Source organism: Accipiter gentilis, chromosome 9 (genome assembly GCF_929443795.1).
Source record: "Accipiter gentilis chromosome 9, bAccGen1.1, whole genome shotgun sequence".
Lineage (NCBI taxonomy): Eukaryota > Metazoa > Chordata > Aves > Accipitriformes > Accipitridae > Astur > Astur gentilis.
The window spans coordinates 2,197,390-2,269,478 of record NC_064888.1 but is presented as its reverse complement, the minus strand read 5'-3'; positions in this window follow the sequence as shown (position 1 = coordinate 2,269,478).

Below are 72,089 nucleotides of genomic sequence, written 5' to 3'. Positions count from 1 at the left end.
GGGAGGGGGCGGAATGGATGGATGACAAATTTTGGCTAACCAGAAGCTATTTGCAAGTTTTTATTTTAATTTATTCAGTGCTACAGACAAGGATAAATATTAAGGAATGCAGTTTATCTCTTTCAATCCCCCTGCCGCAGAACTTGGAAAAAACAGATAAACATCTCTCAGTTTAGTACTACCATAAGGAAACCACACGTTAATTTTTGTCTACACAAACATTTCACATCTAGAGTAACAAAACAGAAGGAATGTAAGTCTCTTACCTCAGCCAGAGGTACCAGAAGTTCTAGCAGTGGCCTGCAACTCCTGTGAACATTCCTGTACCACCTGTAAAAAATACAAAAATATTTACTAAGGTAGGAAAAGATTGATTTCACATCATTTAGTAAGGGCATTCACATAAAAAAAAAAGTCACATTCACGCCTATCACCAATCCCAATCCCATTTAAAACTAAGTACTCCATTTCAAGTGCAACAGCACTAGTACCCTTTAGTATTAGGACATTTGATTCAGTGACAGAAGATTCTAAAAAAAAAAAAAAAAAAAAAAAAAAGAACCAAAAAAACCACCCCACACCCCAAATCTGAATCACTTTGAAAACAGACTGAAACCAATTGATTTCAGAAACCTCAAGCTTTTAAATATTTTTCCAGTCTATGAAATCATTTACACAAATAAACTACAATCTAGTTATATCTTCATAAACAAAGAATTAAAGGATAGTAATATAATTAATGCCAACCAGGATATGTTTATGGAAAATGCATCTCAACTAACTTGATGAGATTAAAAGTTTGTATTAAAATGAAAATTGCTTGATGTAGTTAGAATTTAATGTGGATAAATTAGACCGGGTGCTTCCTGAAATGTTGACTGAGAACCTCGAATGAAACAAAGTCAATACGTCATGTGCTAATCAAATTAAAAGCTGATTAACTGACAAATCTCAGTTGAAAGTCTAAGCAGAAAATCCTCATCAGAGGAGCAGAGTTTTTAATGGGTTCCTGCAGGCTCTACAGGCTTTTAATAATTTATTTTTACAATTAGCCACCTGATGGGAAAAAAAAACCCTAGTAAAATCTTAAGATGAGATGGAGAAAATAAGCAAGAAGCAGGGTGTGTCATGGATGAACAAGGACAAATACCAGTGGAATCCAGTATAACAGGCATTTTAACAACACAGCGTAAATACTGGCAAACATTTTGGCACACAGAATGGAGGGAGAAGGATTCTTTCTGAATTACTATGTCACAGGACAGCACTGGGAGCTCTGACGTGTTTAGGTCTTGCTTTTTTGCTGTATTTTGCGTTCTTACAGAAGATCAATTTCAGTTCAGTTATTTAACTCATTTAATTTTAAATGTTTACTATATATATATGCATGTGCGCATATTCATCTAAATGCACATACATGTATATAGAAAAGGATGCTCTTCCTCAGGGTAAGAAAATATGCAATGGGAAAGCATGCTGTTTACACTAAAAGATTAACATGTTGCCATGGAGATTTGATTCATTTTTTTATGGATCCAAGTTCCTCACCTTAATGAGGAATGAAATGAAACACCCCTGTGTCATGACACTCCAATCAATGTGCTAGAATCGGTGACAACCAGCAATTCCTTCTCTTCAACAAGTATGTTACTGAGGGCTGGGAAATTTTATTTAAAAAAAGATACAACAACAACAACAAAAAATCAGTTGAAGATAACTAAAATCCCCCATAAATCAAAATTCTGTTACAGTAATATCTTGAGAATTAAGTAATTCCAATATTATGCTTCTCTCTTGCTATTATACTTTTCTTCAATATATCTAGTTTGAAGAGAGCCACAGTCAGCATTTTAAACATCTCCAAAACATCCATTTAAAAAAATGACTAACAAGTGCCAAGCAAAAACACAGCCTACATGCAACTCAGACCAATTGCCAGCAGAAAGATTAGACCGAATAAGAAGCCACATGAATGCACACCAATTTCCCTCATCCAGTTCAGAAACAATGCAGGCAAGCTGTTCTTCACATACTTTGTCTTCAGCATCATATCCTTTTTTAAAAAAAAAATTCCAGTCATATCCTGATAGAAAGAAAACCCTCACTAACAAAGTACTAAATTTGTAGAACTAAAAATTATTTTTTGCTTCTGATAGTCAATAGTCTGGCATAAAAACTTTTCTGAAAGGTAGTGATTTTCCTTTCTTCAAACAGGACAGTTTCATAAATAGTAAATCATATTATCATTTTAGTCTTAGAGCACAACCTACTATTTGCTTCACAGGCACAGATCCCAGGAATTAGTTTAATCAGCTATATAGGTTAAATAAATAGGTATAGGGGTGGAGGAGAGTATCTCAGAAGTTAATTAGGAGTATAAGTTAATTTTCAGAAATTAAACGAGGTACAATTTCGTGTTGGATATAACCCAGTGCCCTTACTAACTGCTATCAAAAAGTGGACTCTCATTCTCATCCTCATCCTCTGTCCTCAACCACCTCTCTACAGCCCTCCCCCCTGCCTTGGACCTAGCGCGCATGCCGATATGACACAAAAAGCAAACCCAGATATCAAAACAACCCCCATCATCTTTCTTTTTAAGAGCACATTTAACTCATCCTTCCCAAGTTATTTAGGGACCCAAAGACACATATATGTGTAACTACCTTTCCAAATCCAGCCCTTGCTTGTCAAAAGTCTACAACGTTAAAATGAATGATGGGATTCAAACTTGACGCTAAATGGCACATATGCTTCAGATATGACTATAGCTATTAGCGTTCGTATCTAACATTCCAGCATCTCCTGCGGTAAATTATTCCCTATAACTGAGAAGTAATTATCATAAAGTTATTGGGTTATCAGACTTCTAATGATGTTATAATCACTTTCATTATACAATTGATTTGTCACAAATGCTCATATTACAAATATTATTGACCTCCTGCCACTCCTATAATGTAATTAAAGTTGCTAAAGTTGCAGTTCAGCCTGACGCGTTGCCCTCCTGTGCTGCTGAAGGCACATCACAGAAGCCAAGAAGTATCTGCAGAGTCGCTTTCAGGCTCAGCAGCAGTACGAGACCTAGGGCAGATGTTGTTTTGCCACCTATTCTCTGAAATCTTACTTTCTCAATACTTTATCTCGGTGTTTCAATACCCTACCCTGCTTCCTTATTTGTCCACGCTTCGTTCACCCCAACTACATCATATTTCTCTACAAGTACAAAACACATTTCATAGTCTGCAGTTTTGCTTTGTATGCTTGCTACACTTGCACCAAAACCAAATTAGTTTCTGCTTTTCCTTGCCTGGTATTTTTCTTCTTAATGAAGTAACGGCCCAATTAATTCACTTTCTAATTTTCTTCTGACTGTTCAACTTCTGATTTTTAGCACAATTATTTTTCCCATTCAAATTTCTCTGGAGATTTTGCTGAGTATATCTGAAAATTCAGAGGAGCAGACTGAAGGAAGTGCAAGTATACCATCAGTTTTATTTTAGCACCCCTCCCATTCAAACCTACTAAACTAGCTAGATTTCATACTGCATTCTTATCTTCAACAAGCTGTCATTTTGAAATTTCTTGAAAGCTTTGTGAGTAACCTTTTGAAAATGAGAGCCCTAAAATCTAGAATTGTTAATACATTTATTCAAAGTTGCTACTTCCATACAAATCCTACCCAAGACCCACCTTTTCTTCGCTTGTTCTTATCTCACAATTGCTTTGAAGTGTAACTGATTGAGGCTGAAGTGCCTGCTAGCAACAGGGGGTTAATATAGTTTGTATATTGACTTCTGAAAGTTTATGAGGCCATTAAACTATCCATCTGCCTACACATCACCTGCATCTCGGAGAGGATCACATTTTAGAAGCCATAGAGAATTAAAACATCACCTCCCCCATGTTTAACATTATTCTATCCTCTAGGACTAATTCAACATGATTAAGCATTAGGGAACTAAGGAAGAATAGTACTATTTTTTAAAAAAAGAAAAAGAGAGAGTGAGAGATGTCCAAAATAGTAGCAATTCTGCAGTGCGATGGTTAAAGTATATCTTAAAGTTAGTAAAAAGGGAAGATAATACCTAGAACAGATAATGCGGAGGAAAAAAAAAAAAAAAATCTTAAATACACAAACCGTTAAAAAACTCTAGAGGAAAATCTTGGTCAAAAGGAGTAAAAAGTAATAAAAAAATTAGGGTTTTGGCATTCCTGGCATTTAAATTACTGCATTACCAAATGAGAAGAAAAAAACCCAAAAGTTATGTAACAAACATATATTGAAGAAAGGATGAATGAATCATCATTGTCAGAAGTAAGAAGCAAATACCCAGTAAGCCTTCTAAACTGTCTTCATATTTAGATGTAATTCTTGCCTATGCAGGAATCTGAAATGCCATGTCACAAGCAGGCTACATCCAATATGCAGAAAAGATTCCAGGAGCAGAATAAGAGCACCTGGCTTGCACTGCGGTTACACCAGTGTAGATCGGGAGCAACTTCAGTGAAGTCAAGGGAATGAGAACAAATCTGCCCCATCATTCAGTAGCCACATATATTTATATTCATAACCCACTTTCTGATAGGCAACAAGAACATTAAGCAGTAAACATGCAGATGAATTTCAAAATGCAAATTTCAGAGTCCATATTGTAGTTCTCTAATGCCCTACACCTTATGTCACCATTTAAATCTTTCCACAGATCTCCATAAATTATGCATATTACACTCTAAGAACATGTTGCCAGCTGTGTGACGGTTTAAATCAGTAGCTGAGATCTGTAAACAGGTAAGAATCGGCTGTCTCACCCTGCGGACCACTCATTTAGTTCACAAAAAAAGACAGAAATCGGAGAAACACTCTTGTGAAGCAAGAGTTACAACAATTTCTACCTTAAAACTCAATTTTGTTAGTAAGGGCAATTTTATCCCCCAAAATAGTGTTAGTCTGCTTATGAGAACCACCCATTCCAGAACATATATAGTAGCCCTATCAACTTGGAGAGAACAGAAAGTATTTTATATAGAAAGCGGCATTTGTAAAATACCTTCAAAACTGACCTAAGTGCCATGCAACTTCAACTACAAAATTCGGAACAAATAACACTGAAGATCTGGGGGTAGGAGAGGCTGGCTAGAAAATACATAACTTTCACGTAAATAATAAAACTTATGCCACATAAATCTTTCTAAGTGCTACTGTGCTACCAGTTGCTTAGCAATATCCCCTGACAAAAGATTACCTTTTGTTCATGACAAGTTCACTTACCAAAGATAGTGATACTTGTATTCAGACTTCAGAGACACTTAGCAGGACAGCTAAGGTAATCTTAAGAGCTCCCTGCACTCTAGAGCATCTGTCTTCCTGCTTGTCGCTCTCCAACTTGCTCCATGCCTGGCTATGCAGTCCTGTGTCCTTCCGTACCCCCCATAGCCCCTTCCTCGACTGCACCATAGACAGTTTCGACTCAGTGAGACAGCAAAAACTACTCACACTTCTCCTGTGTTAGTTTCCTGCAGGCTTAGTGAGCTGAAGCAATTCCTTGAGGGGTCGGATGAACAGAACTGGAGCCACACACAGGCGTAAGCGTGGAAGCAGTAAGATTGCATCTTTTAGTTGCCACAAGCTGTTAGATCAGTTTAAACCATCTCATCTGACTTCAACCATAAGGAGCAGTGACTGGAGATTCAATTTGACTTTCTATTTAAAGAAAAAAATAAAAGTTCTGTTACGATAATGTAGGACAAAGACATTGGTAGCCTGGCAGTATTGTCTAAGAACTCTTCACAGGAAATTCACTCTTCGGAACAAGCGATCAGCCTCTAGCAGGATGATGATGCTGCGTGCAGGGAGGTGGAAGAGTTCAGACAGAGCCAAAGAAACCCATCAGGCTTTTTTTTTCCCCCCAGTTTGAAGGCAGAATTTAACAAAAGAACATTCTTTTCATATGTTCTTTGGCACATCAGTGTTCTGCTTGTGGCTGCATAAATACATTTAAATCCCATTTCTGAGGTATTAAATATCTCTCCAGTGTGCTCCATTTGGAAGCAGTTTAGGGAACACTGGGCTAAAATAAGATGCAAAAACAAAGTCACAAGAACAGGACTGAAAATAAAGACCTAGTTTAAAAATATCCAGAGAAAGTTTCTTTCAGAAGATTCATCATTCATATAGCAAGGCACAACCTGATGGGGAAAATGTCCACTTGCATTTTTTTAAGAAAATGCAAAGCACAATACTTATTAAAACTATATTGTTAATTTCTTTCTCCTTCCTAGAATCCTGAAACAATATTTCTACCTTTGAAACTCAGCTGGACAAATATAAAGATACATCCATCTTGAACTCTGTTATGGTCACAGGAATTCCCCCCCACACCTCCCCGAGAACCCCACTTAAGTAACTGAAACAATTGCATTCAGTACAAGAGTAATTCTGAATTATAGATACCAAGATTTGAAACTAATGGGTTATCATCAGAGGTATCTTATTCTATTTGCATCAGTTGTCCATTAGTCAAAAAAATCAATTACATGTTAAATTAACCATACTATTTTTTTAAAAAAGAGCAAAAATATAGATGATTATGCTACTGCTGTTACTGTCTTGCTATTCTGAGTTTAAAGTTAATGAATGTCTTTTGGGAATATAGTTCTTTATTCTGTGGAGAATGATACAATTAACTTTCACCAGCATGATTAAGTAATTCTTAGTTACACGATCACATCGCTTCTGTATGGTTTTCACACCATATTCACGTACATGGATCCCATTCCATTTCCACACATAATATAATGACCACTGTAAAATACTGTAGATCCGTCATTTCAAAGAGGATTTATAGAGAAACTGACAGGATTATTGATTCTTATCAGATGTAATTAATCACTCTGCCAAATACATTTCCTTATTCCTGTGCTAAAATCAGGCTCAACTGGCAATAACCACTCTTAACCAGACTCTGGTCAAACTCTCTGGTATGTGCCACTGGGCCATCCACCACTCACAAATATAATGTAAAGATCTGCAAGAAATTTTGTGTTGGAATACATGCCTCATACAAAGCAGTTCCCTAAAATATCCTAAGGACAATGCAGCAAATTACAGTAATGACAGTGGAAACAACAGAGTTTCCTGGTGATTTCCCATGACATTTTAAGACAGGTTCTGTGAAGTTCAACAAGCAATTAGGCTCATTATTAGTAGCCTAATGCTATATTGGAAGGTGTTAATGGCCGCCACCGAGGGAGCCCAGGATCCAAAGGCAATCCAAAGGCTTCGATAAAGCCTGCAGTTGAGCCAATTACGCTTCTTTTGCCTCATCAAGAAGAGTGCCAAAGCCCCTCAGTGCAGCAGAGGACAACACAGACAGCTAGGGCAGAAGTGAACCTCTACAGATGCAATGCAAGGAGTGTTTCTTGGAAGAAGCATGCTGTCAGCGTTAAGAAAACAATCTTGACAGAAAATTAATATTAGATTTTTACAGCACACAGCTGAGACGCCTAGAAGTTTCTGAGCAAAAAAAACCTGTTGGTGATCATTTCAGGAAAATATCTTCCCTTCTATTTTCCCTGCTTTGTGTGTACATGGATTATGCTAAGGTACAAACCGCATCCTGGGGTGCATCAAACCCAGCATAACCAGCCAGTCTAAAGAGCTGACGATCCTGCTGTACGCAGCGTTGGTGCGGCCTCACCTCGAGTGCTGTGTGCAGTTCTGGGCCCTGCAATTTCAGAAGGCTGTGAAAGTACTTGAACGTGTCCAGAGGAGGGCAACAAAGCTGGTGAAAGGACCGAAAGGAATGTCCTATGAGGAGCGGCCAAGGACTTTGGGCTGGTCTAGTTTGGAGGAAAGGAGGCCGAGGGGCAACCTCAGTGCTCTCTGCAGCTTCCTGAGGAGGCAAAATGGAGAGGGAGGTGCTGAGCTCTTCTCCCTGGGATCCAGTGATAGGGCGTGCGGGAACGGTTCAAAGCTGCGCCCGGGGAGGTTTAGAGTGGACTATAATCTTGAAATGTTTTGACTATATCAAACATGGGGAGGAAAAAAGAAAAAAAAATATTCTGCAGACAGATATACTTCAGAAGAAAAAGATCTTTTCACAGAACAATTTACCTTTGAAATTATGTTGCAAAACTAATCTTTTCTCCCAGACTGTTATTTACAAACTGATAGACACAGTGATGAAGTGATAGTTCATGAGAGACAAAAATATTTGTGGTGATGAATCACACCAAAGGCATATTGACCAAATAAGGTTTCCCAGATGCTTCCAGAGGTGAAGGCATGAGGAAAGTTATCACCACACTGTAGAAGAATTTAATTTCCACTGTTTTTATTTTCCTGCTTTTCTTTGTACATGTGTTTACATAAGCCCTGGTGGGAAGGTGCCCCACAACTACTTTTACAGAGCACTATTACAAACTCAAAGGAGTTTTCACTCAATCCAGGATTACGAAGCTGCTCAGATCACTGTGAAGAAACAACTGCATTTCTACTGCATAACACTGGCTTTACCCAGACTAGTGCATCACTTTTAGATCACTAAATGCTAACACTAGCATCTCGAAATAATTAGTTTGCACTAAACAAAAAAAACCCTTAACTTTTTCCCATAAAATAATTCAGTTTTGGCAACCTTGGAAAACCTGAAGTGTCAAACCTAGATGAAACACGAGAGCCCGGGGCAGAGCTGTGCGGGCCAGTTCCTTGAAGCCTGTGGAAGTCAGCTGTTGATGGAGACTCACAGGAACCACAAATCTCATGGTTCTCAAAACACAGAATTTATCACTACATTAGAGCTTTTTCAGAACTGCAGTAGCATGAAGGAGAAACAGTAAGCTGGAAGAAAAAAAAAAAGCTACAACTATCTCTGGAAAGAAAATAAAGCAAACCAAAGGAAATACATGCCTTCACATTTTGACATAACTACTTCCAAAGTAACCAACTCTTTATACTTCTTGTACTTTGTCTTTGAAGACGAATTTCCAAAAGCACAAATAGGAATTACACTAGCTCCAAGTGCTCTTCAAAAACTGTTGGGGTTTTTTTCTCCTCAGATTTCATATTTCTAATGTATTTTACAACTTCAAATGCAGTATACAGCTGTGCTATCTTACACAAAAAGGGATGACTGACTATATCTGTCCCTAAACAACTTCTGCATTTGTGTAAGTCTTTTTGTTCTCCCTTTGATTTAGTAACTACCACCATTTCAGGAGGAGTCGGTCATTTTTTCTTCCTTCATGTTTTGAAATTAAATCCTACACAGTTTAAGACTATTTTTACGTCTTTTCTTATTAATTAGCAGATTTATAACAACACTGACAGCCACAACACAGACATAGGACCTGTGCTTTGCAGCTCTCTGCAACTGTTCTAGCAGAAAGAAAAAAAAAAAAAAAAAAAAAGAAATCACCTCCCAAAGGTATTTTTGCTCTTATAGCTTACTCTTCAAGATACAAAATATATAGATTTGGGGGGGGTTTGATAGTATAGCATCACACAACGAAGAGCCTTTTGCTGAACTTCCCACTCCAACTAACAAATGTGCATGTTATTTGCAGCTCATAGTATACATACTGGAGTTTCTGTGTAGCTTTACAATTTTTATTTATTTATATATATAGGAACACTCTCAAGTGAATGCTCTATAAAAATCCTTTAAAATCATAAGTAGGAACAATTAACTGGAGGATATAAATCTTCCAACACTGAAAAAATGAGTACTGCATCTTCTAACTAATGGACTGCAAATGCTATAAAAACCTCAGGGTTATAAGAGTGTTCTCCTCCCCACCCCCCAGTGCTTTCCAGATAAATATCTAATGATTTGAAACTATAATTTCAATACATGAATAATCTCAGCAGATTGCTCTAAGTAGATATTGATGTATTCCTACAAAAATGTCTTTAATGGCTGTAGAACCCATTTACACTTTTTATGCTTTTTGTGTATTTTAAGAAGTGCATTTTTAAAGTCTGCTATCAAAGATCAACACATGTTCTAATATATAATTTTAAATTGCCAGAGTTTAAATCAAATAGAAATTACTCTGGAATTGACAGGAGGTCAGTAGAAGTTATGGGCACCTGTTTTAGATACAACAAAACCCTCATAAATCTCATCTGAAAGCTTAATAAAATACTTCCAGACAGAGCAGTATTTTAACTATTCTATTAAATAAGAGAGAGTACTTGTAAGAACACTTTATACTTGGTAATACCATTCAAAAAATATCAATCAATTAAAGAACATGTGAAGGATTAGTTATTAACTTCCATACTGGCCATCCTCCTAACTTCTGTTTATCACACACCCCTGAATAAGTAGGACACTTTGCTGACCCCACTGAGGTTTTTCAGTTTTGGAAAGACAGAAAAAAGCTAAGCCTAAGAAACAAGTTGCATTCCAAGTCTGTTGACATATTGAACCTGTTGCCCCCAAAAGGTTACAGTAACCTTTTTGGTTAAAAATGAAAAATCAATATAGGCTTTTTTGTAAAGTAGACCACTTGGACTGTCAGAGTGTGTTTTGGTTAACAAAGACCTAACCAATGAAAGTTTTAGTAGAATGTATTTAGGCAAATATCTAACAGCAAAAGCATTCCAAGCAACAGGGGGTTTTTATTGCTACATGAAACTTTAAAATATTTATGTATTTATAGATAATCAGTATATAACATAAGGTGCCTCAAAAATGCCTGGAGGAAAAAGATATTCCCTAGTTTGTCTCGAGTTTGTGCCAGGATTCCATCATAACCAGAAAGTGATAAGCTTCTGCTGAAGTTAACCTGTGGTTTTCTCTAACCATTTTATGCTGACACATCAGAAGAAAACTCAGCCAAAGGCAAAGAAAATTGGGTGCTCTGGTCTCAGCCTAATCTGACCGATGCTCAAAAATTATCCATTTTTATATACAGTACCTTGCAAACTTCAAAAATCAGCATTTGGTTGACTGCATCCTTTGATGCTAGAATTGTACACCATCTCTCCAGACCATAATTGTTAAGACCTTTCACAGGATCCAGTATGACACACCTCTGAACTCATTAAATTAACGAAGGATGCTGCTCGGCTAAATACAATGAAGAGGGACAAAATGAAATATTCATGGCAGAAGGCGGTTCTAAGAGGAGAACTTAACATTTAAAACTAGCACCAACATCCCAAAGTTGGAGGTACAAACTGGTGGCAATATAAAGTGTAATTGCTGGGCAAAAGCAGATTTAAGTGCTGGTCAGTATGTAATTGAACACAATACATGGCAATACAAGAAATACTTAGTAATAAAGATGGGCTGGCTGTTCAGTCCCTGGAAGAGTTTGCAAGAGGTTTATTATCCTGAACACATGACTAGAACTCGGTATGTCTTCCCTTTCCATATACAATTATTTTGTTTTTGAAGTGAAAAGCAGCACTTAAGTTTATGGTGTTAAAAAAACAATAAAAATATTGTTGGCACAAGCACAGAAGACCATATCTGTATTTACAGATGCAGTTTGGTAAGAAGCATTTTGCTGAAGGAAGTGCTTGATTAATGAGATCATTAATGAGAAATAATAGTACACTGATTCATACTTTGACTTCTTTTAAGAGACTGGCCAGCTATTGAAGCACACTTGAAATAGAGAGAAAGAAGGAACAATAATTTTGTAAGGTTAACATTACATTGACCTGCCTTTCAAAAGCATTCAGTACAGTTTTTCATCTCAGGAAACTTAAATACGTTTATAAATAAATGTTTTGCATACACAGTGAAGTGAGCTTCCAATCCTAGCTTAGTTTGCTTTTGCAAGGAAACGTGATCAGCATAGTAAGAAAACAGGGGTATTTTACCAGTTACAACTTACATGAAGTCTGACTGCTTGACTCAGTGCTATAGCTCCTACACTCTTTCCAAACTAATTAGAGATGTGTTATGACACTCATGAGAAATGCAATTGGTGGTTTCCTGAGTTTTATGAAATTAACCATGTCATTTTATTCAGTACTTCCTTTCCCTCTCATGTGCTTTCTGTATTGCATCAATTATTGTGTTTAAGAAGACTACATCTATTAAGTGTCAAAACAAAGCAAAAAAAAATTACTTATTGTATTTGTCATTATAAGATATCTTATAATAAAAATATTTGTACTGCATGCCAACCTGTAAGATCAACTATTAACTATCTGAAATTCACTGAAGTGTAGGTATGTGAACAGAATACTTTTAAAAATTAATATTCAAATTTGACTGTCATGCAACTCTTGCAATAGTCAAAGCTCTTAACTGGCCAATAAAGTTATGAGAGGGAATGCTTGCTTTTCTTGACCAATACTAGAAACATTGGTGGTTATGACCTAAAGCTGACTGAAGTAAATGAGAAGCTTTCTACTGATTTCTTTCATTCTCATTCAACCTAATCATATTATTTGTTTTCTTCATAGATAACTCAGTTTTAAAAAAAAAAGAAAAGAAAAATAGGAACACAAGAAACCTGATGCAGAAGACAACAGGAATGGGATTAACTGACAGCTTCAAGAGCACATGAAAAAGCTCCTTCAAAAAAAGATTTCACCTCTATCCACATAGAAGTAGAATATCTTGGCACCAAATGCTGGAAGACGGGGGCTATTCCATTTCAACCCTGGGTCAAAAGAAGGAGCTGATGAACACGCTCATGGAAGGACTCTAAGCCCTCTGCCTTACACTTTACATCACTCCTTCCACGGAGCCTAATGCTCAGTCACATATCATGAGGGATCGTATTTACTACCCTAACTCGAACTTCATGTCAATAAAGACAGAGTATTCACATTATATACAATCATATTCTGATTCTGACCCACATTTAGTTTAGGGGTTTGGGTCCGGGTTGGGTTTTGGTTTTGTCTGGGGTTATTTTTTTGTTTGTTTTGGGGGTGGAGAACATGCCTTATTAATGTTGCAGATCCAAGAAAATGAGAGAACGAGTTTGGAGTTTCTCCAAAAGGGTGGCAGAATGCTGAGAAGATTCTGCAGATTTGGGGTTGGCGAGATAGGCTGGATTGTATACCACACAGTAGCTTACCATTGCTCACTATTTTGCAAGAAAAGAGAAAAAAAATTGACTTTGTGCAGGCAAAATTAATCGGGGGGGGCGGGGGGGGGGGGTACCCCAACCAACTAAAAAAAACCTCTTTGCACTGACCACTAAAAATTCATTATTTCAGGTATAACAAACTGATTTTCAACCATAATTCTTGCTCCAAAGCCAGTTTTATAGACCCTGGTTGCAAAATTGTAAAACTGAAATAAATAACCTCTAAGCTCATGCTCTGTAAATAATGATAGAGATGAGGGCAGGGGAATCAGTTGAAATTATTTTCTCCAATGTAATTAAAGCAATACCATTATTTTAGGTAAGCTGTACTAAGTTTTTAAGGTACACTACTCTTAACAACACTAAGTCATGAGGCACGTCCTCCAATTTAAAGAAAGCTCGGAAGGTAATGTGGGAAGTCATCTGTATACCTATCACAATAAACATGAAGTTTTCTCTGGTGCCAGATCGGCGAAAGACCACAAAAGAAGTCAGTTTGCCCAGTAAATTGAAGCCTTGCCAGACAAACAAGTCTCAATAGTTTGCCAGGCAGAAATGAAGTGAAAGTGAGCGGTAAGCCAGTTTCTCCAGATCCCCCCTTCTCTTAACAGCCACATCTCTCGGGCAGTTTTAGCCTTCCCTAGTGCACCTGCCACCACCAGAGAGAAAGAAGTATGCTGCACAGAGGCAGGCAACCAGCTCCTTGAAAATTGAGAACACGTCCAACACCTCCCTACTACCTGACCCAGCTCTAACACGGGATGTGGCAAAATCCCAGGCACAGAACAAGATAGTGTAAAGCGTCAAACAGAGGTAGGACTCTGCTTCTTCAGAGGGAAATGTGTACATATTCTTGTGTGCTCCAGAGAAGCTGCAGAAAGGCCCCTGGTTTTTCTAGTGAATCGGTTCCTTCTTCTCCCAGGTTAAGGGAAAGGATTCAGGGTTTAAGGAACACTGGTAACAGCAGCGGGAGAGTGCTTTTGAAAGACAGGGCCCAAGCTCCAGTGCCTGCCACCAGCTAGAATAGGCTAACAACAGGCCTCAGAAACCTACTATTCCCTTTGGCTATGCAGACGTGCACCAACTCAAAGGTTGGCATGTCCTTTACGGTTTTGCAGCAAGATCCCTTCTGCAGTGAGAACTATGAAAGGGCTGCTCACCGTATTGCTGCACAAGAGAAACTGCGGTGTTGGGAGGAAATGTTGCTTCGTGCTTCTGCTGCTGAAATATCAGTGCTGGAAAAGCACATTTGTGAGGATGAATGACTGAAGAAGTGTAACGGCAGGGACTTGTTCCAGTGCCAGTGCTGGATTACAGCCAGTGGTGTCCCTGAAGCCTGCAAGTGGTTCCAGGAATAATGACAAAAGCCAGCTGATGCTGCTCAGCCACACAGAAAACCAAACTTGAAGTATTTGCTGACAGCAGTCCACAGCCGTAGATGACTGCTTTAGCAAGAAGAAGGTCACTTACATGACAAGACCCCCTGGTGACCCCAGATACTACAAAATCTTAACCAGTCATAGGAAAGTTTAGGTACAGCACAGTTGCAAGATGACAAAAAGGACAGCGGTCTCCTTACCTGACTCAAAAGATTTGCGCTGGAAGTTTCCGGGGCTGCCAGAGACAAGACTGAATGGTCAAAACTGGACACATCACATCCTTGAAGGGACAGTTCTGGAGCCTGAGCTTTACACAAACATTACCTGAGACCTGAATGCCTTGAACATATAATTTCTCTCATGGCCAGGGCATTACAGACTGTGGGAAAGAAGATGACTGAGTGCAATCACTGCAAGCAGCACACAATCAAGAGGATGCCTTGGGTCACGGTAGGTAGATAGTGAACAGCACATAACATTTGCTGCTCTACTGGAAAAAAGAGTTTCAGGAGCAGAGTGCTCCATTTCAGATGGGCAGAAGAAAGAAACTGAAATCGCATCTTCCACATCTTATATATGCACCAGGCAGAAAGAAGGAACACAACAAGGTTGGGGGCAAAAGGGGGGGGTGGGGGAGAGGAAAAACTTTCTAGTCTTAAGTAACTCGGCACAAATACACTCATCATTAGAATGAACACGTAGACACAAAGAAAAATCATACTCCTTAAAATAGCATGCAGACACTATAAAATGGATTCAACCACTCCAAAAGAATAGTGCTACAGCCCCCTGGTTAACAAATGTGAACTACTGCTGAGATGTATTATTTAGCTATCTTTTTGAGCTGTGCTACCTCGGGTGGTTAATTGGATAGCACCATGGCATAATTGCACATAGCTGTTAAGTGTAAGATCCTCAGCTACTAGAATGAAAAAGTTTCAGAAAAATAAAAACTGCGATAATTGTTTTAAATTATGTTGACAAGATGCTTTTGCTTCCACTCCACTAAGCAGACTTCTGCATTTCTTGCTGCTGTAAAACTTACGCTACCCAGCACGTCAGTTTTGTGCATGTGACAGCCAGTATTTTCATTGACAAAGACAACCTTAGCAATGCAAGGAGACAATATTAGGTTCTAGTTGCTGAGGTTTCAAAGAATTTCTTTGTTGAGACTCAGTAACTGTTTCCCATATTTATTTTAATAATCCACAATTGCCTACCCAGTTTCAGATTTTGAACTTTAAATTACTCTAGCAGCTGTTACATGCTTTTGAAGGATGGCTCCAGTGCACTGACACCTTACATGAAGAAAAACATTCAAAATACACATGCACTAAGTAATTAATTGTTGAAGCCGATCTAAAGCTACAGGAAACCATACGTGGTGTTACACTGTAGAGATGAACGAGCAGACAGAATTACTTCCCAGGGGACCGTGTTTAAACCATTGTTCTTTGCTAGCCAGTAGTGAGGGAAGCACACTAGGACAGCAGCACTGCAGTCCAGTCATCAGCTCTACTGCCCGGATCTGTGCACACTCCTATTTTCAATTATGTTTCAGGAAGTCAAAGACACAGAAGGCTATGGAAGTTGACAAAAAACGGGAGCAATGGCTCAGCACACTAGCTATATGACATACAATCCCTTTGTTACCAGAGCGCACAAGTAGTTCACCTCAATCTGTTAAACACTTTTTGATGCTGACATTTACATCCCTGGACATTCAGACACTAAGTGAATCACTGCATCTGTTGGCTGGAGTCAATCCTGCCCCGTTTATCAGTTCTAAGATTTTCAGATCATAAAGATCACCAAACAAAAACTACATTTAACAGCATTGAGGAAACATTTTTTTAAAATTATATAATTACTCAAAACAAAAAGCAAGCAAGCTGGCTTTTTCTTTGGTGCTAAACCCACTCTCTTGAGCCTGTTCAGTAGAGAGAAGGTCAGTATCTTTCTTAAAACTTTCTGACAGCTCTCAACCTCAGTGGTACCCTGCTGTATTTCTTGTATACTTCTAATGAGTGGTGCAACCACTTTAACCTGTTCCCATTGAAGCAATGGTTTATGACACCTGATCATCACTTCCAATATTGCAAAACAAAGTTTTGCAAAGATACAGTACCTTTGAAACACTGTGTACCTGTAAAGGGAAGAGATGAGCATATGTACAGGTAAGAGAATACATAACAGGAGAAAATAAAAGCAGATTAATTTTATGGATTATCAAGTCATTTCAAGAACGATCGATATCAGAACTATATTCTCACTAATTCTGAGCTATATTTTGGCTTTCTTACTTGTTGGGAATTTCCACTCCTGCTAGGATGAGCTCGGTGCACTACAAATGAGATGACACACAGAGCAACCTTTGCCAATGTGATATTGCTACATAACTAAAAAGCAGTAAAGCATATGTAGTTCCTTATCTGTATTACAGTCCTCATTGTTGGTTTACATTTACTAGAATTTAATTAAGTACAAAGATAAGTTGATGATTTCTGGTGCAGCAATTCCTCCCCCCTCCCCCCAAAAAATATTGCTACATCATCTAATTTTATAGTGGAATAGTTGGCAGCTACTTCTGTGATTAAAGCATATAGTTAGTTTTTAAGATAAGGATGCTGTTACACTGAATTAGATATTTGCTATACAGTTTTTCATCATCACCTAATTTATACATAGATTACGGCTGTTTTATTATGCCATTACGTATTTAATATGTAAAAATATGGTCGGTCTGACAGAAGACAACTTCCAGTTAAAAGAAAGAAGGAAATTAATCTGATAAACTTCAAATTATTTAAGTCAATAAAAACACAGCTAAAAAATAAGTCTCATGCCAATATTATTAGTCAGCAGTGATCCTGCTACAACAATGGCGGTAAAACGTTCCAGCAGAGTACTACTATAGTCATGGAGCATTGAGTGATTTTAGCTCTTGTTTATCTGAGTTAATCCGATTCTTTTTGTTTGTTTGTTTATTCTACGCATTTAGTCTGCAACGCATCTTGATGTTTTACACTACTGGATTCTACAGACAGTCTCTAGCACATGTTAATGTGTGTTCTAGAAACAAGTGTTCATAACATGGACACTGAGAAGAGGTAGAAGTGTGTTCAACTTTGGAAGAAATCTCTTCTGTCGCATGAGGTACGGTCACATGTAAATTACCCATCTGACATGTTTTCCATGGGGCATCCATCTTGTTTGGCAAAAAAACAGAAGAATTTTAATTAAAATCAATTTTGTTAACAACAGAGCCAGATCCGAGACCCCTGCAAGCTGAGGAAGGGGCCTCCTCCTCATGCTCTCGTTCCCCGCTCCGTGCCCAGACCGACCTTTTCTCTGCCATGACCCTTCCTGCTCCCGCCAAACCCGCGGCTCTCCTCGCCACCTCAGGGCGGCCCGCTCGCCCTTCCTCACACCCCTTCTGCGGTTCAGCCCCATCACCATGCCTTTCCACAGAGCGTATCCTAACAGCACCCTGCCCTCCATTTCAGTACTGGCTGGTCTGTTGAGATTTTTGGCTGGAACTGCTGAAACCATCCAAAACCATATGCCACCAAACACCAAAAAATAAGTTACTAAATAACTAAATCCCTGAGGACAGAGGCAGGGGCCCTGAAGCACCCCTACCCCTCCTCACCAAGGAGCACCCTGCCCTGAGGCATCCCTCCAGAGCAGCCCTCCCCTGCCTGGAGCCCCCCACACAGAACCTTCTAGAAGCTTCCAGCCCCCACCACCCTCTGGGCACACACGGCAACCGCCTGCCCTGGGAAACACATGCCCCATTTTTAAGGCAAGGTACCCCCCCCCCCCCCCCCCAAAAAAAAAAAAAAAGGCAAGGAAGGAGTTGCATAAGGGGAGAAGCAGGGGGAATGATGATAAACACCTGAAGTCAAAGGGGCTACTTTATTCCCAAAGCAGTATTTTGCAAACCACCATGCGAGCCGTCCCCTTCTCCCCCCAGCTCCCAACTTCAGAAGCCCTTCAGCACACCGCAACCCCAGAAAGCAGCCAAAAGTTTACAAACAAACCAGCTTTCACACAAAGCCTTCTTTCAAGTCCAACAATGGGGGGACATGGGACAGAGCACAAAAACAAGACTGTGCGTGGGCCAGGTGGACTGCTATAAAACTACCTGCCAGTACCACGGGAAGCTCCATCACCCACCCCTGGTTCAGCACCGCACACACACTAGGAAAATGCTCGCTTTACAACCCCTTTCTTAACAGGAATAGGAGCTTCATTTTGGCTTGGCCCTGAAGACTCAACATGCCCAAGGAAAAACAGCTATTAAATACCAAATGGTACAATATGCCAAAGAAAAGTAGTTTGCTTCTTAACACCAGTTCTCTTTTTCAGGTTTTCCCTTTGCTGGCTGCTGTTTTTATTAAACAGGGCCTCTCTTGCCTTTCCTGCCAGAATTTTTTCCCTTAGAGATCTCCCTCCTGGACATCAATATTTTCGCAAGATTCTCTTTTTTTAACAGGGGAAACAGAAAGCCAGCCCCTAAGCCCAGCCAGTGTTTCAAGATCCACAGAGACTCTCCAGATACTATGAAGAGGTGACAGCCAAAGCTCACAACTCTTCCGATAGTCTTTCAAGCAAAAAAGCAAATGTTCTACAGGAAAAGAAAATGTCACTAGAAAAATGAAGTACAACTCAGTCTTAAGCTTTCTTCCTAATTTTTTTTTTTTTTTTTTTTTTACATGGGCATAAAAAAAGTTATAATGCACAAATCTCTGCACTCCTGAGGACTTCTAATCTCCTTATCACTGAAATTTGCCCCTAACCCTGAAAGCGAACCTACTCCAAGCAAGAATATCATTGAAAAGACCCCAGCAAGACACAACCTCCTGTTTCCCGTGGAGGAAGGAAATCAAGTTTGCTTGCACAAGGGAACAAATCCAGCAGGCAGAAAGTTGTGACAGATTAATGAAGAGGTCTGCTTTAAAAACTCTTACTTCGTACCTCATATGTAGTTTGCCTACTTGGAGGGGAAAAAAGAAAGGGTGTAGGGAAGAGAAGTTACTTGCATGCATTATGGGTCTATTGTAAATGTCTTCTGCATCAAAAGCAATGGTGAATGGACTATTTTAAGTTTATATAATGTTTTTTACCCAGAGATATTCAAAACACTGCAAAAGATCTCACAGAAATCTGACTTGTCTCTATTTGAACTTTGAGAGATAAACATGCAGAAATAAGAACCGACGTATTCACGTACATGCGCCAATCTTCTGTCCTCCCAGTTTTAGTGACTGAATTTGACATCACTTGTCTGATTCAGAAGTACCAAGCATCCCCAAAACGAGCTAAAGCAAGTGATGCACGCTGTCACCTAATAACACTATACCGCCATTGCTAGTACCAGACCACAGACTTTCTAAATACAAAGTATGCAAGGCCTCAGAGGCTTGTTGGACTTGCTCCGTCTGAAGTTTTTCGGGTCTACCTGCAGCTATGTTTTGGCTTCGTTAGCTGCGAAAGTAACATTTTTCTTCTGACCAGGTAGCTCTGTCTAATTTGGTTTACTTCTGCAAGGTACCATTGTAGTTTTATATAGACAACAGTAACAAGTAGTTATTCTGCACAGAATATTTACAGCTAACACCATGACGCAGTATACAAAAATACAGGCCTAGTATGATAGCAGAGGCCTTTGAGAAGTGGAGACACGGGATGCAGGGCAGAGCAGTACAGCAGGGGATAATAAGAGATAGGGCCCCAGGGCCATAAACAAGTCACCTATGATCAGGTAAAGATGTGCAGACCTGGAACTGGACCAAAACAGATTTTAGGAATACGAGAAGTAGCAATAATTAACATGTAAAATGCATCATACACTATAAATTCAGATGCACTGTGGAGTCCCAGACCAATGAAGAAAGAGAATATGAATGCAAAAGCATGCTAGAACACATAAAAATAGCCCCATGTAAATTAAAAGGGACAAGAAAAGGAAGGGGAGGAAGAAGAAACTGGCAATGTAATATACTCCAGGGCAAAGGGGTGCATCACCCCTACCCCTAAACACCTGACTCAAGGGCTTGATTTTACTGTTCAGAGGAGCAAGGAATGGTGAGCATAACACCAGGAAAAGGGATTGAAATTAGTGTGCGTATAACAATTTTACCTGTATTATTTATTACTGGGATATACTTCTGTATGCAGCATTGATTTCTTTTGTTTTATTTTTCCTGTAGTAAATGGATGTGGACTAATAATGATTCTTCAGTTAGACTGTGACAGTTTCTATTACACTAGCAATAAATTCTTGGCTTTATATATAAGGTGTGTTTCCTTTTTGCCAACAAGATTTTGAGCATAACAATGCAATTTCAACACTCAACAGTTTAACCGAATCAATTGTTCTACTTGAGACTTTTACTTCATCTCTTGCTCACAGCAGGACCAAGACACAAGAACCGCCAAAAGAATAAGCCTTTACACTTGTCCAAATTATCAGGTCAGCTTTCCACTACTGGAGGAATGACTATTGGTCAGAGTCAAAATACAGCTTCTACTCCATTCACGATGTCTTTTCTTTAATCAACATGGAGAAGCTAATTGTAACAAACCAGATATATTCCTGGAATATATTATCTCAATTTCTTTTTACTTTGTTTGTTTGTTGGGTTGGGTTTTTTTGTTTGTTTGTTTTGGTTGGGGGGGTTGTTTGGTGTTTGTTTTGTTTTGTGGTTTGGTTTTTTTTTTACAAAGCAATTTCTCTCATACATAAGAAATTTCCATCATGAAACAAAACTACAGGAATCTTTGAAAATAGATTTTTCTCCCTTAATATTTTTCCCTTTAAAGGCATATATTACCAGTAATATGAGCTGAAAAATATAAAAGAAAGTTGTTCAGTGAACTTTCTTGCCCTAATTATTTTGAGTGGTTAATCACATGCTCGCAAAATCAATACACATATGGCAGTATATCTATACACCATTACTGGCAATTATAAATATCATTGTGAACAGAACTTCTCCCAATTTTGCTGCCCTATAGAATTAAATACACAATTTTTCAGGAACTAAGCAAAAAGATTTGTTTGGTCTATGAAAAAGGAGGGAAGTAAGCGTGATCTGAGTAACCCCTGCCTGAAAGGCCCCTATTGACAGGGAGCTCTGTCATACCTCTTCCCCTGCTGATCATACTTCACAGAAGAATAGTGAAAATTAGGAAGATCACAAGATAAAACTGAGAGCTTGCCTAGAAATTAGATCTCCTGGATTTCCTTTAGTCAGATGTAACTTAAGTCAGTTACAGGTCATCACCATCCCTTTTATTTGCCTTTTACTTGTTTGAGCAAACATTTCTTTCTGCCTATTTGCAAGCATAGTAATTCCCACAGTTACAGTTTTCCGTAAAAGTAATGGCTAAAAATCAATAGTCACTATGATTCTTTCAAAGTTCATTATAAATTTCAGTGCAACCAAAACGAGTTAAGATCCCCTGGCTGCAAATACTCAAACACATGAATAAATCTACACAAATGAATAACTATTTTGGGGTCAATCCAATTTTTCATCAGTATGAATAAAGTTTCAAAGAACTTTTTATAAACCAAAGATTAGAAATAAAACAAAAATTTTCCTGGGAGAATTAACACTTAAGTGTATTCACTGCTGTAGTTTTGTTCTGACCTGGTTTTTAGTAACAGATGTTTAGTTTTTCATAAATTTCTATGCTCCTAATATTCCCCCCATCCACCTCCATCCTCAAGAAGGTTTCCTATAAAATATCCAGCACTTCTTAATTCAAAACCCTAACACTCTTAACATTGGAATATTATCCCTCCATTTTCACTAAGGAGTCTCAGTTATCCCATTACTTTGTAGGAATACCGTGCACGCGTGTTACCTGAAAACATAAAATATTAAACTACATGGTTTTCCTTATCTCTAAGTTTGTATTTTCAAATGGAGGGTGTGGGGAATTTACCTTCCTGCTTACCACCAGCAGACGGGAAGCAGAAGACATTAACTTCTGCAGCACAAATTCCAAAGGTTTTCTAAGCTCATGCCATTCTTTTTGGCTCTGAAGAAAGTTTCCCCAAAACGCAGTACAGAACCTCTGGAGAAAGCAAGCACCCAGCACATACTAACAGAATGGCTTGTGTTTCTGCTGCCTTTTACAGATTTGCTGAGCAGCAGCAGCAGAACGGAGTTGGCAGAACTAACCAGGCCCTGCTTAGAGCCCAGGAGGCAGCAGAGAAAATGAAGAATTCTGTCAGAAGTCTCTCCAAAAACCACCAGGTAGTTCTACTCAATGAGTCTGTGCGTGCCATCTTCTTTTCCTGGCAATATTGTCCTTTTGCATCAGTCTGCCAATGAAGTGAAGGTTTTGTGGGAAAGCTGAAATGAAAAGGCAAATTTCTTAAGCAATGCTAAAGGCTTCTGAAATCAGTGGATGCCCTGCACATATGTTGCCGTCTCCCAAAACTTTTCATGTTCTACATCTGGCTAGGAACTCAATTCTCCAAGAACCTCTTTAAAGCAGTACAAGTGCTGTTACCAGTTTTGCAAAATATCTGTTTTCCATAGTTTTCATCTCATTGGCAGGTGTTAATGCGTACTTTTTAGGGTCTATAAATTTATTTTAAACACCTTCTCAAACTCCGACTTTATAGCTACTACTTTTTGTCTTTTGTGTTTTTCTACGTGTTCTTTTTCTTTCACAATCCACTAGGACAAACAAAGTGGGAAACATTAGACATTACTCCTATTAAGAATATGGCATATTTAACCACCCTTGCTACCCTTAATTATGCTTTCAATTAGACACCAGCGTATCACCTCAAGGCGCTCCTAAGTCTAGCCAAAAATTCAGTTGAGTGACTCAAGCTATCAGACCTTTCTAAGGTTCCACAAAAGCAGAAATCTTTCATATAAAAGAGGAAAACATCCAAAGTTACAACAGGAAATAACTTTTAAATCATCTACCCGTGGAAAAGATATAATTTCGAACATTCTAGGTTGTAAGGCAGCCTCAATTTAACAAGAGTCAGGATGAAAGCTCTCCTTTGCAAAAGTCTTCCATAATTCTCCATTTCATGACTGTTGATTTCCTTTTGAAGGCAAAGTCCCCCATACAGAAAACACCAAACTGCCTGGACCTCCGGTCCAAGTTACGTCAACCTGTCTACTTACCCACTACTCAACTTTGAGCAAGCAAGAAAAGAATAAACAGAACAACTGTCAGGTAGGATTGTGTTTCTTCCCCCTCCAGCACAGCAGCACTGATCAAGTTTTCCCCAAAGAGGTTGGCATGGGATGAAGCCAGCTTACATAACCTAATAGAAATTACGTGCCATATAACTGACTGAATAGGGCTCTTGACTAACAGGAGTATTCTCTGAAGGCAGTGTAAACACAGTACTTCATAGTATCTTGATCCTTTCTTACTGCTTTGTAGTTGTATATAATCAATACGCCACTATCACAAGGACTAAAAATGTGACTGTAAACGTTTTACTGGTGTCATATACCATTCTACAAGTGCCATTACAGACCTAAGTTTTTAGAGTGTCTCAGAATCTTGTTATAAAGTTATTTTTCTAAGTATATTAAAGAACATAATGTAGAAAGAGCTTTAATTTGAAAGTAGTAACATATTAGGTTTCTGAACTAAGAGTAAAACCCTTTGGGGGGGGGAATTAGAAAAAGCAATTCCAGAGCCCAGGTTTATTTTTCAAAAAAAGCAACAGGCATTTAATAACCATGCCCCTATTGCTTTCAGCAAAACTTGCACTCTAAACTGCTTATGAGTTTTTTGAGACAAGAACTCTGGATTATAGTTTTCAAAACTACCAGTCAACCAACTGACACACAGCCTTAACTTTTACTAGCAGGAGAAATTTAATACTACTCCACTCAGCAATGTTTGAAGGTCTGAAGATCCTCTGAATTTTACCAGAAGTCTGGTATTTATTCTGTCACAGTGAAGATCAGGACAAAATGGTCTTCCCGCCCCCCTCAATATTTCATTAAGTTTACAACAGAAGAGGTACTGTTACAGAAATATTAATAAATTCATTCCAGAAATTACCAATAAACCTATAGATACTGCTTAAATCTCAGTTTTACATTGACTATGCTATGATACTTTGTGTATTTATACATCAGAAGATTGAACAAATACAGAGAGGCTCACTAGTATTATCATGACAATGAAAAATCTGTTCTTACAAATGACTGAAGGAGTAATGGGAGAGAAACAATGAACTTTAGACAAAACTGAAGATAACCTTATAGCATGATATATACACACTGTCACTGACTATATGTTGTTTTATGCTGTGGCATTTTATCTTATATCCATTTGAAAGTACTCAAAGTCAGCCTTTGACATATTTTTCTTTGTAAACAATATCTTATAATAATCTAGTTTGGTTCTCATTTTCCTGGATGCAGTCCAAAATAATTTTGGAATTTAATAACAGAACCTATAGTTTGTAGTACGGTGATTTCCTTATAATTAACTTTGTTATACATTTTGACAGGCAGCCTGTAAGATCAAAACTATGAAATTTATTATATATAATTTATATAATTAATGTAAGTTTTTAAATTATGCTTACTCTTACTGATGAAAAATGGCTCCCTATTGCATGTCTGTCGGTTCTTACTGTCAAAAAATACAGTTCTTGATTGGTCTTCTGTCAGAAACCTATCCCACAGAATTCTTCAGTGTTTCTCCTGGTAAGCAATTTCTGTTTTATACCCCAAATCCTTTACATTACACAAAAGACTTCACTTTTCACCATACTGAAGTACAGGGAAGTCCGCCTTCCTGCTCTCATAAAGCTTTAACTATTTTCACTGCTACGCTATTTCAGCAAACTTAGGGTTAGCAACAGCAAAGGACCTGCAGACTAGAGCTAGAAGAGGCATTAAATCACCCACAAACAGCCCCTAAGAAATATGAAGTGCATCAGCAATGGAAGTCTAAATTGCACCAGCTTGTCTGGGCTGCTTGCAGGACACAGCCTGACCAGGCTCATTTGTCATTTGAGTGCCTGGGACATCATTCCCTCTCCAGGTCTCCGTGATGAAGTCTGCAGGGAGCAGATTTACAGGCACCCTTCAGAGGCCTCGCGCAAGAACAGGAATGGCTCTACAGAGGCTGAGAGCATTTTGGTTTCCATACCGTGCCTCACGCTGCTCTGTGGGCTGGCAGAGATCACAGGAGTCAGGAGCAAACCATTGTCAGGCTTCCCACTGTGCAAAATAAGGCTAATGAAAGCAGAACGTTTAAGTGACTTGCCCAAACTTGAATGCACATTGAGCTTCAGAAAGTTGATGTGCTTTTGACTGTAGAGTTATAGCTAGATGACAACGCCTCCTTTTTTTCTCACATGTCCACAGGAAAGCGATATAGTAATAACTTCAGATATCTTTATCTTAAATTGTCTTACAATTTGCAGTTTTTACCTCCATCAAGGCTACCATGTCAGAGATTCCAGATATAAAACAGGGAAGAGTTCAAAAGATTTGTTTAGATATATCATAATCCAATGACTAAATACTGTGGTAATATTTAAAAGAGCCATAAAACAATCTCCTTTTTTGTTACCATCTTGGTGAGGAAATTTATCCTTTAATACCACGATATATGCCTTAATACCACAATGCCCAGACTGTCATGTGCACACGATCACAGTACTTAACCGCACAACTCAACAGTGTTTATGAAGTATTATCTAATGCAAAGGTTCCAAGTACAGATGTACTCGGGTACCACAACCAGCAGCAAGACCCAGCTCATGAGGAGTTGGGCTTTCATACCCTGCAGCGCTCCACACGTACACAGACTCCCACATATAGCGAGTTAGGTGACAGTGCCAGCCATTTTGCACACAAATAGAAAGACTAAAAGACTTTACGCAACAGCTAGGGGTAAACATGTTTAATTAGACTTAATGATCTTCAAAGAAACTCAGTTATTACAATGACATCAGCCTCACTACACCAGAGAGATGTCAGACTGTCTTGAGCTGCTACAGTCCAGAAGAACAGAGATAAAATAATTTGAAATGCCAGATTTGGATTCTAGTCCAGGCTATAAAATCTGAATAGTTTGGAAGAGGAACCTTCCAAATCCACTGACCCAGCATTTGACTTTAAATAAAGAACCTTCAAAAAATTCTAAACATCCTTCACATGCCGTATTGAAATTTTCTAAGTTGACTTTCCCCAGCAAAGTTGCCTCAGCTTTGCCAATTTACAGTAATGATCATATTTCTTCCTCCGTTGATTATGTGTATTGTCTTTGGCTTTGCTTACAACACTGATCATTATTAACCACTTGTGCTCCATAGCAATAAATCACCTCAAAACATCTGAGTCAGAGATGTGGCCATCCGTATTTTAGCATTATTTCAACCCTTAAAGTTCAGATTTCCAACTACAGTTTACACTCCTGGAAGCTACAAGGTTTTGGTTTCATTTGCATGTCATCAAAGAAAACCCCAGATATTTTCATTGAAGAAATAGAATATAAGAAAGCACAATTTCCATGGTACTTGCAGAGTAGCTGAGAATGCTGCTAAGCAATAAAAATTTCACACACACAATGTCTGGGCAACTGAGTTGTCTCAACAACAACAATTCATTTTAAATGCAATCCTACTTTGAAATCTTTTGGCTACATTAACCAGTATGTGAAAAGGCTACAACACATAAAGGTTTTGATGCCACTCAGAACTAAGTACTTCAGTGAATCTCTTCTGTTAAATCATTTTGCTTTTATACTACTCCCATCAAGTCTAAATCTGGCTGAGCTGCTTTTGAAAGTACTTATCGTATAGCTAGCAGTAGGAACTCATGGATATTTTCATAAAAGTATTTTACTTGATTTTCAAAATAAGAGATGTCACAACAAGAAAACAATGAAATATGAAAAAAGCAAGCTGCAATGTTTCTGTTTACATTTGCAAACTAGACTAGATGAAATATGAAACACTTCTAGTCCTCAGTGTAAACAACTATTTCATACATTTTAATAAAGATACAAGATCATCCAAGGAATTGCCTCTAGATAACATGGGAAAATTGGAAAGTAAAATGCATGACATTTCAAACAAGTGAAAATGCATTGACATTTTATTCAAAGCTCTGACAGAAAAAAAACTCTCAAACTGCCAATTATTTGGGGTATTAAAAAAACCCAGAAAACAATCAAGTCTTTAGACCAGATCAGTTCTACATACAGAAGGCTCCATATGGGAGGTTTTATACTGAGTCCAGCTTAACATCCATTTGAAAAATACAATGAGGGAGCCATTACACAAAGTGTTATACCAAGGTTCTGGCTTGTTTGCCTTTCTCTTTTCTTGCCTACCTTCTCTAAGCACACCATGTGAATAATTCCCCGAGTAAAACAAATTGCCCCTACCAGCTTCATGAAAATTCTAATACTAGTGGTCACTGGATAGCAAAATATTTCTTCATGTCGCACTCTTGTTCTTCTGATACAATTAATTAATTTTCTACTGAAAATGTAAATTTTTATTAATACTGTGTGGAAGTACCTGTTATTAATATTACAACTGCCCCCTATAGAAAGGGGCAATATTGCTGTGTTATTTTTTTATTAAATAAAAATATTCTATCAGGTTGCTGTGCAAATTCGTACATCTGCTTCAAAATATTCACATGCTCAGATACACCACTGCAATACAAATATCACAAGGTAATGTCAAAGGTAAATCTATAGCAGTATCCTCAGATATGCTATCAAAACAGGAGCCAATTTACATTTATGGTTCTGGAATGGTATTCCAGGCTTGATGGTAGTCACACAAAGACAGTGAGACTCAGATTGCTCTGTCTGTTATGAGACATTTCTTAAAATTTCTTCTTTCACATGCTATTAAAACAAAAGCAAATATCCCTGTGATACCTAAATTGCCTTTGATATCCAGGCTAAAGATGCACTACTACTGGATTTCCACGCTGGTTTTGTTCAATTTTTTTTTTTTTTTTTTTTAAACTAAAACAAATATACACACTCTTGTATCACTGTCCCTTATCTAAGGATTATTACAAGGCTTTCTGTAAATACATTCTCTCTCTCCAACAAGAATCTCACATAATGTATCTCTTCTTTCCAGTTGTTCCTGATCAGCTCAGTCTCTACATATTAAGGTTGAAAAGCCCTCACCTTACCTAAGCCATAACGTTGAGCCCCTGACATTGGCTCTTCCAAACACCAGGAGTGTCTTTTCAGCCTGCTGCATAAGAAGGAAATCTCTTTTCCTTCCTCAGCTCCTCTTTCATACATCTGGAGCCAAAAGAGGGCTGCTTTTCCAAGCAGCTGACTACACCCCTAGCATCATCAATACCTGGATATGTTCTGCCAGAAGAGATGCTTATGTCATGGAGTATGACACTTTTGGCAAGTCAGTTCATGCTGTGCTTCATGTTGCTGCAGAGAGATTTCAAACAGTTCCAACTCAGGCATCTTTGTATTATACCACAGTTATTGCTGGAGGCCATTAAATAACTTGGATATTGGACAGAATCCAGAACTAGGCTAAAACATCAAACAGGCAGCTGGTCCATACGCTGTTGCCACCATGATAAAAACCAGAGATCAATTCTGAAAGTCATCATCAGTGAAACTGGAATCACGTCATTTACTTCCTCCTAGAGTTCTGCACTTCTTTTCTAAAAATTTCAGGTACTCACGAGTTCAAAGTTCTTATGACATTGAAGCATTAGTAAATATATGTATCATAACAGAGAACACAGCCACACCTTTCCTCATACACCTAATAAAGCAAGATTATTATACATAAAACACATAACATCCATTTGCTTGCTTGCTCTCTTGGATTTGGACTGATGACAACTGCACCTCCCACTGTAAACCACCAGCTTCCCATGGTGACTAACAGAGAACATTTTCACCCTTTCCTCATGCTGCTGTGCAGGGCAGAGCAATGATAGAGACAAGCAGATGGCTTTGGACATCTTCAGTTTGCAAGCAAAGGCACTTTGCTCTATACCTAACGAACATGTTACCATGTTTCCACAAGTATGTCTGCCAGCGTCAACGCAACAACCTCCTACTGTCAACTTCAACATCAGCGTCCAATAAGCCATAACAATGGAAGGTTGAGCTGTTGAAATAAAAATGGATTAGTGTATTCAAACACTTTGAAAATCATGCTATCTGGGGAGAACAAGAGCTCTGCTTATCCTAACAGGCAAATCATTATCAGATTATCAAGAACTCCTGTTCAGGAACTTGTGTTTCCAGTTGGCTCAAGTTCACAGAAACTGAAAAGCACCTCTTGCTGCTGATATATTTCTGTTCTCCTTCTGGCTACCATCTGAGTGCCTGCAGGTGGCCCCAGAAAAATTTGGAAAATTGACTCCCTTAAAGCCTATTATCATTTTGGCCTATTAGCAGTCTGGCAGTTGAGAGTGAACTACGGTATCAACTGCCTCACAAACTCTCACTACCAAAGCATGCAGAATTGATTTGGCCCAAATCAGTCTAGTTAGGGACTGAGCTGCCTCACGTAGCTGCTGAAGCTTGTTGCAAGCCAGTTTCTGCACAGCTATCAGATCCCTTAGTTAGGTACCCTGGCAGAAGAGAACCAATACAAACCCTCTATGAATACGGCGTCATACCGAAGACCAGACAAGTCTTGCCCATCCCACTGTCAGCTTCCAAAACCAGATCCTCAACTGGGACCACCAAGAGGCACAAACAGGAGAGAACTCAATGCCAGAAACACTTTATGAAAAATAACCCATATCTAAAAAAATGAGGACAGAAGTATGTGTGTTTGACACTAAGATGAACTGCCCTTTTGCCATACATAGCTTTAAATGTTTTAATCTCTTAACCTAGGCATGCTATGAAATAGCAATTGTGGTGGATTCTGAAGAATCTAGAAAATAAATGTATTTGGTGCACACTGCTGGCCTCTCCAGAGGACTCCTTTGCCTGACAAAAACCATCACCCAGCATTCAATGGCTAAAAAGCCCTCCTGCCACTCAGTCACTGTCCTTGCTCTTCCTTAGGTATCATGAGCACTCCACAACAGCGTGGGAAAACAGCAAGACGGAAGAAGAGCACCGAGAATAGCAGATATTTGCAATGGCAACATCGGACACGGTCAAAGCCTCAGTGAAGTCTGTTTTCATTGAAAGACACGTGGTTTTTAACAAGGTTATCATATCGCTCAAAAATAGTTGAGCAATATAACCAAATCCTAAAGATTTAACTGCATGATTAGGTAATGTCTAACCATTCTCTTCATTTAATGTATTAACAATGCTCAATTTCATGGCAATTTTTTTTCTCTAAAATAGTAAACCATAAACTCTCCAGAAAATTAAAACAGTTAAAAATTTAAGCGAGCACTAAGTCAACAGTTTGGTGAAACAGTCATGTATTTTCAAGCAGATATTCACAGTCTGCAAGTGAATTTATTTAGGCCAATGTATCAGCATCATCAACAAAAATATTCATCATAATTACCACTTTCATCTGGCAGAAATTAGTAGCAGATGTTATGGAACTTTTCCATGTTTATATTCATAGATGCTTGACATTCCCCCATTGAGTTCAAAATAAGAAAACACAATGAATAATAATCCCATGTTCACAGAACACTATTGGAATCATAGTCTGCACCTACTTTCAAGTCACATCTCAGACTGCAGCAGCCATCGCTCTTCGGACTCAGTCTTCAGCAAGACAATTTGCTCCCCATAAAGTATGTGGAACACTAAAGTGGAACATGGGCTTGCAGTTCAATTACTGCCCAATCACTATAATTATTCCTTGGCAAGCCTGATCTGCATAAACACCATGCAGTTACTCCACACAACCAGTAAGAAATGTCAATCCTTTTATTCTGTATTCCACTGGTAACCAGTAGTATTACATTTACTTCTATAGTAGGATAGATCTTTAAATTATGTACAGCAAACCCTTCTACATGAAATATTTTCTTAGCCCAACCACACTTCCAACTACAAACATTTATTCAGTAATGATAAAAATTATGATTTAGGATTAAAAAAAAAACCAAACAAAACAAAACAAACTCAAAATCCAATGCACAAGAAACACGACCTCACTGGCTGCCCAAGCAAAGTTATACCTGTTCCTTCTGCTGGTTCGGAATCACACAGCACAGACAGGTGACAGCGTTTGGGAAGGGCAGGGAGGCAGCTTCTCATATGTAGCTGCATGGGAGACAGGGAAATCTAATGATTTCAAGAATCTGATGGTGCAACTGTTAAATTTCTTAACATACCTACAGACTCTTTTTGCTGTCACATGACTATATTGTCCAGGAACTAATCCCACTGAAAGTGCCTTTTCTCCCCTTCTTCAAAGGATTAGTTCCCTCAATAAATCAATTACTGCATGGGAAAAGGAACACGAGCACTAAGACAAGGGAAGTAGGGACGTGTGGCAAGGAACACAGGGGAGGGAAGGAGACAGTCACCTTTTTCTTGGCGACTACATGCGTTTGTACTATTTCCTCAGATATAGCAACCAGGGATTAAAATGCAAAAGACCCACACTATAAAGACATACCAAACAGTTTTATTTCCACATCTTTTTAATCCACGTTACTGTTCCAGATGATCTGAATTCTCCAAGATCACACTGTTATGTTTTTCTAGTTCGCTACTTTGCAGTCTGTTACAGTCTACCTCCGTAGACAGGGCAGTGTGAGGACTTCCAGCACGCCCACAGAAGAGGCAGGGGAATGCTATAGTGGGAAGGAAAAAAGGGTGGTGGGGAGGAAAGCCAACCCCAAACCTTGATTTTGAATCGCTTCCAAATCAGGCAGGTACACCTACCAGCATCCTAAAAGATACCATACTCCATAGAGACAAAGAACTAGAGAAGCTGGCAGGGAGGCCAATAGGAATTACAAGATCAACAGTGTCACTCCAGCAAGGAGATAAAAAGAAAGCCATGGTGCCTTAGGTAAAACACTACCAACTCTAGCCCATAAGCTAGCCAGCGACTGAAAACTCCCGATACACCCTTAACTCCTATTTTACAGTAGACAATACAAGCAGAGATTCAGATCAAAAGACAGCACTGTACAAAAAAAAATATACAATATAAACTGGTAATAAAACTGAAATATTCATGCAATGTCAGTCTGTCAAAGCATCTATCTGGTCTACCAGCTGAAACACTAGCAAGAAAAAACCCACAGCATTGCAGTACTCCCATTTACAACTGAAAAAATACAGTAATACATCTATTTTCATCTTGCTGAAATCCTGTATTTCCTTGAAATTACAGATTATTATACGTTCAACTAAATACAATGAGGGGAGTATTTGAATTTAGGTATGATTACAAATAGTTATAAATCTGTACTTTGAGTTAAATCTTCCTGCAAATAGATGTAAAGTGTCACATCTACTGAAGTAGATGAAGAGTAAATTATCTGATGTAGCAGTAACTGGATAAAGTATCAAGATAAAGATTTCAAAAACTTTGGCGTATGTATACATTTAAGTATGTTTATTTAATTAAAGTGTAGCCACATTTATAATTTTTGAATTAATGGTGAATGTTTTCTTAATCCAACATAAATTATTACTGAAAACTGGAAACAGATGGAGCTTTATTTTGTTGGTTTGTTTTTAATTTAAGAATTTTTAATTTAGAAAAAAAACCAAAAACCACAACCAAACAATACGAAACATAGCCCTCCTTGCAAGCATCACTTGACTCACTCCTTGAAGCAACTGAGGAGACTGCTCCCACGCCACATTTAGGGCTGAACCACTCAGTGGCTCATTAGGAGAGTAGCAGAAAGAAATACCTGCTGCCAGCGTTTCAGTCACTCTTACGCTTCCCAGGGCTGGCAGTCTGCTCTCTCTCACATTAACATGTACGCTCTGTGAAATTTACACATTATTTTGTGAACAAACCAAACCCCTCAAACACAGCCCACGACCAAAGACTAAACTGAAGGCAGCACTCCATAGCTAGAACGACCAACTCTTGCTACTGTAAAGGTACAAATGTAACAAAGCTCTTCAAAAATGCATAGCCATAGGCTTTTATCACAGTTCTTGTAGGTCCCCTGCTTAATGGAATACCAATAGGGTTGTGGATAATTATAAACAGTAACCTGGAGGGTATGAGAGCAGGAACCAGTTGTATTGTTCCCCAAGCCAGCTCAGACATCTAACAGAAAGATAAATCTGACAGAGTGAGCATCATAATATTAACTATTAATGTATTTTAATCAATGTTTTCTAGATCATTCTGAGAAAATGTAATTTAGCAGGGGAAGGTAGCAATATACTCACAAACGCACTGAGCTCTCGAATTTGCTTTTTATACAATATTCCCGAATATTTCTCTGTAAACAGTATTTTTTAGAAACATAAAAGTAAAAGCTTCTCATGTCCAGCGGCAGCAGTATCCATAGGAAACCTCTGCTCCCTCTTGAGCTCATTCCTGATTCACAAGGCAAGAATCTCTTCATTCCTCAGCTATGTGCCATTTTTTCTTTAGTTTTCTTTATATTTTCAAAGCCTTAAGCTGTCCACAGATAAACTTACACAGTAGAATGCAGGAAGATCCACAACTTTTTAAATAACTCATCTCTCTGATAATCCTATTTTCAGTCAGTTTTCTTTTGTAACCAGTTTCTTTTTCTACCAAGTGAAATTTTGGCTATGTTTTCTGTTAAAAAGCTTGACACACAGAAGACATGTGAATTGCCTGGCCTTCCTAAAAACAGCAGAAATATTACTTCATGACATATATATACACCAAGAAGATGACGAGAGGGCAAATTAAATACTGTAGCTGTAGAGATTCCAAGTATTTCATGAAGAACTAGGTACCACGTTAACAGAGGTTGTCTACCAAATAGAAGGAACGTGGCTATTCCACTCAATCAGTGTTACAGGGAAACAGCCAGAGCAATCGCCCCTCTTGGAATGACGCACTATCAGGTCAGTGAAAAGCACAACACATCCACTGTGAAAATGAAAAAGAGGAGGCAATTGTATCTTAAGGTCTTACCCACCACAGCACATGTGAAATTCCAATTCTCATTCTATTAAATTCCCTTAAAAGAAGGAAAAGAAAAGAAAAAGAAAAAAATCCTCTCATTGTAACTTATTACCACTGAATTACACGTGCACCTTTTTTGACAGCAGCTTCCTCTTGGAAGCAAGTATTTGCATTTCCAACTGTTTTGGGGTTTTCTACTGGGCAGATATTTGGCCACTATTAATCAGGTTAAGTATCTGATTAACATCTAAAAGAATTAATGTCTGAAAAGAATCTAAAACACTGCTATTCCAACTTGCACAGGTACTTGCACAGGTACCTCCCCATGCAAGCTGAACAGGCAGAGAATCGCTGAGCAGATCAGAACTAAGAAACAGTCCACCTTCCTCAGAAAATCTTCTAGGAGCTAGGGCCAATGTACTTTGTGAAGATACATCTTAAGATAGTTATGCATGTTGTCTACCTCTGATAAAAATCCAAGGCAAGAAGAGGGTATAGCACCAAAATACATTTAATTAAAACGGGATTTTTTCATTGTCGTAGAGAAAAAGAGAAACGAGGGAGAAAAAGGAGCCACAGGAAACACGTATGCATCTGAACGTAGGTTCCCCAGTGCAGATCCCCTGGCCCAGCAGAGCAAGGCCAAGAACACGCTTCTCTTCCTGCTACCTGGCACGATGCGGCAGGAACCCAGCACAAGGTCCGGCGAGGGCCAGCGCACACTCGCGTTGTGCCATGCAACCCTCCACCTTAGGGAGACCCAAATAAAAGTCTCCTCTGTTTGAGCTGCTCAGTGCAATGCAGAGATACTAGCTTGGGTTCTGACTTTTGTGACCGTGAGTAGTTGTTGCTGATGTTACTAACAGTTCGGAGATCTGTTTGCCTTCATCTCCCTGCTCAGAGCTCCACATAATCCCTGAAAGAGGTATCTTCTCTGTTTCAGTCCTTCATAATGAGTCTTTCCATATCTGAGTTTTCCCTTCACTGCTTGCAGAGTGATATTGTTTAAAGTCAGTGAAGCAGAGAATGTAAAAGACCGAAGTAAATATAGATAGCAAACGAGCGCAAGACTGCCTTATTCAGCTTCAGAAAGGGTGGTGGAGAGCCAAAACAAGCTCCGAAAATTATACATATTACAATGCTAATTAAACCTTGTCCCTTCAATCCCACTAGAATATTTCAAGTTTTCTATGAACTGCAGCTCATATCAATTTCAGAGCAATTTGCACCTTCCAAGAAAATCAGACAGCTTCTCAAGTACAAAAGTACAGATACTCAAGCCTAGATTTAGTCACCCGATTTGAAAAATTTTTATCCTGAAAGGGATTCTGGAGGAAGCTTCTCAACTCTAAGTGCTGGGTCCAGATTAAAACAAAGGACACAATTCAGGAGCAGAGCTCCTTTACTTAAAAATGTCTCTCACATCAGACCTATGCTGTCAGTTACACATTCTCATGTATCTTAAAAAACCAAACAAGTAAGATTCAGGGCGATTGGGTAGGAAATTTAGAATTACACTGAGCCTGCCAAACACCACATTTCGGAGAACTTTTCCCACACAAGACTAGAAAGATTGTACTGTTTTGTTTTGAAATATTAGTAAGAATGCACATCAAATCCCATAGACAGAAGTTATCCTTAACTAAGCAGTACAAAACCATCTGGGATGACCTGATTGATAAATCACAGCAGAGTGAGTGACTACAACTACATCAGTAGGAAAAAGAAAAAAAAGTCTTAAATTGTTGGGGAAACATAACCTCCATTTTTAAAAAGGGAAAAAAGGAGGACCCAGGGAACTACAGGCCAGTCGGTCTCACCTCTGTGCATGGCAAGATCATGGATCGGATCCTCTGGGAACCTATGCTAAGGCATATGGAAAATAAGGAGGTGATCCTCGACAGCCAACATGGCTCCACCAAGGGCAAATCTTGCCTGACAAACTTGGTGGCCTTTTACGACGGGGCTACATCACTGGTGAATAAGGGAAGAGCAACTGATGTCATCTAGCTGGACTTGCACAAAGCATTTGACGCTGTCCCACGTGACCTCCTTGTCTCTAAATTGGAGAGACACAGATTTGACAGATGGACCACTCGGTGGATAAGGAATTGGCTGCATGGTCGCAAAGAAATCCTCTCAGTCAATGAAACTGTAAATGGAACACACAAAAAAGAGCTCTGATCACGGAAACACATTTATTTCCACTGAGAAAACTAAACACCACCTTTAGAGTTATTTTCTACTTTTTCTTGAGTTTTATGAGAGACTTCATTTTTTGCAGTATACTTTTTGCCAATACAGCTTTGCTAGCCTAACTGCTCATTTGCTGAAGAGTTCTAAAAATGCACACAGTACAAGGTCAAACCTCTGAGGAAGAGCCTAGAGCTGGCTGGTAAGCAGCTTTTGTATTTGGACACCTGAATTAAAGTCCTCACTCCCATTCAGCAACTTTGCCACTGAACATCAACTATACAGAATGTTTGCACAGCAGACGAGGCCATCTAAAACTTAGGTTGTTTATAAAAACCTACCATATCTACAAACATTCATTAGACTCAGAATGAGCCAGTTTATGTGGCTTTAATAAACAACAGTACATTTTTAAACTGTTTTATTACTTTAAAAATAATAAAAGTTTAGGACATTTTAAAACTTGAAAGATGTGTAGGAGTTTCAAACTGAACATCAGGCATTTCAAGCATTTTTTTTATTTTCAAAGGGAACAACTAGGCACCTACAGAACAGTTTTGTTTAAGATGCTGCTTAAATTATAGTCATATTTCATACATAGTGAAAAGTTGTCAGTTCCTGACCTCACAGATCAGACAGCTAGACATCCAAGGCTTTTGCCTATAATGAATTGCAGGAGATGGATTTAAAAACAAAACGTTTTAGGCCTGGCTTTAAAATGAACTGAACTATGGTTTAACTTGCATTATAAAATGTGAATCAAATTATTTTGCAGGATTCACAGTTTGTTTCAATACTCTTTAATCATAGTATGTTCAGACTGTTTTGATCAACATCTTTATGAAAGGCAGACAATGTTCATTCTTGCTGCCACATCACCACCATTAATGACTCTGCACTGGGGAATACAGAAGTAGAATTTTGGACTGTTATGGTGGAGAATAGCAAAACCTAGCTTCCATTTTCAAAGTCACATTGACCATGAAGCACTGACAGATACTAAAAAAACCAACAAGAAAACACCCCCCTCCCCCCCAAATGAACCAGCTTTTAGGGCCTGGTCCCTCAATCTTACCCACACAAATGGAGTCCTGGGTGCACGTGGGACATTATTCAACTCTAAGTCACTACTGGCGTGCAGTGATTTGTACTGACTAGGGCTAGACCTTCGGTCATCAAAGTCCACATTTGTAAATTGGGTTGAGAAACACACTGTTTTTACAAACATTTCTTCAGATGAAAATCACAGAATCAGTTTTAAGAGTCTGGGGGAATAGCAAGGGAGTGCTAAAGCTAAAAGAGCTGAAAAAAATTCTCCTAGAGATGCAAAAAGCAGACTTAATTTAGTTTTGTAGCGGAGTCAAGGCCACTTCCTCCCATCCCAATCACATCCTTATGAATAATAAATGCGAGCACAGACTGGGGCAGATGAGAAGCTACAGCCAGCGCCTGCACCATGCAGCGGCACAACGCTCTCCCAAACTCACCCTCTGCCAGAAGAGAGAACACACATGGTGGAAGTGTATGCGCAGGGAATATTAAGAGACTGCAGTTACCCTCTTCTTTTTCTGAAAAGAGAGGATGAGGAGCTCGCTCTGCTCATAACATAGACCAGGACCTAAATGTTAACACAGGGCTAGTATCAGTCCTGTTCCTAATGGCTACCTACTTGTTTAAATGAGTAGAAAGATGTTGATTTACAGGAAGCAATGACCTGTTATTGAGCTTATAATAGAAAAACAAGAACAAGACTGGATCCATCACGATCACCATGTCACGTTTATAATTACTCAATTTTGGTAAGATACTCACATGAATATAGACAGTATAGTCAAGCCAGTATTAGAATAAGAACAACACTCTCGCTTGATGCTTTTTACTTTGCCGGAAGTTAAATATATCTCCGTGATTGCAGACATAAGCACACTTGCTCAGACCTTCAACTGGCCTGATAAATGGTATGGTGGTTTTCCAAATCAACTGGGACAAGTCAGGTGACAAATGATTTCCATTAGCTTCAGCAGAATGGAAACAAAACAGATCAATACAAATGATTTGCAGCAAGTTCAGATCATAAATTTCCTTTTGCCCAGTTCCATCATTTTAAAATAGGAGCATTCTCCCCACACAATATGAAAAAAGGCAGTAGTGATCCAGAGATTTGATCATTCCAGTTACAACAAACTGCTCATGATTTCAGCTTGAAGTGCTTTTCAATCAAGCATTAATTTTACTCAGTGATACATAACAATATTATTTTAAAAGATGGCAAACAATAAAAATGATAATGACCATAGTTTTGGAAAATGAGCTGGATCCCACTGTTACGTAAAAGCCATAACAAGTCCTAGATTCTACTTTTACTGTACTAAAATTACCTATTATTTTGCTTTTGCCTTTCTCATTTGTCTATGACCGTTTCTAAACCCTGTTTGTGAAGGATATTTTTGGGTCATCAATTCTTCTATCTTTGAGATCAAACAACAGCAGCTTTCGAGCACACACTGCAAGGAATAGCTTGCGCATAAGTTCCTTGTAGCTGGCTAAATTAACTCCTATTTAACAAACTAGAGCCCCAAAATATACTCATCTACTGTAATATCGAGAGGAGATACAGTGATTTATGGATCCGTTCTTATGAGTAAGTCATCTATACTAATGAAAAAGACATTTATAAACAGAAAGATATTTCAGTGAAGCAGGAAGACCATTAATTCCCTCAGAGCAGGCTCAGTGCACCCTACTTTCAGAGGTACATAATACATTTCCACGGGAACTTTTTTGGGGGAAAATTCTTTTGTAAATTAGTTAACATAGTGATAAGCAAACACAGATATTTATCATTTGCAGTTACATTCTCTCAATATATCTATGTAGTTAAACAACATTAGTGATGTCTCCTTAACTGGCTCTGATTCTGGGTTCATTTTCAGGCAATAGCTAGTTCCACAGGGTAATTCTTTAATATTAAAGGAAAAAGGAAAATAAACTGCCCGTAAAATTAAGTAGTCTGCCTTTCAGTTTCAGTGTATTGTCTTTAGCTCTTTCATCACTAAAAAAAAGAAGAAAGAAAAATAGAAGGAAAAAGTTGTCTCTTTTCCATATCTGTACATTAATAATACCTTTTCAAAACATCTCTCCTCTTGACATATGGGAAGGTAGAGGTTGCTGTTTCCTCCTCAGGACTCCTACGTGACACCCTGCATGAGGGCATACCCCCACCCGCCTTGCCACAATACTTGTCCCCGTCTCTTACCTGTCTTTATTCAGAAGTCACACAAACAGGCCATTGATAGAAAACAGACCTTTCCTTAATATAAAGCAATCCTACCTTTTCATTTATGTACTCGACAACATAAACAAAACAATTGCTACATATCACAAGTGGATTCAGTTATGAGTTGGGATCCTATTTCTAGAAACAAAGCTTAACAAAAACAGTGAATTGAATCAAAACTGCATCATGTATTAGAAGATATAGCAAGTACTGTAGTCTATTTGTACATACTAAATATTTCTCTGGAGAAAAAAAAAAAAAAAAAAAAAAAAATCACCAAAATGTGATTATAGAGTTTATTTAAATAAACTAGAGCTGTCTAGAAGCTAATCAGAATGAAACAGCCTCCCTTCAAAAGGTAGAATAAAAGACTAAGAAAATACACGTTTTACTTTACTCAAGACAGGACAGAATTTCACCAACACTGCAGGATGCTCTGTGCTGCAAATTACTTCAAATACAGAGCAACATTTCTCCATAAACACTGAAAAACCAAGATCACGGATACAACACCTGATCAATGTAGAACAGCTGTTGCTCTTTAAAAAAGGATATGAAATGCATTAGCATGATTTTTTTTATTTAATTTGGAGAAAGTAGGATGAGAATGGATTTTAACACAAATTTCTGGTGTAATGATGAGCTTTACTGTTGCAGCTGGATTCTACCCCCCTCTCTCCCCCACTCCTCCCTTTGCTCCCCCACCCAAGGTTTCTTAACAGTGTGCTCTTTTGCATCTACAGCTTTGCTAATGTCATGACTGAACACAGAAGAGCAGGTTCTGTAACCCGTATTTCAGAAAGGATTATACACACACCTGTCCTATAGCCTGCCATACATTCACAGTCACATCACTGACTTTCTGTGACTCAGTTACTGCATTGATAAATCCTGTTATAGCTTGGGCCTGCTCTGCAGGACACTTTAAGGTCATTTGCTGAGAAGTTCCATGTAAGAGTCAGCACTTGTGGGCACTACGCCATCCAATACCTGCTAAAGAGATCAAGCAACACAATGCAGACAGGTAGATTTAATTTCAGTTTCTCAATCTGTGAGGAAGCATGAACTACATTGGACAATGGGAAGCAATTAGCTGCTGTCCATCAGTATTATTTTAGATCACCCCTTCCCACCCACATTCACCCCCGCTGCACTTCTTCATTCAATCCAATTCAAGTCATTTTGTAGGACTTCAAGTCAAAAGCTCAGGGTTTTTTTTATTCCTAAATAGATCTAGATCACAGAAATTACCATTTTCCCCCTCAGCAGATATATACTGAAAAAGCAAGCTAACCTAGTTCACAGTATACTGCATCAGTTGATTTAACATCTAGGAAGAAGGATTTTTAAATCAGTTTTGCAAATGTCAGCTCACTAATACACTACATCAAGATGACTGATTGAAATCCAGCCATATCAGAGCACTTGAGAGGTAGCACCTGCATTTACTCAACACTTATAACTCTTTAATAGATCAGAAATAGAATAATGAATTATATTGTGTATTCTTATGCCCATATGGAAATAAATGCAATATCTACACCAGTAACATTATGATACTCCACAACTGAACTGTGGTTTGGTGGGTTTTTTTGGTGGTTTTTTTTGGTGGGTTTTTTTTTATTATTATTTTTATTGGGGGGGGGGGGGGGGGCAACGGGGGACAGACACAAGATGACACACTGACAAAACCATCAACAGAAAGGACTACAAGAGGCTGTCAGCTTTTCTAAAAGCCTCCATTAGGGTTCCCCAGCTTTTAAGGAGGAAAATAAGAGAAAAATACACAGAAAGAAGAGATGCAGCCTCTAAAATGGTGAGCAAATGGTCACTTCAGGACTGCAGCTGCTTCTCTCTGCAGGAGGCACAGACAAGATACCAGAAGAATATTTGGCAAAGATGTTCAATCTGGAGAGAAATACATAATGTGTGATCTATGGTGCTATGCTTTCCCCTTAAACAAATCCCATTCCCAGATGGCCTATGAGATATTAAGCTATTGCTTATGTTTGCAGTTCCAGCTGGAGACTGTATATAAACAAAACCACTTCTGTAAGCCTCTTCACAGTTCAGTAGAATGTTTATTCTTACTTTTAAATAAATCCCTTTAACAATATTAGATATAGATAAATACAAAATACATAGAATTTCAACATGAACTTATCTCTCCACTGCAGTCATTAAAAAAAAAAAAAAAAAAAGGCAAGAAGAACTTCTCTTCATCCAGCATACTAAAAAGAAAAATCAGGCATTGTAATTGGGTACTAACTTGCCCTCTGTGCCTTAGAAGCCTCCTCTAAACACCAACGCAACAATGAAAGCAGGAACAAAGATCCAATGAACTCGGAAAATTTCACAATTCGAAGCAATTTATTAAATATTTGCTCTAACTCTGCTAAATATACTATGACATATGGAACCCTCGTTACTCTAATTTTTTTTTTGTGGCTTAACGTTTAATCAAACACCATAAGACAGATTCCCTGGGTACAACATATATTTGTAATTGTTAGGCTCCAAATTAAGTTTCCATGCCTGTATACAAGGAAAAAAAAAAACAAAAGAGATGTTAGAAGACAATATTGAGAGCATAGAATAGATCTAGAGACAGCCAAGTATTTAAAAGGTATTAAGAGACAGAAGAATGCTAAAAATATACTTGGGATGCCAAAACCTAGAGCTAAGTGAATAAGAAAAGTAATTAGCTCTCCCTCCTGACATTGCTTTCCTGTCAGTAGCATAGCAGCACCCAGTGACAGAGGCAGCTGGCCAAGCATTTGACAACTGTCCACATTGTGGGGAGTAGAGGAGAGCAAAAAAAGCTTAGACCACGGAACTAAAGAGCTTTGGAAAAGTTATGAATGTTCTAAATATTACTTCATGAATGAGCTGATGTACAAGTTTAGTATTAAAGTTGAGCTGGTTTATTTAAAATCCAAGCCAACATATAACAAGTATTACTCACATTAAAGTTCACAGGAACAAGCAAAATTTTAACTGGTACGTACATCCACAGGCTTGTTTGTACAACTTTCAATTGAAAGTTTACATGCCGACAAACTGTTTTGTTAAATGATAGTAAGAATGTCTATACTTTGAAATGTATTTGCCCACGATTTTATGAACTCCACCTCCTTCTCCTCCAAATAGCAGAGTCCCTGATCAGCAAGTACACCTGTAATGCCAAGTCTACACGGGAGTCAGAGGTCCACAGAAGTCATTCCCAATGGCTTTGTTTAGGGTTGAGACCTGATTAAAAAAAGGAAGGATCCTTCCTCCCAGTTGGAATGGAAAGTCAGTCCTATTAAGCGTAGCCCTGCTTCTCCATTGTAGACTGCATTATGGAACTATCAGCTGCATCCCCTAGGCCTTCCAGACAGCATAATTAACATTTCGATGTTGTGATCTTTGAAGCTCTCTTCCTTCCTGTAAACCTCTGATCCTGCTTTTACTTCCTGCCTTGCTGAATTCTGGCAATCCGTCTGTTCTCTGCCGCTTTCCTTCATCTCTCCTCAGAGCTCTCTTCAACTAAAGACTAAATCAAAGCTTAGGATTTTACACACACGGTACTCCAATGCTCACTTATTTGCTGAGATTAGTTCAAAGACCTTTCCAGAATTTATTTGTCCTCTTTAATAATACATATATGTGCAAATGAGATGATGCACAGGGAAAGCTGTACAGTTGCTATGCTAGCTATGAGATACGTCCTAGTCTATCAACCTGACATTGGGTGAACACACAAAGCGATTCCTTGACAAGGGAAGAAATCCAGTGTTGTGCTATATTGCTCCTCTATTTCTTCCCACCCCTTTTTGTTACTTCCTCTCCTCCTTTTTTTGTTATTTGAATGTTAGCGTGCAACAGTCATTCTTATGACTGTTAGTCATACTACAGCTGATGCAGCCTCAAGAACTAGTTTTAGCTTTACAGCTGGGCACTTTTTTTTTTCTTTTTTTTTTCCTGACAGTAGCCTCTTTTGCTCATTTTATTTATGCTGCTGTAAGATCAGAACAGCAGCTGCTCAACACATTAGTATAACAAATCACTATAGCCAGGGTAAATGGATAACAAAGGTTAAAAAAAATATAAGGATTATTCTACAGCTGTTTTTCTTAAAGCAGTAGGTCAAATGAAGGCCCCCATCAACAGAAAAATCTGAACACTAGGAACTGTATTTGAGCAGAACAGATAGCATCCATCCATTTTCCGTACTTTTTTTTTTAACAGAAGAGTTTGACTTTTAATTTACATGTATAAAAAGCATTAATATGGCAATACAGCCTATGCTTCTATTTGTTTAAATCCAATTCCACAATATATTTACTGCCTGCTGGATATAAGTGCCATTCCAGGCCACTGACTGTCTCCATTTTACTTATACCTATAATATGAAACTCCTAGCATTTGTTGTACCGCTAAGATGACTGAGATCAAATACTCTAAAAGCTACAACTGATTTTGCAAGAGCACATTTACTTGCTATTTAAAAAGTTCTCATAACTTTATTGCACTCGACAGTACATTCCAGGTTCACTTTTTTATCCAGACTATTGGTTCTTTGTCTGAATCTGTATACCTCTCCTGTCCGACAGGGTTTGAGCTGCATATAGCCTAAGGACATCAAGAGTCTGAGAAGAATGTGGAGCTTCATGCCTAGGTCTTTCTTCTAGCTCTAATGCAAGACACAGAATTTCAAATGAACACTGAAAACCCAAACCACCCCATTTCCCTTCCCCCCACCTCCCCCCAAAAAATCCAAATCAAACCCTACAATAAACCACCTTACTTAAGCATGAAGGCCCTTCAAATTCTTGTTCAGTAGTTTATGTCAACCATCCAAGTGTAGTTTCTCCATTCCGGGTTTCACTGACAGATAAAGCAAGTTTCCGTGGATATTTTGCTATGTGTTTCAGTACTGCAGCTTTGTAAATATCCCTAGGAAGCAGTGCAGGAGTTACTGAAGATGGCAGGATCCCTTGGTTACTATTTCCTCCAGGTTAGTACCAGTCACTGGTACTGCAGTCACCCACCTCCTGGGACTCCAGCATCTGCCAGTCCCGTCCACACCATACGGTCTCTCGGCTGGATCAAAGAGCAGAAGCCCTGACCCTTTTCTCAGCTTCTTTAGTCAAAGTCATTGCAGACAACCACTTCAAGTTTAACAGGGATATACGGGCCTCCTTCTGGACCAAGGAGCTGCACCAGGCACTTGCCAGCAGCTAAAAGGAAACACATTCCCTGCCCCATCTCAGAAGACCCCATAGTAACAGGGATGAGAGAAAAACCTAAACTAAAACAACACATAGAAAACCAACAGAAGGATAGGGAAAAAACCTCAAAGCATAAACCCCCATAATTTTATGTCAAGCCCCAAGGCAGTAACATTCCCAGCAGAGCAGGCAACCCTCTCTTTAACGAACCCCAGAGGTAAAACTGCTGTAATGGTGAGGGTACCAGGGCTGGGGGGACTTGACTTCTGCACTGCCATTTGCAGAGATGAAGGCCAACACCCTGCTCAAACCCCACAACCTCCCCCACCAGCTTTGTTTGCAAACCCACAGGTCCCTCTCTATCCCTAAAAGCCAAATTTCAGACATGGCATTCAAAACCCAGCCTTGCTGAAGTTTACTTTTTTAGCCCTCAGTGACCAGAGCATTTCACAGCTGCTCTTCTCCTGCGTTCTCCCCTCTAGCATTACTGAAAAAAACACTTCTGGATTCAGTTCTGTTAGCTGTATTGCTGCCTTCTATTTCTGGGAAAGTCATTACCTTTTTTGATTATGTGTCTTAAAACAAACCCCTTGAACAAACCCAAAAAACCCCACCCAGCACAAAAATAGCATTGCAGTCTTCTCTAAATCAGGGATGTGCAACACTTGGTTGAAATAAAAGCATTTTGTTTTATGAACTATATAAACATTTCAGTTTAAGCTATCTCAGGCTTCTGAAAGGAACCCATATTAGTATAATTATGCTACAAATCACTGCTGAGTAACACAACAACTGGTTTTAAAAGGCAGTTCTATTTTGAGGCTGAAAGTAACAGAATTAGTGGCTGACGATTTGCCAAAGTCAAAACATCATAGGTAACATCCAGGGATCAAATAGAGATGGAAAAGTCAAGTAGCTCTATTGATCTGTGCAAGATCTCACTGCCAGGAGAGTACTGCAGTCGCCCCACACTGAATACTTAAACAAATTGCATAGATACTGCTTCAGTTGGTGTCAGCGATTTCACTTATACAGGCCAAAGTTAGCCCCCACAACACCTATTAACATCCAGAAACAACAGCAGCTGTCAAACTCTGCTTTAATCTCTCCATGAATCTGGGGTGGGGTTGTTAATAGTACTTGTAATTAGGATTAAGTACAAAGTCTGCTTTGACAGCTCTAGCTAATTATAATCAGCATAAAGCTGGTGGAGAAGGGAATGGGTCAAACTACTTCTGATTTTGCATTAAATTGTCTGGATTGCCAAACTGCTTACTCCCAGCGTTAGCCATAACCCGTAAAGCCGGAGCTGCCAGTATTGCTCCTAGAATAAAACGCAGTCAGCTTGATCACTGAACACATATTGGTCATTTCAAAAATATGAAGTAGCAAAGCTGGGTACTGAAGAATTCTTTTCTGCAGAGCAGTATTAACTGAGCATAAATCTGCAATAAGACCTTTGGCTGCGGATACAGGCTATGGAAAACACAGCCAGCCCAACTGCACCGAGCGCAGTCCACAGCATGCTCCCCCCCGAGAATACAAAGGTCGTTTCCCTGGCAGAGACCCGCAGCTCTGCTTTCCTTGGCTCACACTGCCCCAGCAGATCATGCAGCTACCCAGAGGCACAGACCTTGTATTTGTGAGGCTGCTCTGTGCATGAGAGCAGCCATTGCTGAGCATTTATACCACGTGTGACTAAGGTGCTTTTGCTCTTTTTGTCACACGGCTGTTTGGGATGCACAAAACGTAGATGCTCCACTCATGCACCAGCAGCTGGAAAGGTCAAGAGAGCCCATCTCATCCCATCTTGTTCATATTTGCTGGTAATAAAAGCTGTGTTACTTGCTTTCTGGATGCTTCATTTCCTACACACTCAGTTCCATAAACACAGCACCACTCATCACTCAGCTTTCACATTAGTAAGTCCAGTTGTGGAAATTGTACTGCTACCCAGAGATGGTATCATGTATTTCGAAAGGCCAGAACAATATCTGACTAACACTCTAGGAGTCAATGCTCCTCTTATTGGCAACACAAATGAGGAATAAATTTGCATATGCCAGAAAATTTATATTAAATAAAGAATAAAAAAACCCCACACAAACCAAAACACAACACTAAGTGTCAGATACAAATAAGCCAGCAAAAACACTTGTATGAAAGTAGGCAATGGAGATACAGAACCACAAGAACTTATTTGAGTTTCAAAGTAAAAAGTACCTTTTTTGGTCACTCCAGAAGTCTCCATCTTGCCACAAATAAATATTTTAAATATAGAATGGTCATGGAAGGTTCCCAGAATTTAGCCCATGTTAATATGCCTTTTGTTTCATGTTTGCCCTGTTGAGTCACTAAAGCCTTTTTAAAATTATGGCAGTGATGTTATCTTTTTTTGTAATGCCTACTGAGAGCAGAGTAGCTAACATATGTAAACAAAACTAAATATATACTCATCCTTATTATAAATGGATTTGGAGTTTGAGTGCAAAAGAAAACAACTATATTCCCTCAACAAATAGATACTTGGTTAATTCCTAGCAAGCCCTAATCTCCACACCAACTCCCAGAGCTCTGCAGAAGAAACTATGTAAGGCTAAAGGATGCAAGGAATCCATTGGGTTTGCATTTTCTCCCACGTAAAAAGGAAAAATGAGATGCTTACTGTATCACATTATCCCATCCTTTTTAGAAAGTGGAGTGAAATTAAAAATATACAAGTCTACATCCTGGGAGAAGCGAAGGGAATCGTATTTGAACATCCACGTTATTTATCAGGTAGGAAGTGCGAGAAACCTATTTGGGTTTTTTGACTGGTGATTCTTCAATGAAGAACTGAAGTTCAGCCCTTGGTCTTCTGTCACCCTCAGTCACACCCTGCAGTGTAGAGACTCTTCTAATGCAGGAAAACATAATTTGAATTTCCATACTGTCAAACTAGCTACTCTAGGACGAACGTTTTTAATGCATTCAAGCACATTATACTCAAGCACACCGACATTCTCCAGAGCACTCCAAGACCACAGATACAACTCTTAGGACTTCCGTTTTTAAAAGTGGCAGATGTGCCCAACAGCTCTCAGTTGCCTTGGTATTTCACATTAGATAAATATCAGTCAGAGAAATTTCTTGGACTTAAAATTTGCACAGTGCATTCATATTTAGAAACATATATTTATTGTTCATTGAAATGCTGTATCTTAAACAGAGCGAAGTGTTTTGAAGAGAAAAGTCTTTTCAAGTTTAAAAATCTACAGATGAGAAATCAGTCTTTTTAGAAATAAGTTCTTAAATAGTACCTTTCATTTGATGTTCCTGAAATAGAAGTTAACTTCTCATTTTATTAACAGAAAAAAAAAGCCAAAAGCAGCAGAGCAAGGTCTACTGAATCTCCCATGTTGGGCTCGTACAAACGAAGTGCCCATCCCCACTGGATCCTATTGTTTCTTCTAAAGACTATGAAAGTATAATTCATGTTTTATTATATCTGCTCATATTGACATTTCTTTGTCATGTCAAGGAAAATAGTTTTCCAGATTCAATTAGAAGAACAGAAGGCAAGAACTATGAACAAATCAACATCCACGCAATACTGTCTTTGAAAGTAGATTTTAAAAACAGTACGTAGACATCACCCTCTGAGCAACCCAGCGCTGATGACCCAGGCGCAGCCTGAACAGACGGCTTGCAGCCACAATCATGTCCCATAGTAGAAGGCCGTGCACTCATCCATTATTGACATGATAGCAAGAGCTGTCTTTCTGCACCTTTTCCCAGTAAACCCACCCTGCAGAATAGCAGCTGCACACCAAAAATTGACTTAAAGCACCTAAGGTAAAAAACCCAAACTATTAAACAAATAAAAAAGGCACATAGCTTGAAACTTGAGCAGCCCCACCTAACATCTCTCTCCAAAACCAGAAATCCTGCATCCTGCGTGGTTCCTACATTTTGTTGACACAAACAGAAAATGTTGTACCTACCAAGGGATGCCTATTTCCGCAACTGTCCCACAGAGGGCTTCCACTCAAAATCCTCAACTCCTGCGTCTGCTCAGGATCCACTTACTTTCCTGTTTCCCCACCTTTACACTTAAATGCCTGAATAAATGTATCAGCTATCTTGTGATACAGAAGCTATAAGGTAGTACACCTTTGTTCCCATAGTTGCCCCCCCCCCCCCCTTCTTTAAGAGCAAAATCCTGGATTTTGCTGCTGAAAAGCTCTCATTACTTCATTAAAGCACGAACCAAGTTAGGCTACAGATCATTTTAAGACTCCACACTGCAGAACATTTTTCCGATCTAAAACTTGTGTGTAAAAGTCAGTTTGTGATACAACCAAAACTATAAAGAACTGTTTAGTGGAGAAAGAAGATTATGCTTTGTCAGTTACATTCCCAATGAACGTGAAAAACCAACAATTGCTGACAGATCTACCACTCGTTATGTAAAAAGAGACAAAACTCAAACAAAACACAGCAGGAAAAAAAAAGAAATTAGAAAAAGGAGTGCCTGGGTTCCCCCCCCCCCCCCCCCCATCACTAGAACACTAATGCTTTTTGAAGAATTGAGTTATTCCTATCTTCCCTGAAAAAATCCAGTCTCCTTCAAGGTAACAATCACAGAGATAAATGTTGCACCCATCATACAAAGTTTTAATTAAAAGAAAAAAATCATTCTGGTCTATTAATATTCATAAAACCAGCATACAGTTCACAACATGTATCTTCAAGCCTAGGTCTGTAGATTGCTAAACTTGACTTAATTTGTTTGAGGTGCAGTAGTTAAGTTCTTGTAGAATTGCTACAGATGCTTGAAGGTTAAACTAATAGAATTATAATTTATAGTTTTTAGCACATAACCACCACCTGACTGCTGCAGAAATTTGATAAGGCTCTTATCTTCCAAACCAACCACACTACAGGATGTGCAAATCACAAGCTATTATCCTTTAGTTCTCCCTTCTTCTGGGAGAAAGGCCAGAGTGCCCACGTTCAACATGGGTGAAGGTAGTTCAAGACATCACCACCACTTCAAATTCCAGCTGCAGTAGATTCAGCGTGCAATATGTTAAAACTAAAGGTTTGGGGCTTTTTTGTTCTTCTCCTTTTTTAATGCACTGTGTCCTGCTGTGGACAAACTGGCTATTTCTTCTGGGAGCAGAAAGCTAGAGGGCATACAAAAGCAAACCTACCCACTCAGTTACCAACACTCCCATGCCAACTCTCCTCAAGGTGACCTGTTGTAACTCACAGAAGGAGCATACTAAGCCAGAACAGCTGCTTCATGTCATATTTCAAGTTCTTTCGATTCCTTTCTGCCAAGAAATTCAGCTGCAAAGTCTCCCCTGTCCACCCTCCAACCCTCCCTCCTCAGATGCACCTCTTCATACTTTGCTGGGCACATTTCAGTCATCTAAGCTGTGGGACTGCACAGCTTCTCTTATGTACAGCAGCTCTGCATCGAAAGAGGACCCCCACTCAAATACACAAACTACTCCCCTTAGTTGACTTCATTAGTTTGTAACAAAGTAGTTGAAATTGTTTGACTCCTGCCTAACTTAAGTTTATCTTGCGTATCTTTAACAATATTTAGTACATTCACTATTTTGAAACAACATGATGGACTAGAAAACGTTTCCTCGATTCTCAATGCTCTGGTCTTCATTCATTTCTGCTAAAGAATAAATCAAGCGTCATGACCGGAATATTTTGCATTCTCTGTAGCAAGATAAATGACTGAACATGCAGAGCAAGAGAGATGCAATTATAACATGTTTAGTTCACTTTTTCTTTTTTAAAAGCTTGTCTGCTGTAGTATACCCTAAACAGAAAACAGAACTGTATTAGAAGAGAGTGAATTTTACTAGCCACCAAAACAAAGTACTGAGCAAAAACGTAAAGTTACTCAAACGGCAATTCTACAATCTGATACTCTAAACTAGCTCTAGTGACCCAAGTACAGAAAACATTTCCCTTTAGCTGTCTATAGGAATCTAATTTACCTCAGTAGCCACCCTCCACCCAAAATGTTAATATTCTCCAATATACAAATTCTTCTTTCCCTTCTCCATCTATTTGCATAGCATCTGCACATGAAATGCTCCCATACACTTTAGACAGCATTAATCATGGCTACGTTTCAGTCATGGATACACTATGTCTTTACCAGTTTAACAGCAGGCAGCAACTGTACAAGAGTCACTTATACCAGAGAAGGCAAGTAGCAAGTAAATACAAATGTTTTACTTAACCCCCCCCAAAATGTGTCTCTGTGTATACAAAATACACACACAGAGCTCCCAAATAGATTTTCAGTGTTGTCCTTAAGCATTCCTTTTCTTTGCGCTTTACATGACTAATAGTTCTTCAAGATTAATAAACAGACAAATGAGGGAGTGTTGTTACATTCCAGCCATTGAGATGATACTGTCGGTGTTGCCATACAAGACTGCTTTAGTACTGTGCCTCTCTTCCTGTACCCAAAATCTTCACATTATGGAAGCATCTAGCCCTTTGTTCTTGGTCTGAATTTCACCCTTCTCCAGTCTTTCAGTTCAGCGCTTCCTTCCCTTTACCTTTGTTTTAAGGACATGAAGCTGACAAACCAAACCCACAATTTACAGAGTGTGGGCTAGATGGCAGGGCGATCAAATGAGCACAGACCCAAGGACAAGATACAGTATATGAACCCCCGATCAATCATAAAATCAGCAAAGCAGGCTTCAACACAGTCTCATGCCAAAACTACCAAGCCCAATTTTGCCAGGTGCATTAGCTCAAGTGCAGTAGTACACTGACATGATTATATCGCTTCCCACTCTGCAGCTAGCCTGGTGTCTGCCAGCTTGTATGTCTTTGTCCCATACTCCAGTGCATAGTAAAATTACACATACTATTTGCCTAAATTTCACAGCTCATGCTGAACGTTGACTTGTCAAAGCATCTGGAAGACAAATAGTAATGTGGTTGAGACAGTGGTAGGAAAAAAAAAAAAATTTTACTCTAGTGCAGATCTACCACTAATGCCACAGAATATTTCCTCCTGCAACTCAGCACCATCTCTTTTCTTCTCACCACCCTGTCACTGCCACCGAGACTAGTCTTATGAAAGTACTTTATCATGTTTTGCTTTAGAGTTTTTATCCCTTGAAAAAATCTCAATGTAATGGAGCATTCCATCAGAAGGCCCACGGCACACAGCCAGGCCTCTGAAAGGGAGTTTGATGACAGATAAAGGTAATTATAGTGTAACATTTGCCATACTACAATTTAAGGCTGCATCAGCACTTTCTCACCTTTAAGAGGCTTATAACTCTATGAGAGCCTCTGGCCTGAAACTTGATAAATACATTCGAGTGAAAAATAATCTGAAATGTGGAGTCAATAAGATGCCTTGAATTGAAAAGAAGTAATGCCAAAAGTAGTGTTGGAGTGATAGTGGATGGCAGATTAGATATGAGTTGCAAAGAGATCCAATGAAAACAAATAAATATAAAAAAAAAATATCACTTTTCCACTTGTATATTTTAAGGAGCTGCCAGTGCACAAAGTTTTTAGAATATATGCTTTAAGTTTCTTGGTAAAATTAAAATTAATTAAGAATTAAAAGGAGGACTGAACACACGTTCTAGAACTCAGCAATTGCTGAGCAAAAGCTCTACCAAACTAACAAAATATATCCCTTCCAAAATAGCTTTGCTATTGCGTGCTACTGTGCTCCCCCATCCAACCATTTCAGGTAAACCACTGTAACTGTACAACTCTCATTTTTCCATGAAAAAAACTTTACATAAGCCCTGAAATCAGGACTGCACTTTATGGACAACACTCCAAGCATATCTGTACAGCTGGGTACAGGCTACATGAACACAGACCCAAAGCCCTCTGGCCCTGCACACAGTACCAGCCCCAAGCCAGCTCTGGTCCAGGAGTCCTGTAGGGACATCAGTTGGGTGATGCACCTGAGCCAGTACTTCACTAGTGAAAACCTCAGAGGAAAAAACAAACAAACAAAAAAACAACAACAAAAAAACACCAAAACCTAAGTCATTGTTTCCTGCAGTTGCCACAGCCTACGGACAGTTCAGTTTGCTCAAGAGAGTTTAATTACAAATCCAGAAATACTGGAGTGTCTCTAATTTGTCTGCAATTTTCTACGTACACTCCCATAAACAAGTTCAAGTAGGTGAATTTAAGCATCCTGAACCAGAGCTTTACTCGGGCTCCAACTCACTTGGCAAAGCTGCTTAACCAGTATAAAGGTGCTGATATGCCCCAGTTTCCATCAAAGAAAGGGAAGTGTGATGGCTGGAACACAGATGGCTAAAAAAAAGACTCCTTGAGCCATAAAAGGTCTCAACGGCATCACAGACAGTTCCGATCATAACTCGCAAAGCTGTCAATGGGCTGCACTACATTTTTGAAGTCCCCAAATCCATCTGTTTTACCATCAAGCCTCTACCAATTCTACAGCATCCTCTGGAGCAGGACAGAAAACAAGAGCCATGACAGCCCCTCTTCCCCCACCCCAGGCTGTAATTTCTGTATTGTACCTTTTACAAGAACAGCATAAAATGTCAACAGTTGTGTTTTCAATGAAAATGAGAGAAATTTCATGTAGTCCTAAGACACAGCCTTTGACTGCAATCTGTCCTCCTTAGGTACAAAACAGATCCTCTCCTTCTCAAAGGAGTCCCTCATATGTTGGGGAAAAATACCAGTCAAGTCAGTAAAGTTACACTACTATGGAATATCAAAAATTAGAAAACACCACAGCATTTAGCATTTCTTCTTAAAAGTCATCACAGACAGCAGGAAAGCACCACCTACCAACCTACTGCATGAAACAAAATGGAAAAATCACACTCTGATAAATCCCATCACCACTTCATAGCCAGACATCCTTGAAGAAGTAGCGACCTCTCTGTTATTTAGCAGACACTGTAAAAACGCAACCTGGCACCAGCCTTGTTCCAAAAAAAAACCCCCAAAAATCACCAAAACCAACCAACAAACCTGCCAGTGTCTAAAACTTCCTTTTTGGTGGAAATCTGCAGGATACAGACAGAGCAGATAACTCTACATTGCTCCTCCTGCAGTAAACATTTGGGAAATGGTCATCTCAGATTAGATCTGGTTGCAGATGTGCAGGCAGAGGAAAAAATAAACATACCCCTTACCACCAGTTCATGGATGAGAAAAAAAAAATCTAAGCACAGTAAACATGAAGGTTGGGACCTTTGGCACAACAGAGTAAGTGGTCCTAGAGAAGTTTTATATGCTGTCCAAGGGTCTCCCTCTCATTAACACCCACATACTGCCAGCAGGCAGAATTGCTTCACCAAGAGGATCTGGGAACAGTGTAGGGCAATACACAAATGAAGTTATATTGGACTTGAGACACAGAGATTGTGAAGGAGAAACCACAGTAGCAATGATCCCAGTGAGACTTCTAGAGGAAAGAGAGACTTTCTGCCACTGTGGATTTATAGGGGGTGAAACCAAAAGGACGTGGGAATGTTGCTAAGAGCATTTCAGAAGAGCTTTTTGATATGGGTGACTGAAAAAGGAAGCATAAACAAACTTATTTTGGCCACTGACATTTGCAATCACAGAGTAAGAAAGGATAAATGAAAGTGAGAAAATAGAAGACTGTTTCTTTATGAGGAAATATGGACATAATTTTTTACGATCATCTCCACATTCCATAAAGAGTCCATGGAGAAGGTGATTTTACTAGCTCACTGCATACACGAGAATTATATTGTAAAGTACACATGTATACTTGGTGTCACCTTAAACTGGGGGAAAAAAAAAAAATACAGGAAAACTCACTTAGACTGGAAAACAAGGATGATGTGCAAAGATAAAGTGACAGTAGAAAGAGGAATACATTAACCAAGATTAAACAGGAAACTAAAATGATGGAAAAGTTATTTTAAATGAAATTATATGACAGCAGGAAGAATCAAGTTACTCTTCAATTCCCTTCTTTCTACTTTCTGTTTAAGATAGTCCACAAGTGGCTCCGATGGGACTGTGGGATGGAGAAGTCACTACTTGCCAAAGGGTCTTGTATTTTACTCTTACACGGTTAAAAGCAGACAGCACTCAGCCAGTAGTAAAAGAAGGTCCAATTAAAATTCACAGAGCTATTGATCTTAGCCCTGTTCCACTGAACCCTCTGCTTCTAGCTCATAAACAAGACATAGAAAAGAACTATCGATTTTCATATGGTATCTTTTTGGAGACATTTTCTTAGAATCTTAAAATTGCATCAAGTGTTCGTAAAACAAATAGGTCATGTCTGGCAGACAGCACAACCCATTTGCCAAGTGTTTTACATGGGGGGAGGTAAACCAGGTAGATAGGTTCAACTTAAGACAAACTCAAGCTTCCCAGCTGGAAGCCAAAATGCATCATCCTATATCCACTTGCCTTCTTACATGACAGAGCAATATCTTTTTCCTCCAAATTAAGTATATGCTGATCAAAATGCTCGCAGTTGGAACCATAAACAAGGCTGAAACTCAACGTATCCCACTGGCCCTGCAGAGAAACGCCCCCCATACACCGGAGCCTTTGTCCCTTGGGGCACATGCAAAGCTGCTGGGGTAACTCCTCACCTTGATCACCTCCTGGTATTGACAACAGGCCCCAACTGCAATATTTTTAGGCAGCAATTCATGAAATAGCTGAGCTAAAGTTTTACGTTTGAATCAAAAAGCAGTTAAAGCACAAGCATCAGAGAAAACAGAAACGCCATGCTGCCTCTGCTGAAAAGCTTAGGCAACAACTGATTATACCCAGACTCTTCTGGATGAGGTCAAAGCATGGCCCATTTCCCTGACATCATCTCCCAACAAGTTTCAGGTCACAGTCTCCACAGCGGTAATATTAGCAATTATATTTGTCACTATTAGAAGAGGTAGAAATACTCTCCCTTCCCTCCTTACCAGCCTTCCAGCATTTTCTGGCAGTCTGAGTCACAATGATACACTGACTTGCTCACCATTTTTAAACTATACCTAAAGTAATGAAGCACACCTGTATGGGATAAACAAGCATTCACCAGAGCATATGCAAGAGCTGAGGTTGTTTACCTGTATGCATTAAACCTGCTATTTTTACCACTCCCCTCTCGGCTGAGTAACTCACTAAAGAGTGAGGGCAGCCAAGAATCAGTAATTGTGTAAAAAACACTGGCTTTCTTACCTACTTACTTACAACCTGATGCAAAACTGGTCATACCTAGAACTCACATCAGTAAGCCATCATATATGCAAGCATTTCTAAAATAGGATACGTTAGTTCAAGTATTACGTGCCTTTCTTTGGACTAAATTTTGAATAAGGGACAACATACCAGTAATATTAAAGGTAGCTAAGAGAGCAAATAGAACCACAAGCACCTTACAGGGAATATAACTAATGTCTTACTTGCAGGAATAAAAAGTAGAAAAACACCTTGTCTGAGGAATCCTTTTATCTGCAAGTTGCTTTGTTCTTGCAAAAAAAGAAAAAATTCCAAAACAACAGAAGTAACAACAGAATACTCTGACAGAATTATTTTGTGATCTGTTTTTAAGCAAAGACCACTTCAAAACACTCATTTGCTTCGGGGATTTGCTTAAAGCAGAGCAGGTTCATAAACATTTTCTTTCCAAGATAGACACTAAGTTGTGGGCTGTTTCAATTCCCCTTTCATAATCATCTTACTCCATATTATTTAAATAACTACAGAACTTGCCTATAAACAAATGAGAAAGAATCTCCTAAATCTTTGCTTTCTACTGTAGCAGTGATTTCCCTAGAAGGCAGTATGTAGCCTCTCTGTTTCCCATCACCAAAATTGAGTTAGAAGGGATGACCTTACTGACAGGTTTTTATCTAGCCTTGAAGATTTGACAGTGGCAAGTCCACACCTTCCCAGGCACTCTCTTCTTTCTCCCCTTCGGAAAGAACAATGTTACGCTCGCTTTTCCCTGCACCAAACCTGACCACCAGGGTGTCTCAAAAGTAACTGCTAACCCTCTGAATCAACAGAGAGGGATGACAACAGTAACTCTAGAAGTAATTTTATTGCAACAGTAGTAAGCCACAACATAAGTTCCTTGGTTTCATTTATACTCACTTTGATCCCTACATATCCCACTTAAAACAAGAGCAATAAGATGATGCAGCACCTGTGCATTGACAAAACAGTTTAATGACCTCAACTAAGATGGAGAACAGTAACCATAGAGCTTTCTTTTACAAGTTTCTGATTATAAAAGTACTCTAAAATCAGAAGGGCAGCTTCTACTGCATGATCAGCTTAAGATGGCTGCATTTCCCTGCAAGAAAAAAAACAACCTAGAGAGTTATAAGCCATTAAATCTTACTTCAGGCCAAACAGTTCAATTCAGTATTAATACCATTTATATATTGCAAACCAGTGCCATCTGTCAAGACCCCAGCTTGTGAACAGGCCGTATAATGCTGCAAACACAATAAAAAAATGACTAGTCTTTCTCTTAACTGCTCACAGCTGAGGTCACGTTAAGGGACAAAAGAAGAGTTGCTTGTGAGAATATGGTAAAAGCGTAAAAACTATTTTTCAAGTGTCTGATAAAGGCCTGACTCGACAGAATGCCAGGTGCTGCTAAGAAAGCAGAAAATGTATAATAGCTGCTATTAAATTCTGTCAGTTGAGAAGTACACACTTTTTACACAGACATCCTGTAATTTCACATTGCAACTTTCAGGCTCCATTTTGATTCACAGTCTATTCTTCAAACTGAAACTTCGAAACATATTTAAGTAAAAAAAGTCACCAACCTTTCCTAGCATGCACTCAACAGCAAACTTTCCAACAGAAGAATAACATACTCATTGGTCATTTCATCAGTTTAGTTTTTGCTGGTTTCTCTTCTAATCGTCAATACATAAATAACAATTGTGTCTTATGGGACAAATGGGAGCTTTTCTGGACTAGAAAAGTAGCTTAACACAAAAAGAGGCAAAAATCTCAGCCCAGTAATTCAGTGAGAAATCTCTAACTGATTTCAGAGTGAAAAACTGAACTACACACTAGAACTGTGATACATCAGATGTGGGCTAAACCTTGCATAGGCAAGAAGCCTAAATTTCCCAATGATATGTGAAGAAAGACTGCATGCTATGTGAAGTCAACTGCATTTCAACTTTTTTTTTTTCTTTCAGTAACCAAGGAATATATTACAGCGTGAATGTTTTAAGTCACCATAGTCTGTACCATTGCTTTATTCGAGACATAATGTAAGGAAAAAAAACCCCACCAAACCACAAAAAAAACCCCAAAGCCTGAAGCAACGCTCACAGGTAATCTTTGGAAGGCAGTTAACTTCTCCTGAACTCAAACAGGGCATGACGTCTGAACTTCTCTAACTCACCTCGCTTTGGCTCAAGTCATCAGGATTTTAATTGCCTGAAGACTAGGTGTGTTGACAGCACCATCAAGAAACACACCTTAGGGGTTCAGAGCCCATTTCCCTCTGTGGATGAAACCCAAAGCTGCAGGTCCCATGTCCTGCCTCTTTGGTAGTGCTGGGACATTTCCCAGCACAAAGGTTTGCTCTGCAGATTATGAGGGAGCATGCACGGTCAGCAAATTTTCTGTTGTCCTGTTTTCACATACCATGGGTTACAGCTTATGTTACAGCTGCTGTGTGAGCCCCAGGACTCACACCAACAGGTGATATTGATAGGTCAACTCATTTTCACACAGTGCAATGCTGCTAAAGGATTTAGCCATTTCTGTATTAGTTGTTCATAATCAGCCTTTACCTACATTCTCATTTTGCACCCATTACTTTCACATCTGAAGGTGCTCTCTCTTCCCTGGCACAGTTTGTGCCCAAAGAGAAAAGAATCACAGCACAGACTGCAAGGATTAATCTCCAGAAGCAATAAGTGTGTTTTTCTGTCTTTAACAAAGTACTTCACATGGAATTCAAGACTTCATTCTCTCTTTCAAATACAGATTTCTCTGGCCATTCCTCCTTAAAGCAGAGAAAGAGAACACTGTTAAGCACACTCTCAAAATACCAAAGTGAAGATTACAGGAATATAAAGCAAGTAACTATAACATCACTATAGAGCTAGTACCTGCTACATTCAGCAAAAAAAGTAGCTATTAAAAACTACACATGCAGTAAGATTCAGTGAAGACTGAGAATATAAGGTACACATCTGATTTTAAGAATCACAACTACAGCTTCATCTAGTATAAGCTGGCACAGCTCAGCTGACATCCAAACTACTCTACGTTTCAACTGAAATGTAATGACACGATACAAATTATTAGCGATGCTCAGGTATCGCCAAGGCTTATCCTTTCTACTCCCTTCAATACACATCTCACCTTCTCTAGACATTCTCTGAAGATAAGCGTAAAAATATGTCACCTTCCTCATTCCAACTATGTAGCTTCAAAGAGAAAAAATTAGGATGGCATGCAGTATAACTTACATAAAACTTCTTATGTTTCACAGCATGATCCAGTCTTGTCAGATGTGAAAGACCAGTGCCACCATCTGGTGCCTTTTAAGTTTTGGATCTTTCTAGTCAGAAAGGAATTCATAGTTTGTCTAGTTCAATACATAAAAGAGGGGGAGAGAAAGGTAAACAGTTCTGAAAAATAGAGCAGAAGGCTTAAAAAAAAAACAACCTTCAATGCCACTGTTGCAAAAGGACTCCAATATGTTAGAACGAGCAAAACACAAATATTAGAAGCTGAAAGGGATTAAGTAAAATAAGCAAGCAAGGTCTTGCCAAAGAAAAAAGGATAAGTTTTAAAAAGAAGACACAGACCATGATTCAAATCGTATCTGTAAAGTCAGCCTTCATGAGTTATGAACTTTTAGAAATATTTTTCTGAAGCATTGCTCACAAGGAGGTTGGGAATCATCCAAGCAAAGCATTAACTATTTCTTCTATGAGCTTCAGACATAGAGGAAAAAAAGGAATCGCAATTCAAAATTACTTACTTTTCTTCAGATATTACTCTAAGAAAACAAAGTCAGCTCCTGGTACGACTCAATTTAAGAATTATTCCTGAGAATCAAATAAGCATCTTGATTTTAAAAGTGATTTATATGTAATTTAATTGATTTTACACTGTATTTGGGGATGTTTGGGAACCCTCTGGAACAATCCTGCCTGTACCATTCTTGAGGTCAGGGAAAATGGCAGCAACAGTCATTAATATTTCCTCCCTTCCTTCTTTGAGTGGATTCTTAAAACGGGAGCTACTTCACTTCTGTGCTTTTATGGGGGTCAGGTTAGCACTCTTAATCACATGAGCAGTGACAGCGCATCACAGCCCTGCTCACGGTGCAGAACGGCACTGGCAGAATATCCTCCCCTGCGCACCTCTGCGAGGGAGCTCTGCTGGCGCAAACGCACCGAGAAAGCCTCCGTGACCTACCCGTGCACAAGCATAAGAAGCAGTTTGTGACAAACGGGAGGCTAAAAAGCAAACACGAGAGGAAAGTAGTCAGCACCACAGCACTGATCTGTGCGCAGCGTAGCCAAGGCAGGGCCTGGGTGCAAAGTGCCTGGAACGCGAGGGAAGAGCACAGGGAGGGCCTGTAGAACTCGGTCCTGGCCTCTGCTTGATCAAGGCCTGACACCATGCTCCAAAACTCAGTGCTTTTTACTAAAGCGCTAGCCTGGCTCGTACCATGCGGACATAACAAAAACACAGTGATAAAAACAAAGACAAACAGTAAAGCTCTCCACGACAGCAGTTTGCGGGGAGCATCGTGCTGCACGGCTCGGAGCAGCTCTGCACAGTCCCTGGCTCTGGTTCAGGCACAGCACAGTCATGCTGCAGCAGCAGACACGGCCTCGCTAATCCCAGCGCCGAGCCAAACCAGGGCATTTCAGACTGCTTTCACTCTATTCCCAGCCTGACTGGCTCTGCTGCCCAGAGCAGACCACCCCCCAAGACACGCTTCTTGAAATTATGCAGAGATGTCCCAATTCCTTCTTACACAGATGCCCCATTTCCATCTCCAACATGCCCTTCTCCTCTTTTGCCTTCGGTGGCTCACCCTGCAAAACAGCTGTAAAGGATACAGCAAGTACCCGAGGTTTTGCTCATTTAACAACAGAAAAACAGTCTAATTCTTTGCAAGTGGTTAATGGAAGTCGTAAATCTGAATATTAGACATTGATGATGTAGCAGGTGAGGCAAAACTGAGAAGATGCAGACGCACAGCCAGTTACATTTGACAGTGGTTAGAATCGAACTTTAGGCACCTTAACATTCAAAGCACAGACACACTAACTTTTCCATCTTCCCTTGAAATGGTAACTGCTCAAGTTGCAGCCTTCAGAGCCCTCAGCATGACATGCATCTCTTCCTATATAAAAAAGACCTCCAGCTTCCACATATGCACCCCCTATCCCATTAACCAGCAGTTTGTTGGCAAAGCCATCAATCCACAGGACCTCCTTACAGTTAACAGGGTTTGTCATTCTGACTCTACTCGTCAAATTCCCTTGCAGAGGCAGCCTGAAACATTCTGTCATGAAGCAGTAAGGATTAATTACTGAGTGGACATTGCCAATAGAGCTTTGCATTAATTATTCATAATCATGGCAAAATATTTCCCATATTCATAATTTACTAAATTACTAATTTAGGCTCACCTTAGTCTGAGGATTATGACTCACATAGCCAGCATGCTGTAACACTTACCATTTCTTGAAAGTTAAGGCACCTGTCCCAAAAAGATTACAAGAGCAACATCTAAACTTTAGCAAGTTTATAGCTAAACAGCACGATTAATCAGTATTCCTACCAGAACAGTTTGATCCATCTCTGTCATCTCTGCCTAGCAGTGTCATTTAATTGCTTTCCACCGCTGGCTTCTCATTGGGCCAGCTTCATTAAAAGAATGGTTTATGTAAGCAGCTTTCTAAAACATTAATTTTTACAAAGCCTAAAGTTTGACAATAATAAATGAAGACTCACATATATCATACATGCTGTAATTGCTATGTCAGAGTAACGACATATAATTTCAATCCAGGGGAATACAGTATTTATTAATATGCAGATCTGAAAGGTAGAAGTAAGCAGTATTTATTTACATCATCTGGTAGTAGGTATTGGTATTCTCATACGTACCTGGTGAACATCTAAAGTACTGCTAAAGTAGATGGAAACATACAGGCTCTACCAAAGTTGGACCTGAAGCCTAATGCAGTAACCTATGGATTCTTTCCGTCCCAACGTCATATCTTAGCTGGTAGGAACTTTGTTCTATAAGACAGCAGCAAAGGCACACAACTGTAAGTCCCTACTACACAATACATATTTTATAAAAAAATCTGATCCCCCCCCTCCCCCAACAAACCAGAAAATACTATTTTCTTTTTATACATGAAGACATTCAGGTTTTTGCTATTTTATACATGAAGACATTCAGGTTTTTGCTATTTCAGAGGCAGTGTTAGACAAGTGATAGATCCATAACATTATAGACCTCTTATGATTTTCATCACAGTCTAAGAATGAAATTTTTTTACAGTCAGAACAATCATTTACTGGAACCACCTTCCCAGGGGCATTGTAGAGACACCATCACTGGTTGTTTTCAAGACACAACTGGATGGGGGCTAATGTCATATAGGTCCCCTTTCCCACAAAAGGCTGGAGCAGATGGTCTTTCAAGGTCCCTTCCAACCTGGGCTGTTGTGTGATGATCCTATGATTCCTGGCCCCGTGTCCATAGCATGATCCAAGAGCCAAAAGCCTTTCTTTTTTTTTTTTTTTTTTTTAAACTAGCTTCTCACTAGTATGTTTCCCCCAGTGCCTGGCCAAGTCTTTCTTGCAGTAACCCCAGCACGTTACTTCTCATCCCTAGACAAGGGGAGCGGAACAGATCATTACCCAGTGCCCCACAGATCTCTCTTGCATCTGAGAGCTGATGTCATCTCCAAACCTCTCCCTTTAATCTTATCTTTGTAAGCTTATGCATAGTTCTTTCAAGCCCTCCAAGATCACATTTCATCTATCTCTGATCACTCTTTGCTTTCCTCCAGGCTACTTTTGCCTGGTTTGCAACCTGCTCCAAGACTGGACCCAGAACTAGCTGCAATACTCCAGGCAGCACCCAGCAGCATAATGAGCTGGGGGGGGGGGGGGGGGGGGGAATGACCCCTCCTTTCCTGCAGAAAAATAAGTCTCCCTCATACATTCTAGCAGTCTTAATATTTTTCACAAAAGCTTGACATTGCTGGCGTTGAGCTTCAAGTGAACAGAGCACAGTAACTCCCAGCATTCTCTTCTGAAGGACTGTTCTGTATCCCATGTGTGTGTAGATGCTGTTCTTGCATTTCTACCTGTTGAAGTGCTGAATCTGCTGTACCAGTAAAATTGCATGCTTTTGGGGGGGGGTTGGCAGGGCTTTCTGCAATTCATCCAGTTCATTTGGAATTCTGTTCCCCCTGAGTTTACTATTATGTGTGAATTTGTTAAATATACTCTCTATTCCTTCATTCAAGTCATTCACACACACACACAAAAAGTACAGAGCAGCCCCAGGACAGCCCACTGAGGAACTCCAGTCAGTACACCCGTCCTCTTTCACAGTTGGCGACTTACAACTACTCCCCCCCGTACAGTTTTCCAGCCACTCACGTACCACCAGCAGCTGTTCTTACTAACAGAGTCCCCTCAGAAAACACGAAATACAGCAGGGACCATCCAATTTGTCCTTAGGTACAACAGCAGACCTGCTGGAGCTGCCTCTATTTCTGCCAGTTTAAGTCTGCCAACAGCCCATGGTGCAGTTTACCTGTGCATGTTAAAGAGTGGAAGAAACGCAGCAATCTGGTAAGAGCACACTCCGTCTCTACCAGGCAGAACACTTTTACAGCTTCAGTAATTGATTGCCTTTGCAACAATCACACACTGCCAGCTTCATTTTTCAGAAAAACACATCAGATTGGAGCAGATGGGAGCAGATCAAAACAGATTGCACAGAGCAGCCACAGACTAATGGCGAAATGGGAATACTGAGCAAATATAAGAAGCCCATGTGCCTCATGTCTGAATTGGAAACAGAGCTCTTTCATCGCAGCTTTGAAGTGCTGGCGTAAATGCTCTTGTATCTGTTCTGACAGCTAATGGCAAACTATCACCTATACAATAGCTTTACTTGCTGGGCAAATGCTTCAGTTGTGACCAGGACTACAGATTTGCACAAAGATGGGTGCAGACTTCTTTGCTCACAGAAAGCAAGGAGATGCAAACATAGAGGGTGTCCTCGAGCCACAGCCACTCCAGCAGCCCACAGCTCATCCCTCACATGGTCATCAACATCGAACCCCCGCAAGGTCTGCCACGCTGTTCCATCCCTACTCATCTTCTCATGAACATGGAATGCATTTTCCACTTGGGAGCAGATGATACAGAAAGCAGTTTTGGTAATGAAAAATTAAAACTTTTTAATGAAGCTTTCCACGTAGATGAAAATATTTTCCGGTACAATGAGGCAAAACAGGAAACAAGATAAAAACTATTAAGGAGCCAGTCCATTCGGAACTGGTTCATTTCTACTCCTTCCACTGCACAGTTAGATGCTGGCTCTACACCTTTTGCCTTGTATCTCCAAGGAGCGACAAAAAATTCCGTCTTAAATCTTCATTTGTGGTTTAATTATATTGATGGAGTATTACGGTGAAAATAGCAATAATTATCCATCAAATTGTCCTCTATTTTCACTCTGAATGATCTTATTTAGGGTTGGGGCAGGGGAAGGCAGGGGATGAACTTGTAGCACCGACTTTTTCTTTAGTGATTAAATCTAATCAATCAATTCTTTCTTTACATGGCAGGCTAAACATACTGTTTTCATCTCTAATTTTATAGAGCTAAAACAAATGAATGGTTCTTTGCCATGTAATTATATCAGCTGTAGCACTGGGACCCACCCTTTTTAAAAAGGAACGCACTAAGAGTCTGCAATTTCATCACTAGAAATTATCTATTTCCTAGCAAAAATAAACAACTTCCAGAAATTCACAGGAAAAAAAAAGATTGTTACAACAGCAGGCTATCACTGAATATACCAAGAAGAAATGATTAACATTTTTTTCTCTTTTTGAGTAATGTGTAGCTGTAATAAGAGTTATGCTTTCAAACAATCACTATGCCATGTAGCCAGGAGATACATCCAGAAAGTAAAGCACATTATAGAAGTCGTCTCTCCCCATGCTCTTCCCAAGAGGATTGATTTAGGCACTGATGCAAATACAGGCTTGGGGAGAGGAGAGCCTCCCCTCAGTCCTTCCCATAGGTTTCTTATGCTTTCTTCAAGCTAGTGCACAAAATCCCACATGTAGTATTTCATTAGGAAAAGGAAGCTTCCACTCAAATGAAATCTATTTTTATTGTTTTACCTCTACTGACTTGTTTCTTGATGCTTTTTATTGCACTATGAGTGCTCTACCAAGTACGCAATATAGCTTGTTAATAGAAAACTTGAGGCTAAACCAAGCACCACTGAACTGGTTTTCCTCGCACTGTTGCTGTTCCTATTCTCATTTCTTTGTCATGCTTCCAGTCACCACAATCACCTAGTAGGAACTAGAAGTATTAAATATCATTTGGGAATGGCAACCTTTACAGAAGACCAGATGGTAGTTCTTAGTCCCAGTGCGTACATCAGGGTTTACTACTACTACTCTACTTATTTGGACCTACTGAAATTATACAGAAAGTCTGCCAGGCAAATAAGCTCTGACAAATTACATGTCTTCTTATGATGAGCAGTGAAAATCCCCATGCTATGTTGAAGGTAAGTAACAGTTACCTACACACCTACCCACCCAAAACCTACAGATGCTGCCACCTTTCTCATGCTGCAGGAAGAGAGACCTCCCAGATCCATACCAACACTTCCAGCCAGGCTCTAGCACCATTCTCCCTTGCCACCACAGGGCAGATGGGAGCTTAGGATGAATCTGTCCTGTGGGCAAGTATCTTCACAGGCCTTCCAGCACCAGGAAGCCATCAGGTTTCCTTCCAGGAACACCCGTCTCGAAACTGGCCCAGAGACCTCCCGACCAGCAGGGACCGGAGAGATGCAGCTGTTTTAGCTGCACATCCATCCTGGTGGGCACGGCGTGGATGCAGCCAGAGCCACCCCTGCTCTCTGGGCACAGGAGCAGAACAGGCTCCCACAGCATTATTGCTGCTACAGCAGAGAGTTGCAGAGACTGTGCTCTCACAGCAGAGCCGTGAGGCTCTGCACAACAAGCATTACCTGTTCCCCAGCTAGTTTTGTCTTTGAAGAGAACCTTAATAAAAAAAGGTAAAAAGAAAACCCCCAAAATTCATGGCTTTTGTTGTTTTGGTTTTTTTTTTAAACAACATGCCCTGGAAACAGAAGTACAGCAATACCTCAGACTGAATCTTTGAATCCAAACATCTTCAAAGAGCTAGGCTAACAGCACTTCTTTCATTCTTTTTCATTTAAATTGAACAAAATGGTTTGCTGCGTACATGCTGTTCACTTCAAAAGACCATTCTTAATCCATTAATAAAGAGCAGCCTAGAAGGAATCATACACAAGTAAATTTTTAATGCATTAGCCAAAACAGCAACCAGCAGATGGGTAGGACTGAATTAACTGTAGTGAATCCTTCCCACTGGTATCTTTGCAAAGTGTGAAAATTAATAGCAGAAAAGTACTACTATAAGGCAGAAAGTTTTTCATTAATTCAAAACAAAAAAAGCCCAAATAGGTTTTGTTGCACTCCAAGTTAGGTGTTCTAAAATATGAATTTATTTTTTTTTAAAATCACACTGCAGCTGTACAATAGAAATCAAACTGTACTTGTAGCTATTGATTACATCAAAAGGGTAATGGCAATATCAAAATGGTAACATAAGGGAAGAAAAAACCCTATACTGTCACTACAACCTCTCTGGTTTCTGAGACTATTTTTGGCAGACTTGAACTAGACTATTTTGAGTGAGTATCGTACCACATTATAAGCTGAATTAAAATATCTGTATGAAGACTGGCTTAGCAGGTTCATAAATTGATAATTACCCAGAAAAAGTGGTTTCCACTTCTGGTAAAACTCCTCCCAACTCATGCTGGGCTCTGACAACTGTTTGCATTGCCTTCCTTGTCTCCAATCACCCGTGCAATAGACAGCTGAAATCTGAGTTGTAAAGGAAGGTTCCCTCCAATAAAGAGGGAACTGCCTGCAGGAAAACCATCCTTCCCTGCACCTTAGCATGTTTATTGACAAGAAGCTCATTAGCTTTCCAGCACAGACCATCTTCTATCCTAATCACCCACTTTCACAGAGCCCTGGCAATTAAGTCTATTTTGATAGCTATCAAACTCCAGCCATCCTCTGCACTGCAATTGTAACAGTTTTGGAAGGACTCCTTTCAATCCCTTTTTCTGAAGTATCGGCTTTCCTGAAGATACCCCATTACCCATGAATCCTTATCCTGAAGGAAGTTTGAAATGTAACCTCTCACGCTCTGAATTTCAAGAGCTATGGTGACCTTCAGCAAGTCTGGCATTAATAACAAAACCAAACACAATTCCATTAGCCTTGTTTATCACAGATCTCCAATACCCTATCCCACGTGTTATGCTCTGATTTAAGGCAAAAAAAGTCACCGTAACTGGGTACATAAGCCACTGAGTCACTACCGTGGATGCTCAATGAAAGGCTGCAAACATCAGTTCAACTCTCACTGTTGGTCAAAAGAGCAATTAAAGAAAAAAAGAAAGTGAAGTTTGTGAGTTAGAGAAGGAATAGAAAACAAACCAGATCAGCATGTCACCATTCAGCTCAACCCTCCTCTCGAGTACTGTGCATAGATCCAGCCTCTCTCTCTGAAAGTAAGTTTATGTTTAGGAAAGTAGAAAAGTAGAGTGGGTGATCAGAGGTACTTCTGTGCAAGGAACAATTAGGCAGGCTAAGGCTGTGATCTCTAAGAATCATGACACAGCAGCACTGTAACCAGGCCTGTCAACTCAGCAGTGACACGGGAAGATGAATAAGGAATGACTATTAGCAGTCTCACATTATATATAGAAAAAGGGGACACCAAATGAAGTTATCTGATGGTAGAGTCAAACCAAGGAAATAGATATCACAAAACTGACTGGACTGGGGAACTCATTGCCCTGGTTGCTGCAGTTGCTAACATTTAAATGGGGTCAGTAAGCAGTTAAATGAATAGATTTAAAAAAACAAAAATCCATTTAGCTCTAAGTCAAAAGGTGCCATCACCACTGCTGGAAGACATCTCTGATCCATTCCAGGAAACTGGTAGTTTTCTGAAACATTATTCCTACTCATTTTCTCTGTTTCCCCAGGCACCTGCTACCAGTCACCGCCAGAGAGAACCACTCTTCAGTCTTGGGACAGGCGTTCTTAAAATAATATGTAACCACACCTGAGACAGGTGCTGATGCAAACAGACTGATGCCCATAATCCTTGGGATCTGTATACCAAAAAGATTCCTCCTTTCTGTTACGGTGTTCCCTTTTCATACTAAAATTGGGATGACTGTTTTTCCCCCTCTTTTCCTATACCATGGTACCAAGACATCCCTTATCCTTAAAGCCCTGACACCCAAAGGGGTTTCTCATTTGCACTAAAGCAGTTTGCATTACATGCCGAGGTGTGACGATCTGGACGTCTTCCCCTAGGAAAGGGCCACAACAAGGTGGGCTGGCTCAGCGGCAGCAGATGCCCTCCCACCAGAGGCAGCTGCCCCACACCATCCTGCTGCGAGCAGGGGGAAACCACACGCAGCCCGCAAGTAGCTTCAAGGGGCTCAGCCGGCGAAGTAGCAGAGGTGCCAGGCAAGTCCAGCTGCCAGGCTTGGCCCATAAGCAGGACAAGGAGCATTTCTATCATGCATGGGGGGCATACTATTTGAGAGGGCTGCAGCCTCTGCTAAATAAAATGCATCTTGACACCAAGAATCTATCCTTTACACTCCTGGGAAACACTGCATCAGAGATATATCCTATGTAACAAGAAAAAAAGCAGCAGCTTTCACCTTAATCCTTAAGGACCTTCCGTTTAGAAAGGTAACAAGAACCTTAATTTAAGTACCAAAGTCTGGCTTTTTCTTTCCTTCAAGCAGACATGCAGGGTCTGTCATAAAACTACAGCAAACCCCTGATCCCCAGGCAAAGCCTTCACTGGGCTCCTGCTTTGCTCCTACTCTTCCTCAGGACTTCACTGATGGAAAACTGTCACCTTCATGATTTTGCCATGCTCAAGCCCGGTTGCTCCCACCCCAGGCCTGACACAGCCAACCTGTAGCACTTCCCTGCGTCGGGGCTGGAGCAGCCAGTGCCCTGCAAGGCGTTGCGGGAACCCCCTGTCTGCTGTTCTGTGAGACACTTGGTTTTGCTTCAGGCATGCAACTTCAATATATTTTCTTCTCCACAGAATAATTAAAATGTTAATCTAGCCAAAAATCTTACTGTACATACAAAGGCTGTTTGACTGTCACTGATTGTATTTATTTCTCCTCCAACCCAATAAGCAAAGTACTTACCCCTCTTTTCTTTGTGATCGTTATTTGAACTGCATTCAGTTTCAATATAGCTTGAATTCAATTTAGCTTTTGCTTAACTGATTTTTGTTCTATTATCTTTTGTTCTCTGGGCAAGTATACATTTAACATTGAGAGTAAATTGTTATAATTAAATCTGTGTTTTTAAAGGTAATATAAATTAGAGGGTAGAGATGAAGTAATATGTAGTAGCTTGTATGGAATTACATAGATGGAATAACAACTCACTTGTACGAGCAGTGCACCATGACAGAGATTAGTTGTTACCAAAAAAGGTATTCGTTATTCACATTTTAGTACCCACTGAAGTACTACATGATGCTTAAGTACATTAGAAAAGTCTCTACAGAAATACAAGTCTTTAACAGACTCATTCAGAAACTTCAGCTTTTCAACTCAAACTGAAGTTTTGAGCGCTTATCTCCCTGCCTGAATCCCCAAGATGATTGCCAAGGTGATGCTTATCACACAAAAGGCAGAGAAAATATTATAGCCTCTTTTTACTTCACTATGACACACAAACAAGTTTCATAAACAAAAAAGGATGTGTTCAGGAAGGGAGGCTAGAAATCTCAATAAAATCACCATGGCCCAAAATCTCCTGCTTGTCTTATGTTTGGGGCATCAGGTCTTACCAGCTTAAGTTTGGCCTGGAACCCAAAAGGCCATTTTCTACTTTGAAAATCTGCACCTACTTATCTCCTAGGTACAATTATGTGAAGATCTTTGCAGCATAAGATGATAAACAAATGCCCGCCCAATAGATTTTCTTTCCTTAATACAAATGATGTTTATATTTTTAGTTCCTTTTTGTATTCTTGACAAGCCAGTGAGAATGGGACAAGTGCATGGGGGGCCTGGAGTATGACGACAGGCAATTTAGTTTCTGAAATGCATAAATCTTAAGGTATTCGCACATGTTTTTCTTTATGTAGCACATGTGAAATATACAAATCACATGGCATTCACAAGTTAAATTATGTCCCTAATTAGTACTTTATAATAAAATGCCTGAAGGAGACCAGGCTGTTCTGATATGCAAGCAATTTTAGATTTAAATTAAGTTAGGGATTGATTTCCATTTCAAAAGTGTTTTTGAAATTTAACAAGTGAAATACAGAGCTGTTTTCAAAAAGGGACACAAAAGATGGGAATGCAAACTGTTTGATCAGGTAGTTGATATTTAGACAGCAGAAGTACTGCATGTATGAAAATATTTTTCATTGTGTTATTGTCCACTTGATTTAAGAGAAAAGAGTAGATGGACATTTTAAACAACTCTGCTGTATGAGTGCATCAGAGTTCTATCCACAAAAGGAAAATTGCCCTATTAAAAAAAAAACCAACAGTGCTCTTTTTAATAAAAAAACTACTAGCTCTTTTTTTGCAGGGTACTGTAATAATACCCCAAGCCATTTTTCTTCAGGTGATAATTGTAATGCCCACTTCCTATTTCTCTGGATATTTTAAATTGGTGGATGGAGTTTGATTTTCTGCTATTTTATTTAGGTCTGATACTTCTTATTTTATAACATAAAGGTGTATTCTTTCTAAAAACATGAAAAAGTTGTGAAATAAAGATAAGGTGGGTTTGCAGCTGCTTTGTAGGACATATTGTAATAACCAAGAGACTGAGAAATTACGTTTCTCCAAAATTAAATGGAAGATACTGTTTTTCTTTGAAGGCCATTGCCATTAGGCAGGGCAGTCTCCCTTTTAACAATTTATACTTGTCTAAGTTCCATTTATACTTGCATAAATTCCGTAGCACAATTGCTCTGTTCCCAGATAAAGAACATTTTAGACCCACAAACTCAGCACAAGAATCAAGCTGGCTGTCTTATTTTCAAGCTCAAGTAGTTCCTAAAAACACTGAAGAAGTTCTAAGGCATGTTACATCTAATGCTGCTGAGAATGAAAAGCCTTAAAAAGGGAAGACTGAAGAAGGATTTGGCCTATCTTGTTCTGTTCTGCAAGAATAACAAGACAAAGTCAGCAAGGTTAAGTTTTTGAAGAAAATATTTTATCAGTAAATAAACCACCCGCCTTCCAATTCTGCCTGCCACAGGAAGGTTGCAGTGGCCATTTCTTCCAAAGCTCCTTCCACGATAGAGGTTTACAATAACTGATCTTTTCTGGCCCCTCCATTCTTCTTCGGACGATCTCATTTCATTTCATTTCTAGTTTTGCTCTGAGCTGCTGCTGCCTCCACCACTATCTCTAACCTAAGCTCAAGAATTTTCCACTCTGTAAAGTACCTCTGATGAAAGCTGCAAAAAGGCACAAGAGCGTTCGCTGGGGAAAT